The following is a 72,089-nucleotide window of genomic DNA, read 5'->3' on the forward strand; positions in this document are numbered from 1 at the left end:
GAAGCCCCTCCTTCTCGCCCTGCTGAATTGTTCCCAAATCAAGGGTCGTTTTCTTCGCAGGGATGTTCATGGCGAAGTTGGAGGCAAATAAGTAAGCAAGCGTCCTGAAGCTATTTACACAACCAGTCGGCAGGTTGCCGAACCATTGTTGTGCGATTCCTTTGAGAGTCGCTGGGAAACACTTGCACCAAGTGGGATCATCCAACCCTTGAAGGTACATCAGGTTGGTGAATGCCATCAGATGGTCTTCTGGGTTAGTAGTGCCGTCATAGGCGCCTACTAGTACATTTTTCACTTTGGCCGGCTGAGCGGCTTCAGTAATTTCCTTGGAGAAGGCCGACGGCTGTTCACCAAGTCTAAGCAACCGTAGCTGCCAGTCCATAGGTTGGACGTTTTTTGCTGCAGGTCCACCAAATGGAGGTGGCTGCATAAAATACTGTTGCGGCACAAATGGTAAGTTTGGTACCGCCTGGGCACTATGAAAGCCGGACTGACGGGAGGTGCCGCCTGACTGACTCTCATGGTACGACTGAGTATGCCTCATCGAGGCATTTCGCAAACTGTCTTGAAAGTCTGAAGTAGAAGCCGACTCGGACAATCGGTCACTCTTCTTCTGCTCTAGCAGTAGCCGAGCATCTGTGAATGTTTGCTTTGACCCGTCCGCCTGAATATGACGAACCGGTTTCCTATTTCCTGTAGGATAACGGAATTTTGTGAAATCAAGGGCAGGTGGCTCCCGCTTCCTAGATTTAGGATGAGGAGTCGCCTCTCGCCCTTGAACTGGCTTCCTCTTCTGTGAAGTGGAGGGTTTCTTGGCCGACTGCTCCTTGACTGAAGCAGGCGGCTTTTTGTTGATCAACTCTTGAATCTCTCCCTTGAAGTCCCTCATGAAGGTCATGAGTTCGTTCCTTGTGATGGGAGCAGACCCATCAGTCGGCTGTTGCCGAGCAGGCGGTGCGCCTGCTGGCTCGCTTCCTGTTTGAAGATGCTCCCGTTCCCTCCTTTCGGTATGACGGGTACGTCGGGCCCTTAGGGTCCCGTCTGGAGCTGTATGAGTTTCAACTTCAAATTCACTTTCGGTGTCATGGTCCGACTGAACTTGAGGGTCGTCTAGGGGACGCCTCTCTTCAGGAGTCGGTACAGACTTGGATGCCATCTCTGAAGTACTCTCCCCACAGACGGCGCCAAATGTTTCGGGGTTTTCTGATGTCCTGCGGGAGAGTTACAATTCCGAGACTGGAACCGGACGCCTGTACCTGCAAAATAACGGAGACTCCTGAGAGCTCCGCCTCCAACGGTCAAGTTAGTACCTGATTAAGGAGTAATTAATGCGGAAATTAAAGTAATAAGGTCTCTCTAGGTGAGAGAGTTTAATGTTGGTAATCTGCTTTGTTAGCGAGATCAGCCGGTTATTAGTGTGTTCCGTAACGTTTCTGTTCTGTTCCGTTCTTCAGGTGAGATTAATTGCTTGATCCCCTTTAATGAGGATTAATTAAGTATTTATAGTCTTGAGAAGCGTGCCACTCTCTAGGTTTAGGGTAAACCTAGGGCTGACCGGGCCTCTAAACAGGATTGGGCCTTGTTGGCCGGTTTTCCCATTTGGCATGGGTGGACACGTGGCGTGTCTCAATTGGTCCGTAGAGGACGTATCTGTGATTGACACGTGGCAGGCTCCTATTGGCCTTCATGAAGGACACGTGGCGGAACCTGGTTGGTCCACTTATCAGACGGTGATTGGTGGATAAAAATCCCCTAATCAACTTTCACGGGCCATTCGTTGTTGCCTATCATTGTTTCTTTATCGTGGTTGCCTTATAATGATCCATGAACGGTTTACAAGTTCCTTAAAAACTTTCTTGTTGGCGGCTCCCTTCTTTGCTTTGTCCCTAATCGTGTCCCTAATTGTATATGTCAATTCCCACTTACTATGAGTGCCAAGCATATTCACAACATGCTAACGTAGAGGCGCTTCAAACGACGTCTACAATTATATTTTAGCTTGTTTACTTTATGGTTTATGATCCTTAAAGACCCCCCATCGTATGTGTATTGTAATACTCCGTATTTCTATAATATTTTATAAATATAAATAATTTATTTATTTATTTATTAAAATGATTTATTTCATTTTAAAAAGAATTAATTATTTAAATATAAAATAAGTGTGTATAAAATAATATGAGTCATTAATTGGGGCAATAAAGTGTTTTCAATTGGGTCAACACCAATTAAATTGTTGGACTAACTTGTTGGGATTCAAAGAGTTTTTAAAAGCCCAACAAGTTGGTCTCAAAGGAAAATTCAAGGAGGAGTAGGATTAGTGATGACAGTTAATTAAATAAGTGTTTTGTTTTTAAAAGGGGATATAAATTCCCCAAAAACTTTAAGAATTTCACACTCAAAAATCAAATTGTCAGATTTTACAAAACCTTAAACTTTTCTCTTATTTTTCTCTCTCCTTTTTCCTCTCCTTTTTCCTCTCTTTTTCTCCCTCTTTCCCACGTCTCTCTCGCTCCTCTCTTCCTCACAGCCGATGACCACCAGCGGCCACCAGCCATGCTGCGACCAGCGGCAGCCACCACCGGCGACCGTCTTTTCTCTCCTCTCTCTCTCTCTCTCCTCCTTACGGTTTGGTAAAAGAAAAAAACTCTTTTTTCTCCTAATTTAGTTTCTAGCTTTTTTTAATTAATTCAAAACATGATTTTGATTATATTTTGATGTTGATTTTGGGTAGTTGATGTTGTTAATTTATTCTTATAATTTTCAGATTTTAATTTAATTAAAAAAACCTCAATTTACAAACCCTAGAATTTGGGAATTTAATGTTTATGATTTGGGTTTGATTCTAGGTTGTTGTGGGTGTTAAATTAATGATTAGAACATGTTTTTAATGAGTTTAAGCCCTCAATTAGTGCTGGAATTTAATTATACATACTACTTTTTAATTATTATATTAGGGTTTGTACCCATAAATGGGAAATGGTTATTAATTATTTAAATACGATTTCTTAGTCTATTAGTGATGTTTTCTATTAATTAAGTATGCTAGAATTTTATTTAATTCATGAAAACTAAGTATTTCTGAAAGGATTTTAAGCACCCACTTAAAGAAAAGGTTTTAAGGCTTTTAAACCATTAAATTGGGTTAATAAATAAGGTTTAAAGTATATTATAGTTGATGGAAATTTGTGAGAATAGAGGATTAATTGTGGTTATGTATTTTTATTTGTAGGAAGCTTTGACCTAGGTGATTTTTAGTGAGTGTGGCCAAATTTATGCATTATTCAAGGTACGTATACGCATAGAAATATTTATGTATGCGTAGTATCATACAAGGAATGTAAAGTATGTTCAAGTGATGGATTAGTAGAATGTTTGGTTGATTTTATACTTGAATTGGATGTTAGTTGATCATGAATTATTATGCAAGCACGTGAACATGTTTTTTGAGGCATGATACAAGTTGAATGTGTATGAATCATGGAAGTATGTTTTATTTTCAAGTATCAAGGAAGAATGAATTTAATTAGCCTTGCTTATGTATGTTTAAAAGAGCTAAATTTAGAATTTTTTTAGCATGATTCATGAATTTATTCTCACCCATATATTATTGGAGTTGAGTCAAAAAGTTAGTTTATTTGTTTTACTCACTCATTTAAGTTGAGATTGAGTCAAGGAAGTTTATTAGTGCATCTTATGCACCAAGGTAATAATAGTGCAATTTTGTGCACAAAACTAGGCAAGGAACCTTAATTAAAATAAATTGTATGTGCTCACTAATTAATTCAAGAATGAATGGAAGTGTGTGTTGATGAATGTTATCTTTGTTCTTGGTTGATTGGTTGGAGTCATCACAAGTTAATTTTGTAAATAACGTAAAGTGTAAGTGGATACGCACCAAAACTCTTGGAACGTATACACCTTGAGTATGAACACATGGGGGGAATTATGTGACTTTATATTTGATCATAGCTTCTACGGGGTACAGGACGCTGTACTTTCTTTTATTATTAATGCGTTGGAATTCCGTCACAAGGTGACATAGTAGGTGCCAATTGGGGTAGCTCCTTATTTGGAAGCTCAATATTTTAATGGGCTATTTTTAATGAAAGAAACCCGTTCGATGCGTAATCCAAAATTATTTAATAATATAATTAATATTGTTAGTTATGAGTCGAAGGTAAGTTGACTTGTGAATTGTATGGAGAGCATGTTTTATTTATTATTGCTAGGATATTCATATTAGTGTGGTGCATATGTACTCAGCTTTTGTTGATTCATACTTTTGTGTTTGTGTGTTAGCTTTCCTTTGGATTGGCTCTACTATGACCCATTTATGGTGAGTAGAGGGGTTGAAATAAAGAGAAAATGACATGCAGTTGAAGCATGAAGAACATGAAGGGAATGAGTGTAGAGAGTTACTTGCATTGTTATGCTTTCTTAGTTTTATATTTATGAATTGTTGATTATTAATTTATGGACTAACATTGTTATGCTTTATTTTAAGTTGGGTTTTGACGGGCCATATTTATATTGGTTCCAACTTGTGGATGTTTTATTTAACTTATGTTTTGAGGTTGTGAACTCAAGTTATTTATTTTGAAAAGTTGATTTTTAGTTTTAGACTACCGTTGTATGACTTTGAAAATAGCCTTAGACGTTATCACGGTGGCGGTAATATTTTTCTTATTTCCTAAAATGAGTTTTATTTAGAGTAAAAAGAGTATTTTAAAGGAAGGAAATTTCCAGGGTATTACATGTATAGTGTAAATATTATTCCTTTTATTCTTCTATGTGATAAGGTATATAGTTATATTATATGTATTATTAGTTAAGCTTTGAATTTTGAAAATTATAAAATCTCCTCGTGGGATCGACCCTTTCTTACCCCTTTTACTAGTTATTATTATTATTTTTGAAGGTTAAAGATAGGTTTTTAATTTTGTACGGTAAATGACACGTTTCAAATGATTTTAATATAAATTTTTTTAAAAAAATATATATTAATGGTGAATGTGAAATGTGGCATTATTGGTTTGTGTGATGGATTGTGTTGGCGTTATTGGTTTGTGTTATGTGGCGCTATTGGTTTGTGTGATAGTTTGTGTTATTATATGATTCTGAAATCAGTTAAATTAAAAGAACTACAAAAGGATTATTAAAATAATTTCAACTGCAGTGAAAGTGAAAGTTATTAAGAAAACTCCTACAAAAAGTTAATAAAATTAACAATATAGTGTTGACTAATTCTAAAAAGAATATAAAAACTTAAAAACTAATTTGATATATTTAATCTTAAATCATATGAAACAATATTATCTATACTCCATTCATTTCATAATAATCATAACACTTTGACTGACACACATGCCAATGCACAATTTTGACCATTAATATTAGTAATTATGTATTATTAAGAAGTATAAAAGCTTAATCTAATGAAAATATACATAAAGATTAATCCAAAAAATCCTGGAAATATTTGATGCCGTTTGTAGGGAGACACTACTGAAAATGGCTCGAGACATCAATACAACACTGACAATGAATGATACTACTCAAGTACATGATGAAAATACTTATTAGATGAGAACGAAAATATGGAGATTCGCGCGTATCTATAGCGATGCTGAGCGCGGTCCTCATGGCCAAGACACCGGGGAGCAGAAACAGGTTGATGTTCCCTTTTTAAGGCTGAGATTGCAGGCATATAGATATCTACTTCTAGGAAAGTGCACAAAACAGGAAAGGCGACTGTTCAGAAAAAGCCCCAAAACAAAACATATGTTCGCGTTCCACATCGCCCAACTATTGATCAGTTTCCTCGAAAGCAGCAACTACTTCTTTGACCGTGCAATTATCAAAGGTACTCATACGTTCGCATTCCAAATCTTCCACTTGGTAATAAAAGTCGTCTAAAACTGTGCAATCATCCATGGTACTAAGGCGATGTACCTATCAGTTGGATTATTGATTAATTTCTTTGTTAAATTCCAATGGTTTATCAATCAATTGGATTGCTCAATATAAAGAGGAAGTATAAACGACTAATTTAATTTTGCAATTTAATTTTATAATTAAGTGTAGTTTTTTTCAACAATAATTTTTTTTTTTACGATTCTTTTCTACTGACAAAGTCAATGTTCCCATGTTGTTGTCGCTATCAAACCCACGTAATGAACTTCCCGAAAATTCTTATCATTTTTTTATTACACTGCATTATAGTTTTGCCATAATTTATTTACAATTTTGCATTGTGATATACAATTCTAAATCTATCACGAAATGCCGTTTGTACTTTCTAATGTAGTCAAGTTTTGTCTATTTTAGTTTTAGACATTTTTTTTTAATATTTTTACATAATGTAGTACTTCGTATTAGATTGATAGTACCTCTATCCCAAATATACTTGCAACATTTAAAAAGACACGGTTGCCCATGTACAGTTTTAGCCATAAATATCCTTAAATCTTTAATTATATATTAGTAAAAATTATAGAGGTTAACATTTGAAAAAAATTACATTAAGATATAGACTCAACAATATCTTACATCCATTCTAACATTTGCTTTCATATATATTCTCAAAAAAATGATGGTTTAAGCTAGTGAGGAGTATAAATAATGCAATTAGTGAAAACGTTACGACTTTATCGAAACAAAGGGAGTAATAAATAGTTAAAATTACTATGCATGATACGGGATTTAATCTAGTAGGCTAATACACCATAGGGTGATCCTTAATAATCCTTTAAGCCTACTAGTCTGCAGCTCCATCATGTTGATATTGGTAAAAAATTTGAGTCCCTTAGTGTTACTTGGGATGTTGTATATAGAAGAAAAAAAACATAAAGTGGTTTTTTTTTTAAAAAAAAAAGAATTATAATAGCGCAAAGGGTGTTAGAAAACATTAAAATGAAGTTCACATGAACAATGCAACTAGTACAATGATTTGTAACAAAGTAAAATCATGCAAAATATTTTAACGACAAAATTTGCCTATAAATAGGCAGTTCACTATTGTGAACTACACAAGCAAAAATAACCGGAGTACTACACCGCTTTCACTTATTTCTTTTATCTATTTTACTATCCAATATCATTCAATCGGTAAAATATTTTTAACACATTATCAACACCAATTCCTAGTCAAGTATATTTATACCTACTTTTCCAAATTTGTAACAATAATAATACCTACTTTTAAATGTTTTGACGAGTATTCTCTATACTTGTCCATATTAGGGGTCCTCAATACTAGAAACTCAAACATTTTCGATATCATATATTGTGCAAATATCGTCTAGTCTACAAAATAAACGGTCATGAATTCCTTTACTTATGAATTATAACTATTACATGAACAAATTAAGATGCAACCTTTCTACTTATTATTTTTCTTTCTTTTATGGTACTTTTTGTGTTTCTTTTTGGTTTCAAACCCATGATCTTTTAAAGATATAATGGCTCTCGGACCACTATGCCTTGAATTCCCAGTGTGATAACCTCTTACAATTATCAATATTAATATTTGGGCCATAATTATTGCCAGTACGTTAGACTATCATATATGGTTGTTAAAATCTCGATCCAGATCTTATGATCTTACGATTCTATGATCCAAAATTGCGTGATCGATCCAGATCTTTGATAGGATCTTAAAGTTTGTAGGATCTTACAATCCTACTCTGATATTAATTATGAGTGGTAGGATCTCAACACAATCCTACGATTTATTACGATCTTACGATCCGATCCAACATTTCACTATAACATGAGACTTTAATTTATTTTGACATATTTTTTATTACTCATTAGGTTATATGCACCTAAATTTAATGTATTCAATAATTATCGGTAATAAATTAGCGAATCTGTGACATTAGTATGATTTTATCAATTGACAACTTGCAATTGTCATAATTAAGGTGTCATTCTTAACAAATTTGCACATAATTTATCAATTTAAACTTGTGTTATTAATCTTCTAACTACCGTACAGACAAAGCTAAATGAAGATCGACCTTTCTTGAGCAAACCAATGTCTTTTAGCATTGAAATCCCTTTTCAAAAAATGTTTTTAAGTCAATTTATAGCATAATATATAATATTATTTGTTATTAAGTAGGATCTTACGATCCTACAATCCAATTCTATCGATTTGATCCCACCCCCCCATCGATCCAAGGTAGGATCCCGATCCTAACAACCTTGGTACAAATAGCTATAGATAAATGTACCTCTATATAAGGCAGATTTTTCTTCCGATTTCACCACAAAATCCTTATCCCTTCTCACTTTTATCCAAAAAATCACCCAATTATTTTAACCCCTCCTTCTCCAATCAATATGTTTCCCGTTGCCGGCAACCAAAACACCCACACCTTCACATTTGAGGAAGATTTAAGGAAAATAAAACAATATTTCCTTCTAATTATGACGCTCGTAGTTTTGTTAATAGCAATATTAATTTTTGTCATTATACACAAGTGAAGCTCATTTATTTTGTCGTTTTGGTAGATTAAAAGCTTTTTTTTTTGTTATGTTGTTTTCTTGTTATTATTCATCATTATATAATATTACTATCATTATTATAATTATTGATATTATTGTTGTTATTGTTGTTTTGCTTTTTTTTTTTGCGACTAACATGACTCATTTTTGCCTAATTATATACGGGTTGTGATCCAATGAGAATGATCTTATAATGAGATGAATGAGAAGGAATTTTGAACGTCCAAATAAAATCCAACGATTCACATTGCACCTATGCGAAATGCATATTTTATACAAATATTATGCACATGTAACTCAAAAATTATGCAAATTCACTTTTCACCTATTTCCCCATTGTTTTTCTAGTTTTACACGACTAATTCTCTCTCCTCCATTGAAGCTTGTTTAAAATTCTAACTTTAAATTATTAATCAAAGCTTGAAAAGTACTTGTGGTCATGAACGACTTGCAAATGATGAATTCGATGTTAGGAATCTCTAGGCTTCTATACTCAGAAGCATATTATATCAAATTGCATTCCCAAACTCGTAGTGCCATATTTTATATATCATTCGCAATGCATAAGGATATCTCCCCCTACAAATGAGTCATCTTGTAACTTAACAACAATGGATTGTAAAAAGCATCAAACAATTGCTCGAAGTTTAAATTTCAAATAGACATGCATACTTAGCTCATCTGGAGAAAATTCAACAATATACACATTTAATTAAAAAAATATGCAGCTTTAGCACCGATGATTGCACACTTGACTTAATAACTATGCACATTCAGTACATTATGCATAAATAATATTTGACTTGCTACTTTTCTAAGTTTCTGCAAAAATAAAACTCTGTAATTAATGCATAAATAATATGCACATTAAAAATCAGTAAAATAAAAATTTGCACATTCAGATAAAAAAGTATGCACATTCAGTACAAAAATTATGCTTATAAAATACTTTCCATCATTCTCATTTTAAGAAACTTCTCATTTGACCCCGAATATGTCTATTACATATAATTTTTTATGATAAACTAATTATTACGTAATTTGTTGTAGTTAAAATGGAAGACCTAATGAAAAGACTATTCAACATCCTAGATTTATCAGAATTTTTTTTTTGGAATGGAAAGTAGATGCAATGATGAATTTGAAAGCTCAAGGGTTATTATTGTTGAAGACAATAATAATCTCTCTAGTCAAGAACTGATACTACCACATCTGCAATGACGGTTGTAAAACCCGTCACTAAACAAGAAAAGGCAAGGGCCTTAGTGTTAATAAGGCATCATTTACATTAATACCTAAAAACCGAGTACATGATGGTTGAAGATTTGTAGACATCAAATTTTGATCCTACTATTGTAATTATTTATTTATTTATTTATTATTATTATTTATTATTATTATTATTTATTATTATTGTTATTATTATTATTATTATTATTATTATTATTATTATTACTGTTTCGGGGTTTTCTGATGTCCTGCGGGAGAGTTATAATTCCGAGACTGGAACCGGACGCCTGTACCTGCAAAATAACGGAGACTCCTGGGAGCTCCGCCTCCAACGGTCAAGTTAGTACCTGATTAAGGAGTAATTAATGCGGAAATTAAAGTGATTTGGTCTCTCTAGGTGAGAGTGTTTAATGTAGGTAATCTGCTTTGTTAGCGAGATCAGCCGGTTATTACTGTGTGTAATTAATGTGTTTTTTCCGTAATGTTTCTGTCCTCTCCCTTAATGAGGATTAAGGGAGGTATTTATAACCTTGGAAAACGTGCCCATCCTAGGTTTAGGTAAACCTAGGGCCGATTGGGCTTCCCTCGGAAGTTGGGCCTGGGTGGCCGGTTTCTCCATTAGGCATGGAGTATGCCATGTCTTGACATAACAGGTCCAAGGTGGACGAATAAGCGCGTGCCACGTGGGAAGCCCTGACTGTTCCAACTGGGGGACACTTGGCAGGACCTGATTGGTCCACGTGGCGCATTCCGATTGGTGGGAGCAAAATCCCCTAATCAATTACTACTACTACTACTACTATTATAATTATTATTACTATTATTATTATGATTATTATTATTATTATTAATATCATTAATATTACTATTTTTATTTTTATTATTATAATTTTTATTTATGTTATAATTACTATGATTTTGCTATTAAAAGATATTGTTATTTTAATATGTGTGATAATAACACAAGTATATGCTAAATTTTTTTTATAAACTTAATGATAGTATTTAAGCTATTTAAAACGAAAAAATACAAGTTGTAATAATAGTTTTGATTCATAATATCCGAAAAGCATGTTACAATTAGTACTTCTAAACTACTAAATTACAAAAAATCAAAGTACAGGCAACACCACATGCATTTTTGCCCTGCTCTAGCGAAGTAATTTTGCGCTTCACTTGTTAATTAGTAAGTAAATTAATGCGACCATGAGCAGGACCACTAACGCCGTAATATATATGAAGTACACCCTTATCATCCTTATGTATTTTTCAAAGGTAAAGAAATGTTGATTTTCTTGGTTATTTTGGAACATGGTGGCCGAATTAATGGTAGCTTTTCTTGGGTTTTTTTTTTCGGGTATGAAGGAAGATAGAAGAATATAAAAAATAAGTGGTGAGTGAAAATTTGGATAAGGGTAGTCTTCCTTTTATAGTAAAAATGTGTACATTATATTGTATTGTTATACATATGCATATGACAATCGTATAGTATAGAAGTACAATATTTTGTCACGCTAGGGGAATGTGTCATTTTTCTAAGTATTATGGAGTTATATGATAAATAGGCATCGTTTGACCCTCTAAAATTTGATAAGTGTTTTTTTTTTTATTTTTTTTTTTATTTTTTTTAGTGTCGGAGTAATTTTTTAATATCTAGTAATTTTTTACGACCCGTGCACAATACTCAACATTGGTCAGTTTACCTATAAAGTTAACTACTCCGAAGACTAACACCTAAGAAAAAAGTAGGGAAATGACAAACATTCCCTTTTCCTGCGATAAAGATTGTTACCCAAAAAAAGTACTACACGTTATAGTAATAAAAGAACCTCCTTTTATGTAGGGGTGGCCATTTCGGATATCCGATCCGATCCGATATGAAATTTCGGATCGGGAAAATTACGATCCGAAAAAACTAGATATCCGATTTCGGATATCTGAAATTTCGGATCGGAACACCGGATATTCGATCCGCATACTAATATCGAAATTTGGGTTTTTTTTTGGTAAAATGCCCTTGATTTGTGTTGTTTAAAATCTTATATTTTATGAACTTTCGTAACAATTATAAAAAAATTAAATAATCGCAACAAATTCAAGCACAATGATGCAATAAGGTTCACTTGATTATTAAGGCAACTAAAAAATACTTGTAAAAAAAAAAAATCACTTCCTTTAAATCCAAGATACAACTACAATAATACATTATAACTAGAGCTAACATTCTAAGTGGGAGTTTGTTGCAAATTAGTTAATTTCTTTTTATAATTTTATTTTATATTGAAAAATCGAATCGGATCGATTATCTGATTTTTCTAGATTCGTGATCCGAATCCGATCCGAAAATTTTCAGATATCCGATCCGAAATATCTGAAATCGAAAAACCGGATCTGATATCTAATTTTTTGGATTGGGTCAATCAAATCGCGGATCGGATCGTTCCGATCGAATTTTTTGCCCACCCCTACTTTGATTTGCACTTTTTACCACTACGAGCCCGTAAACTAAAATCATTCTTTTGTTAGCAATTAATACTAGATCAGATTAATCTCAATTCGGACAGATTGTATCAATAATTATATGATGATAAAAAAACACACACACGTGATATAGATGGGAGTAAATGGGTGGAAGTTAAAGCAATGAGATCCAGTAGCTGAATTCATTGGGCATAATGACTTATACTCCACTATTTTAATTGCTTTCATAGCTTACTTGGTTGTCTTTCATTTCTTTTGTTATGTATTTTGGGTGAGATTTAAGGCTGCCAATTTGCACCCATTTGCCACGTTGGTTATTTTTTATTTTTTATTTTTTATTTTTTTTGCCTCAGACTTTGGTGATATTTTCTCATCTAGTTAGAATATTTCTTTATTATTATTGAAGCATGTTTGGTGGATCTTGTCCCCCCTAAAAATGCATTTCTACGTTCATTTTTACTATGCTTGTTCACTTCTTGTTACATATAGTTATTTCGTCTAGTTAGTTAGTATAGGTTTATATTTTTTTTATCAAATTTATTGATATATAATCGTCAATTTTGAAAAAATACAACCATGATAAATATAAATTTGTATTTTAATAGAGTAAGATATGATAAAAGTTTACACTTTTTAAGGTTGTCCGATTAAGGGACTAATTTTTACCCTTGGCTACGTCAACACAATGTTGTATGATTTTACGTTCTATATAGTGTATAAGTAAGGTGATTTACTTTATTTTATACCGAGAAGGTATTGTGTGCGGGCTGTCGTACGCATAATTACGTGTGGCAGACTTGGCTAATATGTTTCATTTGTTGGCTAATATGTTTTTTGTGTTGGCTAATATATTCTTTTTGTTGGTTGATATGTTTTTTTTTAATGTTTGATATGTTACTTTTGTTGGCTGCTATCAGACACCAGTTGATTGATATGTTTCTTTAGTTGGATGATATTTTTATTTTGTTAGCTGATATGTTTATTTTGTTGGCTGATATGTTTGTTTTGTTGGCTTATACATTTCATTTTGTTGGCTTATATGTTGCTTTTTGTTTGTTGATTTTATCATTTTGTTGGCAGATATGTTTCATTTGTTGGCTTTTCATCCTTTTGTTGGCCGATACATTTTTATTAATGTCTGATAAGTGGCTAATGTTGGCTGATACGTTTTATTAATTATACTATACAAGAATATATATAAAAAAAGTAACACAAATTCAACATAAATTGACGAAAATCGCTACTCGCTATATCCTGCATTGTTGCAAAAACTTTCATTTCTCTTTCTTTACAAACCTTCAACTCTTCAACAGTGGAAGCTTCTCTCATGCATGAAAGTCATCTTCCCGCATCTTTGCTCTCCTTATCGTCTCCATGGTCGCCTTACCTCCTCCGCCGAAATTGGTTGTCGGAAAAATTCTGGGGTTAATTTATAATAATGCCAAAATTGGCTCTTTGGGATTACAAGAGAGTTCTAATTCTAATTTTGGGGTTTTGAGCTTCATCATTGTCATCGTCATCGTCATTAGAGTCAGAGTTGTTGGTTGATGCTTTAGCTGCTGTATCATCGATGTCACCGCATGAAACATTGGGTGCGGACTGCCGCACCAAATAGTTTGTGTTTTATACCTCACCTTTGTTAGAAAGGCTCATTATTTTATTATTTCACTAGTAGAAAAATGCAAATAAGCTGCGCCAAATGGGAAGTAGTTAATGTAATCCGCTTCCTAAAAACCCTATTTAGCTTTAAAAAATTAAAAAAGATACAAATAGGAGCGGTTTGAACCATTGTTATTAGAATCCCGATTTAAATCTTAGAATCTTATGATTTTACGATTCATGTATGTCACGCGATTCGATTTATGATTCTACCCGATTTTACATATTTCTCTTAACTAGCGAAATCCTTACAAGTTTAAACATGCCTACATAGTTATTTATAAATATATATGGTCAATTATTGGTTACTTAATGGGTAAACAACTATTTTATATCAATAGTTAGGTTGCAAACTCATAATTTAAATATATTTAATTAAATTTAGATATGACGTCTTGATTATGCATGTCAGTAGAATCTAACGATTCTACGATTCGATTTTATAATTTGATTCTGGGAGCCCCTTCCGATTCAAAGAAGATCCTAATTTTAATAACTTTGGTTTGAAACCAAAACCGCTCCCCATTATGTTTATTTTTAGGCCAAATTAGAAAATAACACCTGTTAAAAGACCGTATTTTGATTTTAACACCTTAACATTTCAAAGTTTTATTATAACACCTACTAAAAAATTAAAATTTTGGTTTCACCACCAGAAAACGGATTCCGTGACGGAAATTGTTAGTGGGTCCCACAAGTTAGTTCACTTTCCAAATTTCTTCCTATTCATTTCGACTATTTCCCCTTCCATTAATTACCCAACCAGTTATCCTTCATTTATACTTATTCTTTCAATCCCACTCACAATTTCCATCCTTTTCAAAAACCCCATTAAAAAAAATTTGATCTTTGAAAAATTCTGGCAAAATTCTTGATTTTTTTTTTAATTTTTTTGGAAATATTTTGGATACCCATTTGATTTATTGACACAAATGACAGAAGGGGGGAAGGGAAGGGGGTTTTGGGTGGGGTTTCGGGGTGGTGGAGGAAGGGGGGAGGGGTTTCGGCAATTGGGCAGGTCGCCGGCGAGGGGTGGGGTGGGTGAGGTGGCTGGAATCGAAAAGGGGAGGGGATGGGGGTTTTGGGTGGGGTTTCGGGGTGGTGGAGGAAAGGGGGAGAGAGGGGTTTCGGCAATTGGGCAGGTCGCCGGCGAGGGGTGGGGTGGGTGAGGTGGCTGGAATCGGAAAGGGGAGGGGATGGGGGTTTTGGGTGGGGTTTCGGGGTGGTGGAGGAAGGGGGGAGGGGTTTCGGCAATTGGGCAGGTCGCCGGCGAGGGGTGGGGTGGGTGAGGTGGCTGGAATCGAAAAATCTCGGTTGCTAAGTCCTCATTTTCTGCAACCTCTTCAGCTGATGTTGGTTCAGACTGAGGGTCAGTAGTTGGCTCCTCCATCATTCAAAATATTTGGAACTTGTGGATTTTATCAATTTTCATACAGACAATCTGGAAATAGTCGAAATGAATGGGAAGAAATTTGGAAAGTGAACTAACTTGTGGGGCCCACGCACAATTTCTGTCACGTAATCCGTTTTCTGGTGGTGAAACCAAAATTTTAATTTTTTAGTAGGTGTTATAATAAAACTTTGAAATGTTAAGGTGTTAAAATCAAAATACGGTTTTTTAACAGGTGTTATTTTCTAATTTGGCCTTATTTTTAATATTTCCTGCTCCATCCCTCTCTCATCTCTCTCTTTTTTTCAAGCCTCAGATCTCTCTCCTCTGTTCACTCTCCTCTCAATCTCTCCTCAAAGATGAAGGCAATCACATCCACTACCACCGCCGCAGCTGCAACCTCATCCACAACCACCGCAACCACAAATTCTCTCTCCCTTTTTCTGTTCTCCTCTAGCCGTCTTTTACCCTATCAATTGTTTTCTAGGGTTTATCGCCATTGTTATACCTCTATTTCTCAGATCTAATCACCTTCTTATGCTAGTTTGATCAATCAACCATGTAGACTGCGATCTTAATCGTGATGAAATTGCTCTGTTTTTAGGCTTCCTTGGTGCTGCTTCTTCTCTTGTTTTCGCTTCGATTGTTAGGGTTTTGGTTTATTTTTCATGGGTATGAGTTTCTTCAAATACCCATCTTTTATTGTTGATTATATCTGCAAAATTTAGGTTTTAGTTGCTTTTTTTTTTTTTTCTCCATATCACAGCTCTGAAGAGATCCAAGTATATGAGCTGAGTGTGGATCTGGGAAGAATGGTCTGCGAGGGTGGTCTAATCCCCAAATTCCTTCTTCATGGTATAAATTTCTCTCCTTTTATTCGTTTGTTTTTCTTATCATTTCAAGTTTATCTAATTTTATTTGTTTCTAATTATTTGTGTGTGGTTTTTTTTTTGGTTTTTGTGGGGTTGATGTAGGATGTTAAATGCCAGGGATGCTTCAACATGTGAGTTTTTTATCTCTAGTTTTAGTCATATTTGTCTTTAATTTTCATCGATTTTGCGCAATTTTATGAATTCAGTTTGTTGGTGAGGACCATGATTAGGTTACTTGTAAATTTCAATTAATTAAAAGTTTGAATTTTGTTGTTTGCAATTTCATGTCTAAGTTGTTTTGATTATTTGATGTTGTATATTACATTGTGCAATCGAAATGAGATCATATTATGTAATTACTTAGGTTTGGAACATATATTGATTATATCTCTATGTTAATGTTGAAAGGATGTATAGATGTGTTTTGTTGCATTCACTATTATATGTCTTAGATATTTGAGTAGTGATTGTAGAAATAGATAGATAACAAAGGCTTGAATATTTAAAGCATTTGCCTTTCTTAAAAGGAGTTGAGGTAGGTTGATGATTTAGAACTTTAGTTTCACTCTTCAAGGATGGTTCCAACGTAGAGTGGCATTATCAACATCATTCTGTTTCACTTAGGAATTTAGGATGATTCTAACCTAAGTAGCATTATCAAAGGTAAATTTGGGCATTCACCACCTTAATTTTAATAAAGTACATTTTGATTCTTGGGAAATAAAGTTCATTTTTTTTTTCTCTTCTCTTGGTTCTCCACTCAAACCTATCCTTTATGTAATTTATGGATATATTTATCAAATTAATGGTTGCTATGTGGCTAATATGTTAGCCGTTTGGAGTTTTTCTTGTAAAGTTCTATTTATGGTTCTTTAGTTTTCCCAATCCGTTTTGGAACTTTTTCCATTTCCACTTATATTTGGCAAGAATTGTACTTTAGGATCAAATTTTATAAAGTGTAGCTGTTAACCATGTGTTTTCTTATGCTTTGTGATGTTTGGTGCTTGGTAGGTGTGGAATAAATCAGGCTAGGACTTGAGTTGAATGACTATACTAAGCAGCATCTATGCCTTTCACACAATTGCATATGCAGTAGATGTATAAGGCAATATAATCATTAACATATAACTCATATGTTGTCTTTTGAGGCGCTGTACTTAATTCTTGTTTTCGGCCATGATACTACTAAGCTTTTGAATTATATATGTATTTCTCCATGTACTCACCTTTCTTTTATGAGATTATGTATCATGAAAATCTTGCTGATTGATACGTGTCGTTTACAGTTTTAAATTAAAAACCTATCTTTACCTTCAAAAATATAAATAACTAGTAAAAGGGTAAGAAAGGGTCGATCCCACGAGGAGATTTTATAATTTTTGGAATTCAAAGCTTAACTAATTAATAATACATAATATATAACTGTATATCTTTTTCACATATAAAATAATAAAAGGAATAATATTTACACTATATACATAAGATGGGGGGTGCTTAAGGATAATAAACCATGAAATTGAGAACTAAACTAAAACTAGTCTAATATTTACAAGTGACAAACAAGTAACCAACATAATTGGGGCTCAATCATTGATAAATTAAACACAATTAAACCTCTTATTTCCATTCCTTTAGTCTCATTCAAAACTCGGTTTAACATTTAGGTTACCGGATTTTCACCGCGGACTATCCTTATTTTGCTCACTAGAACTACCAAATTCTTGCTAAAATATTACCAACCCAATAAACAACTTTTATCGATCAATTCATACACTTAATATAATCAACATGAGCCGCTCGCACTAATTATTTAAGTCATTCACTCTAAATTACTATCAAACGCCGCGTCTAACAATAATCTAGCTAATTTAATTACTTTATAGATGTAATCGTATACTATCACACATACAAGATTAAACCTTAAAATTAAACAAATGATCATATGAATTGAATAAATACCAAACTCAATATTAAAGTACTAATAAACTGAGCGTTCAATAGTGAGGCCAAAATCATGAAAAATCAAAGACAAAATTACATCCAATCAACAAGTATAATAGAATAAGTTTAATCTAACAAACTAGATAATTAAGGATTAAAGTAGGGAGAAACTTATGAATTAGGAGTACACCAAGGTAGCCGCTACACTCGATCCTCCACCGATTTTGAACACTCGCCTCCAATAATCCTCAATATCGTAGCTCTTCAATTACCCTTGTACTATAAACTCGATCTCACAACCCTCAATGTTGTGGTTCTGCTTGTGTGTCCTCTTTGATGAAAGAGTTCCCCAATTTATATCCATTAATTTACGGGTTGTTTAAAAAAGAAAATATTTAACCAAAATTGGGTGAATAATTATACGACAATTTGTCAAATATTCCATACTAAATTGCCAATTGAAATCTTGTTGCTGAGTTTTTGGGCTAATTAAAATTAAAGAAGGAGAAAGAAATAAAAATTGGTTGACTTCCATTATTATGAGAAGCACAAAAAGAAAGTAGGAAGGGAGCCTTCTGGTTGGTTGGTTTGTGTGTGTACAGGGAAGGGATTTGAGGAAAAAGTGAGTGGATTTTCTTTGGGTGGTTTGGTACTCCACGTGAGGTGAGATTAAGAAAGTATTTATTTACTTCCTTTTTCTCATCTTACATTTTCCTTGTGAGTAATTAACGAGAATTTCTTTGATCCACAAATATTACACTTGACCCGAGCACCTTCAATACTTCCTATAACAAATAAAATAGCAAAGTATGTAGTAAAATAATCATAAAAATATATTATTGTATATAAAATTATCTAAATCAATAAACATACACAAAATCTCAATATAATTAATAAAAGACGACTACAATAATAAAATCAGGGAATAAAAATACGGACAAATATGCACTTATCAAATTCCTCCACACTTAGCTTTTGGTCTTCGATCAAAATCAAGACTTACGCTCAAGAGAAATCCCAAACAAATTAATAAAATAACTCGTATATAAAATGTAACTTCATTTTTATTTCACAAATTATTTTGATGTCAAAATTAACAAGAATGGATCATGATACAAACTAAGACTTTTGCACCTTCATTAACCAATCAATATTACCGCTTCTTTCCCCTATGTTTGAATCCACCCTAAGGATGCTCAACCATTTTAGCTCGAGCCTCACTTCGGTTTGATGACCCTCGTCGAGACTTGCACAAAATCTAACCCTCCACTGTTGATAGACCAATAATGCAATGAAAAATCAAAATGGACTTTTATTTGGTTGTAATGGGGCTAAGAATAAGGGTAGGAAAGTATTCGGATTGTGGCGGTAAAAGTGTCGTGCTTAAGGAGCATATATTAACAATAAAACTATGACATTTTTAATATAAACGTCACAAACAACTGCAACTACAATATCAATACCATATTCCAAACTCAAATGATAACCCTGTCTCTTTTTTTTTTTTTTTTCATTTCTTTTTCAATTCAACTTTTGTATCTTTCTGCATTTTTTTCTCAACTTTTGAAATTTTTTAATTATTTTTTATTTTTTTTTCCTGGCTCATTATATTTCTACATTTTTTTTCTTCATATAAATAATCCTTTCCCTTCTTTTCTTTTCATTGAACAACTACAACACAACCCAAATAATAATACTCCATTTAGCACAACATGGGTAAAAGACCATTAGCTTGTAATGTAGGTTAGCCAAAAAATGGTCATGTAGACACAAAAGGGCTTAGCAAAGGGAATAATTTGTAAAGTAAAATATATAACAAGCCTAAATTTTTGAAAGCTATAATTAATAAAAATATGTCTTTTATCATTTTTTCCACATTTTCATCGGTCTCAGGAAGCTAAAATGCAAGTCCCAATTTGAGCAATCAAGAAGGAGGATGAATGTGGATGAATTTGAGTCTTACGAGGTACATGGCCCTCCTTTTGGGTTTCATCGCACAAAGAGAAAGTAATCCATCTTACACAAATAATGTTAACGAAGAATTTATGTACCATTTAATGATCCAATGCAAGTCAAATAGTGACAAAAAGGAAAATATTTTTTTTTTATATATATCTGATGGTTCACATTCATTGGTTTGGAATCTCATTGAAGCAGATTTTTTTAGACAACCAGAACATATGCAGCCAACAATAAACAAGACTTTTTTCTTTTTTTTTTCCAATAAAAAATTGGGCAGCATCTCCCTTGGACTATGCCATAACCAAACACATAAACTTAGCTAAAAAAATAAAATAAAAAAGACAGGAAAAAACCACCATATATGACACACAATAGCAGGAATTTCACACAGCCTCTCCCTTACACATAAGCTTTTCACTGTCCTCAATGAAAAAGAAATGAAGAAAAAGAAGAAGGGACTTAGCTGGTTAAGTTCAGAATATTTAAGATGCTGCTGCCTTTCAATATTGATTTCTCTTCATACCCGACAGTTGCATCATTTTTTTAAATAAGAGCTCTATTCTGACTTCTGAGTTTTACATCTTCTTCAATTCTTATGACCAGAACTAGCTGAGTTTCAAGGTTGTTAGTTCTATTGCTAAGACGCCAGAATTGGTGCTTAAGAGGAAGTCTGCCTATTAGCTTAAAAACTGAATGGCTGCAGCAATGCACAAAAAGAAAACCAGGCAGAACAATTAGCATATATTATAGACTCTTAAGTAATCTGTTCCTGTAACTTTTATGGCTCTTATTTTTTTTTAGAAAAATAGATGACACAAACTAGCTGACATTACAGAAAAGAAAAGCAAAACAAAATAAGAAAAATGAAAACAATAGAAAATAAACTAGGGGAAGAACAAAAATAGCCTTGGGTTGCCTCCCAAGTAACGCCATTAGTTTACGTCGTCGGCTTGACGTACTTCTTCACATTTCTTAGAAGCTCAGTTCATTTAGGGCATCGGAAAGCATTTGCTCAAGCCCTACATTGTTGACCATCTCATCTAATAACATCTCTACATTCTCAACTCCAAGCTGTGCAAGATAATAAGAAACATGGTTAATAGCACCTGTTTCTTCAAGTGAAGTTTGTTCATAAAAAACATTAATGTTAATAGTTTGACCATTACTACCTAAAGTAACATTACCATTAGCTACATCAACCAACACTCTTGCAGTCTTTAAGAATGGTCGGCCCAACAAAATTTCAAAAATATTTTCCACATCAATAACATGAAAATCAGCAAGGAAAAATAGGGTTTAACTTGAATCAAAACATTTTCTAAGCAACCATTTGGAGAAACACTATTACCGTTAGCCATGTAAAGAATTTCATTCGTGTTCCTCAAAGGTCATAATTCAATCTGATCATATATAGAAGAAAGTAAAATATTGACCAAAGATCCTAAATCTAACACACACTCGTGATAACCAGATTTTCCAATTTTACAAAGAATAGAAAACAAATCAGGATCATCGCACTTTGGAGGGGGTGCACAAAATTCAGATTCCTTACTAGTCTTATTAAGACAAGGATCCAACAATGATTTATACTTCGGAACCATTTTCACAACATCTAATAAAGGGATTTTATTCCCTTTCACCACTTCAGGACTCAAACTACTCTTATTCTTAGTTTCTAAAGACTCATCAATGGTGACCCTACTCTGTTTAAACACAACATTTGATTTTGGGTTTGGAAGAGTTTAGGCTGGGAGTTTTCTTGTCAATTGAGTCTCTAAGTTACTTAAGAAAGTGCAAATGTGGCCTAATTGAGTGTCAAGTTGTTGAAGATGGGAATCTGTTTTGCTTTGATACTCAGTGTTTTGATTATGCACTTGTCCTATTTGAGTTACCAACTATTTTACCATACTCTCTAATGAAGGACCTTGAGCATGGGGAGAGGGGTTTTGCTGACCAAACTGCCTAGATTGATTATTTTGCAATAATTGTGGTCTATTTCCATAACTAAGGTTAGGGTTGTCTTTCCAACCTTCATTGTAAGTTTGTATATCACCTAATGCATTCACATCTTCATTGCAAATCAGGATAATTATCAGAAGTATGAGAAAAACCAGAACAGATACCACATACTCTAGCTTTAGACTCGTTTCCTGGAATAATCTTAGACACTAAAGTGGTCAAAGCAGCTATTTGTTGTGCATTTTCCTGTAATTGATTATGAACACCCCTTAAATCAACTTCATTAACTTTCCTAACATCATTCCTAGTACTGAATTGTTGTGTATTCTAGGCCATATTAGAAATTAAGATCTTAGCTTCAGTCGGTGTTTTATCAACTAATGCACCTCCACTAGATGCATCTATCATATTTCTATCATGTGGCAACAAACCTTGATAAGAATACTGAATTAGAAGCTGATCACTTATTTGATGTTGTGGACAAAAAGAACATAATTTTTTAAATCGTTCCCAATACTCATAAAGTGATTCAGAAGCATGTTGTCTAATACCACAAATTTCTTTTCTAATGGATCCAATACAACTCGCGGAAAAGATTTTTTCAAGAAAGGTTTTTTCTAAGTCTCCCAAGAAGTAAGGGATCCTGCCGGAAGTTCATACAACTATTCTTTAGCAGGATCTTGCAAGGAAAAAGGAAATGCATGCAATTTAACATGTTCTTGCCCAATGCCTTCAAGATTCATAGAAGAACAAACAACTTTAAATTCTTTCAAATGTCTGTAAGGATTCTCACCTGCGTTCCCATAGTATTTGGGAAGAAGATTAAGGAAACCTGAATTCAGTTTAAGAGGCCTCTCTAGTGCCGGAAAGACAATGCAGAGGGGATCTTATCCTGTTTTAGGAGCTGCCATCTTCTTCAATGTCCGTTCTGCCATTTTAATTTCTTTTGATTCTTCGGCTTGAAAGGCTTCAAGTAATTTCTCCCAGTTCAAGTTGTGCACCGAGTCAATGAATCTTCGAATACGCTTGAGCTTAGGATTAGGGGTACTGGCACTCATGCACCTGTCAAAGAAAACATAAGCTAATTAGGAACAAGCTTGAAATATTATTGGTGCATAAATGTAGAGAATAATCCATCGAATGCTGGTCACAAACTTATATGCAAAATTAGTAAATCTAAAGTAGTGAGGTGAGTTATGTAAACAAGAAATTTAATGATTAACATAGCTCTGCAGCAAGTACTCAGTTCAGTAACAGTTAGACATCAGGAAATAAATTTGTAGTACTCATTATGCTTTGATTTTAAAGTCTTTTTAAGTTAAAACTTTTCTGCTCAAGTCGCAAAACATGTAAGAATAACAATCTGATTAGTAATCTCGCAGATTTAGCAAAATGGTTCGCATGAGTTAAAGCTTATAAACTTACCTCTGTTAACTTAACATTTAATGGCAAATTATGTTCTATTATTCAGACTAAAGTAGCGCAAACAGAATATAATTAACTTCTATTGTGAACAAATCAGCATATATCTCAAACATGGGGCTTGTACTAGCATTAAAGGATAGGGGATCTGCACTAAACATAAAATTTAGTTCACACAGAGTAGCTCACATTCAGAATACCATGGAGTATCATAAAGTTTTAAAACCAAACTACTTTAGCACAAGCTAAGGTGCAGTACAACACCGTACCCTAACCAAACAAAGGGGTAGCAAGAATAAGGGGTATGAAACAAATGACTTATTTTATTGACTCTCCTTTATGATCTGGGAACTAACAACACTTTTCTCATTTAGTGTTCATTTACCTTAAATTTAATAGGCACATATCATGCAAAAAAAAAAAAATTTGTTTAGCAAACATGACATATACTTATCTCTAAGCACTCTATTATGTGAGTTAATGAGGTTTATGCTTGCATAAACTTGGCCAATTAACAAGCAATGTACTCATCAATCTAACATTTAATTCCCTTCTCTTGAATCAATTTTCCAAGAATAATACAAGCCAAGAAGCCTGACTTAGAGGTTCTACTCAATAATTAGTGCACTCAGAATGAACTCCCTGACTAAATTATGCTAACTTAAACATAATTTGAAAAGACTTAATCTATTGATGCATCCAATTTATATGTGATAAATATAAGCTTAGGAACTTGCAACAAGATAATACTTGCCTAATATACTTAAGTAGACTAGCAGACTCCTAGGACAACAATTTGTAGGACTATTGATGCACTAAGCGGAATTGCATGAATCATATTCATAAGCATCTAACAACCAAGATGAATGCATAACACATAAAGAATATAGAATTGTACCTTTAAAGCGTGATTCCACGTGTGATCAAGCAAGAACAATAAGGTGATTAAGAACCCCAACTGTGATTCCTCTACTTAGTCCACGAGCACAGATTGAACCTCCACTAATGCTAGTTAGTTGTGATTAAACCCTTTATTCAACCTTTTACGGAGAAGAGAGGAACGATCTAACCACGATCCACCACGACGAGCACCACAAACCACTAAGGGGACAACCGGCCGTACGGTTTGGTGAAAGAGGAAGGGCGTGCGTGAGGAGGAGAGAGAGATTAGGGTTTTGGGAATAGGTTGCCTTGTTTCACAATTCACCGACTTGTTAATTGTTTCTTATGTCAACCCTATGCATGGACTTTATTTATAGAACATATCTAGTAATAAGAGTCCATGTCAAGCCCAATTCCCAACTCTATTCTAACTACTCTAGCCTAAACCCTTACATGGTTTGTTATAGCCTCATGAGGCCCATTAATGGACCTCATACTTTTTCAATCCAATATATTTGACTAGCCCAAAGATCATTTATCATATCTAGCAACAGACAATGACGACCCAAAAGAATGAACTAATTATCTCCATAACAGCGATCCTTGATATATCTAGTAATTGCACTTAACGAAGACATAATTCCTTCAATCTCCCACTTGTGTGAGACAACTGCGCAATATTCAAATTCCTTAAGTCAATGTGTGTCGATTTGATAATATGATTGCATCACATGTCGAGATCATATTAATCTACAAATCATTTCTTGAAATCTGAGTTAGAATTACAAAACAAATGATTACTGAGTAATACATTTGAGCGCGGCCACGCATTCTCTGAATTCTCCCTAAGCAGATTCAATCCAATCTTGTGGCAACCAAAGCTCCCATTCAATTCTCGAAGTAACCGGGAAACACCCTTTATAGCCTCCTTTTACGGCACGACGTTTGAATGTACCATAGTTAAATCAATCATTGAATGAAATCAATGTTCCACTCATGTCAAAGGAATCCACTAATATATCTAGAAGCTCTATACTTGAACTTCAAGTGATTGACCAGTGATTGACCTAGCATCTCTATGCCTCTACAGCCCATGAAACTGTTATCCAATCAATCTTACATGCTAGTCCATTTATTAAAATCATTTATGTCCAATTTAATGATTTCGAACTAGGAACTTAAATAATGTATGAATTTAGTTGGGGTTTCATTCACCAAGTCATCAACTTATGAGCCCATCAATTCATAATTATTTTGGACATTTTATTTAATTCCAAAAACCATAATTAAATAAGATTGAAACTTTGTTTCAATTGATAAACATAATTCTGCAAGTTGATGTATTACTTATGTAATATGTTTTCTCAAAACATATACAACTTAAATTACATAACTTGCTTCAATCCAAGAACCTTAGTATGACTCTCATACCTTGGTCATGGAAGGGATTTAGTAAGTACAATTCATGAGACATTCTCATAAATATGAATTTAGCAACTTCTAAAATCTTATAATAATATTCATCTCCATACTTTAAGAATCTTCCTTCGTCCTTTCGCAAGGAACTTAGAAATTTCTAATTTGTACTCCAATGTTATTGGTTTTCGATTGAAATTTATCATCACTTGTTCTTAAAATATGTGAATCAAATAGATGAGTATATTCCATGGCACACATGATGTATCCTTTTCAAAATACATAAGGAGCATCACACAAACTCTTAATTTCATCAACCTTTCTCAAATCATTGAATCTTTAAGCAATGTGCCATCACTAGTACATAATTGAGTTTATGTAATATATGTTGGTAACACTTTTTGAAATGCAAAATTATTAGATTTATAAGTAACACTTTGGTAACATTTTTTTTAGAATGTAACACCTTTAACATAAGTAACACTACAAAGTAACACTTTTAAAATAGGTAACATTTTATGGCAACATTAATAGGTATTACCTTATTTCTATTACATATATCTATAATAGCCCCATCACTTAGTTTTGCACGCTCTAACCTCCAATTCAATACAATGTTTCTCCCTTTTCCTCTCCTTCAAACAACTCTCCCTCTTCCTCTTTACGTCGTTCAAGCCTACGCCAGGTCGCCGCCCCTCCTCTTTCTCCCTCCTCAATTGTAACCGGCCTGTCGGCCACCAGTGCAAGGGCTCCTGATGTCAAGGGTTTCGGCTACTGGCGAGGACGTCCGCTGCCTAGGGTTTCGCCCACCGCTCTAATGGCTGATTTTGAGGGTTTCGGCCACCGCTCTAATGGTTGTGGTTCATCTTAGTTTAGACAAATTGATAAATCTGTTCTCAAATTTTCTTCCCACTAATTATGTACATTTGTGTTTACAGTCAATCATGATGCAGTTTAGCGAGTCATGGAGGGTTCAAAACCAATACTTGACCTGTCTGTAGAGGTCGCATCGATTTCTGAGAGTATGGAACTACTGATAGCAAAACTTGTGGCTGAATATTATATTAATGACAGTAACACGGTTTTAATCTTTGACAGTGTTTCATCTCTTCGGATTTCATTTAAACTGTAGTGAAGAAGTTACTGATTATCCATGGTGGCGGCGGCAACGTGGATACGGTAATGGTGGTGCTCATAGAGGTTCGTTTTCTTTCTTCTATTCTTTTTGGGATATTTGTAATTTTTACTTGGATTTTTAATTGTTGATAGATTTTGACGAATTTTATTGTTTGATGGTGAATTTATGATTACTATTTGGAGTTGTAGTTGTACGTTGGAGTAACTAAAAATTCAAAGTAAAAGTTATACTTTGTGCTAAATTCAGTTTGATTTGCATTCCAAGATAATTAGATTTAATAAGCCAATTAAAGAGCTGAAAAGTCTTACTAGTTTGATTTATTAACTTTTAGCTTCCATTTTAATTTTGTTACTGGGTTTGATTAGAAATGCAATTCTGTCACCTAATTAGAATGATTAGAAATTGCTCAAGCTGTAGTATTTAGATTGAGAGGTACTTGTATTATATTTCTCGAATCGAACTAGATTGGGCACTACAATAAAATTGTATGTGTTTTCTTGATAACCAACTTAGATTGGCATAATATTAAATTGAATTACTTGTGTGTCATATAGATATTGAAGCCGATGACATGAAGGATTGGACTTATAGTCTGTCCATTATTTTCTAGAATGAGAAGTAATTGTATGGACACTGTTTCCTCAAAGCTTAGGTAGGAGATTAGAGAGTGATGAAGCCATTAGGTTAGTGGTTGATGTTGGTGGGTTCATTGCGTTTAACTTCTGTTTGGTTCGACTTCTTTGATATTTGGGTTCTTCGTCTTGCTGTTTTCTCACAATCTGACATTAAGCTTTTCTTTTCTTTTTGCTAATTATAGACTTTTAATTTTAATGCGGTTTTTAATTTTTCTTGATTTTCATGGGTTCTGTTTGATTAATTTTATAATTCTGTGATAGAAATGCAGATCGTTTTTAGAGCTAATCATTTTGGAGATCAGAACCCATTTATTTTTTCAATTTTCTACTGTAATGGACTAGAACTAGAATGTTAGAAGCGTTGAAATTCATGGTGCTGATGGTTGGAAAATTGCCACTACACTCATGGCAATTACATTAGTGGATGTAAGCTATGTAAAACAATAATTGCAAGCTTGATTTGCTTCACATTTTTACATGAAACTTTAGGATTAGTCCCACTGGTAGGCTCACTAACTCTTAAGCTTCATGAATAATTTCTACATTATTCTATATATATGATTCATTCCTAAAGTTTTAAGCTCTGATCCTCCACAATTCCCTAATAATGTCAATTGAAGGTGGATTTATCGTTAAAATCATCTAGTTTATTAGGAAAGTATTTTTCTTTGCAAAGAAAGTGGCATTTGATGCCAAATCATTATCTTGTTATAGCCCCTCAGATCAGAAGTGATTGCATATGTTTCCAAGTTCTCTTGATAGATATTTCATGTTTTTAGGCTCTAACATAGAAAATGAGATGATTGGCTTATGTGCTCCTCTATGCAGTAATACTTGAGATGATCCTTCTCACAAGAAATTGGAACTAGTCTTCTGAAATTATTTATAAGATTACTAGATATCTGTGGGAATCACCCCACCCTCTTTCTTAATTATACATCATACAAATTGATGTACGCTTTTCTAAATAGCCAATGTTGTTGAAGGGGAAGCTTTTTATCTTTATTAAAAATTTGAACACTTATGCTACTGTGGAATGTTAAAACAAGTTTCTATCATCAGTTGGTGATGATTTCAATGCTCTTTATTTTTCAGATGTCAATTTTATTGCAGTTTAAGACTTCTTAGGAGCAGCTACAACAACCACAACTTCCTGCTAGTTGTAGTGATGACTTTGCTGTTAACAACCGCAACTCTTCTTACCTGGTAGGAATGGTGAGGTAAGCCCATTTAATTCTGCTATGGTAGATGTTGCTACTGCCATTTTTCTCTCGTTTTTTACTTGAATTTACTGTTGATTGACCCAGTCACTCCTCATTAACCTAGTAACTCAGGCTGCGTGATTGGTTTTCTAAAGGAGTATATCTAATATCAAGAATTGCTAATTCTGTCCACATCAATATAAAGTTCTTCAAGACCTGGCCGTTCCTTCAAGAAATTGAAATAATAAAAGGCAAGAGAGAATTGATAATCTGCCAATCATGGATCAATACTCTTATGTTTGTTTTCTTTTACTGTCTTTCAATAATGTGGGAGGAGTGGACTTGGATTGTTTTAGATGAGATACAACATGCTATAAACCACCTTTATTTCATGTGATAGATTAACTTCAATGTCTTCCTTTTATTTTAATAAAGCGAGAATATTAACAATTGTTATTTTCTATTTTTACAGTCTTGTTACTACTGTTTGCTGCTGTCGTTGCTCTTACTAATGCCTACTGCTAGCACTGTTGTCTGCTAGCCTGGTACTACTGTATGCTGTTATTGCTACCTGCTGCTATCTGCTGTTACTACGTTTACTAATGCCTACTGCTGTCTGCTGGCCTGTAGCTGCTGCTATTTGCGTGCTGTTACTACTAGCTACTGTTATTGCTGCTGTCTCTTTGCTACTGTGCTGACTTATGTTGCCTTTAGAGACCGAAGTTGATTTTCTTTTTGTTTTGATTATTAGATTGTTTAGCCAAACAAACAAATTGGTGTTTATGGATTATTTTATGAAATTATGAAATTGTATCAATTCAAATTATGGTCTATCACTCTATCGTATATTTTAGTTTCATATTCTTGGTTCTTGTACAGGTTAATATTATTTTTATATTTTAAAAAATAAAAAATATTGCATATTTTAAATACTTGTAGTTGTAATAATAATATGTTACTTATTAATTAATAATGTGTTACATTAGTTTATAAAAAGTGATACATAATGTCAAACAAAGTGTTATTATATGTCAAAAGATGATTGAAAAATGTTACCTAATAATCAATAAGGTGATACATTAGTTTGGAAAAGTGATACACAATGTCAGATAAAGTGTTACTATATGATTAAAACATGATACTAAAGGTAAGTAAGTGTTACATAAGAAATAATAAGTAACACTTTAAAAATGATACTAATAATATAAAAAGTGTTACATAGGAAGGTTTATAGTAACACTTTTAAAAGTGTTACCATATATTACCCAAAGTGTTACATAAGATCTTAGGTAACATGGGCGGATGTATCACTCACTAAAGTGTTACCTATTGTATATAATAACACTTTTATCATTTTATGTAACACTTTTTGGGTGTTACTTAAGGTTAGTTATGTACTGCATGTTATATGGGATTGAAACTCTTTTTAATATAATTTTGAACCTCATAAGAATCTTATCAATATAAGTTTCTTAACTAAGCTCAAACATCCTTCGAAACCTATCTCTATTGATCTTGAATCCCAACTGTACTCATCTTCCTCTTCAAGGTTTTTCATACAAAACGCATTAGCCATTACTTGACCCTTGAAGCAATGAATAATCGTTCTTTGTAGTAGACCAAGAAAATTGTATAGCTCCCACTAAACATCTTGTATACACGAGAACTTTTCTTCATTTTATGAGAACATCAAATGATTTGATTAACTCACAAAATAAGGATATTAACTCCATGATGCTAACTTCAATCCATTAATGGATATTTTATGCATCCCTAGGATTATTGGATTTTCAAAACTATTATAATTGTATCATATACAAATCTTCATTCACTAACAATTTCAAGAAAGTGTTTTGAAATCCATCTCCAAATCTTATAAGGTAGAAATCACTAAAATATCTTTAATAGATCTTTGCAACATAACTAATGTAAAGTTTCATCGCAATCATAGTCATACTATGAATTTGTTGAATCCTTTAACAAGTCTTTGATTTGTTTAGAAAACATTTTTCTTTCTTGTCTGTTTTTCTTACAATGGGTCTAACCCAATTAGGCAAATTAATCAAATGTCATACACTTGCTTACAGACTTAGAATCTATTTCAAATTTTCATAGTTTTTTAACCATTTGGAGTTATAACTTGTCAAATCATCTTTATTACTTGCATAATCATATTGCTCTAAAATCAATATTTTTGAACTCTTAGTCAATATGAAATCATATTTCTTTGGCTAAGTTTTAGATATGCTAGTCATCATTGTGGGTCTTTATGCAACAGTTGAAACTTATACAACAACTTTGTTTTGTTTTCAATGAGAAACGACAATAGAGGATGTGTACTTGGAATGTACTACCTTCGACACATGGTTATTATTCCCATTACACTTAATGAGATCACGCGTTGTCATTTGTACCATGAGGTTAATCATGCTCATATTGTTGCCTTTATTCGATTATTTCTCGAATTTCTTCAAGATTTCCGAATTCACTTTTCTCGAACTCTTTCGTGATTCTTATACTCCCACTAGCCTTTTAATGAGGCACATTAGCATGAGGTGAACCAACCATAGTTTGAACCATGTTTGTTTGTTGCTTTTCTCGAACTCTTTCGAGATTTATACTACTCCCACTTGATCTTTTGGAAATGACATATTTTCCATAAGGGCACCTTCTTAAGCAACAAACATTTTGTGCTAAGTGTGACTTGTGTAGTAGTTTTCGTGCTCTGTATAGGAATTGAACGTGCATTAAATGATTTAATACATCTTTCATTCCTTGTTTGTGAAAGACTTTATAAGAACATTTCTTATCAATATCACATATGAAGCCTTTGTTACATTTTGATTTGACGTATGTAGTTTTGTTTAGTTTTGTAGCTTATCTTAAAAATATATCCCTTGAATAATGGTTGGAAGATAGGGTATTTTCATCCATTTTCAAAATATATCTCATATAGATTGATAGCTCCTTTTATAAACACTTCACAAGGTTTTCTTTCGGAGTTTGTTGTAAAACGATTTCACAACTCTTGGATGTTTATCAAGGTCTTGGCTTAAATTCTCATTATTACAATCATATCGCAATACTTTGAATATATAGCCAAGTAAATGTCTTGACTCAAATTTCACCACTATAATCATATTGTAATGTATTTATTATTTTTTCAAGTTGATTCTGAACCTCATACTGGACTTTTGAACTTTTCAAAACTCTCACTCTGATTGCTTCAATTATGCACAAGTGTTCATATCCAAATGAAGTTTCAATGTCCGTCTCTAGCCTTTGAACCTTAGGTTTTCTTACGTCAATATGTATTTGTCCTCGAATTCATGTCATCGTTTCTCTAAAGGATGACTTTGTCAATTGTCAATTTAGAATGATATTTACATATATCAATAGATTCATAATCTAATGATATTGAAAGTCCATCCCTTTGGATATGTTCAGTTTTTATTTGAATCATTTGACATATTAGAGACAATTTATATATATATATATATATATATGTATATATATATATAAATATATATATATATATATATATATATATATATATATATATATATATATATATCTAACATGTATAATTTTTAACCTATTTAGCTATTCAAGACACACTTTTGTTCAAATAAGCGTAGATTAACATTTACTCCATGTTTTTTGAATCTTCAATGCTTAGTCATTACTAACATTGATTGGTGTTTTGAAATTAGCAAGAATAAATAACATTTATTAAATTCTAGCCAATTACTAGGTAGGTGAAAATGCAAGCTTCTACTTGTAAAGTTGCAACTTTTGCTTCTAAACTTGTAGAATTTGCTTGTGAACTAGCAACATTTGCTTCTAAACTTGTAGATTTATTTCTCCCTTAGCCAAACTTCTTCATTTAGTTCAACCACATTCTCAATGAGAGTGAACTAAATGTGACATTGCATGTCCAAGAAGTAGTAATATGCTAAATCAATTTCTATAATATACTTTTTAAATTGGAACATTTCCATTCTTTTACCTTCCAACTGTATGAGGTAGTTTCTAATCAATTGGAATTAGTACATTTAATTGGAAACATTTGTTGTCCATAACAACTCTTAGCATATAAGTAGTTCTAGGTTTGAGAAGTAGCAACTTGCTTGCATTTCTTGGCCTATAACTTCTTAATGTAATCCTCATGTATTCTTAAACCTTTCCCCTTGAGCCAATTAGAACATTTCTCTTAGGTTCAAAACGATACTTTGCTTAACTTCTTTAAGCCTTTTCATGATTTTACTAAGTTTATTCAATCGTTAGTCATATTAGAGTTTAACCAGCTATTTAATTCCAGATTAAATGAATGAAGAATAATGCATGTCATTTGGCCAACTTTTGATCATGGAGACTTCCAATCACTTTCTTACATTCAATCACATTGGAGATAAGAGATTTTATTTAACTTCCATACTAGTCTTTTAGAGGCTCATACCTCCCATCTCATTATATCCTTTGAAACACTTTTCAAAATGAAGATGGTGTTGGCCTTTTCCTCAAACATTTTGAGTTAAAGAAAACTAACCTTATACATGTGACATGAGTTTCTAAAACTTGTCTTTTAGAACCACCTTAGCAAAATTAGAATATAGGTTTATGGATTATCTTTTACACTTTTGAGAACGTTTCTCAACTTTATTTTCAATTGAGGAGATTATATATATAATAATAAAGTTAGAACGAAATATTACTTATTTTATAAATGGAAAGTTCAACTATGTTTAATAAAATTTAAAGTATCATAAGCGAATTAAATAGGTTACTTTAAAACACTTTATTCAATATTTATTTGTCCCAATTGAATTAAGCGATTCCAAGATCCTTTATTCGTGTAATAGTTGACCAGACTGAGGCCCTACCATCAAGCATTACATTTTCAAGGTGAGTAAACTCTTTACTGATTGCGACTCCTGCAACTCTTGGTTGAATAATTAACCATCACATGTTTAATTATTACCCTTTGCTTCAAAATTCTAAACGCTTTAGGTAACCTTGTTGAGCGTAACCAACTACATGTGTAGAACGTGATCTACCCCAAATTAACTAAGATAACAAGTGATACCCTGCAGAGGCAGACCCATCACTCACGATTGAAGGGTTGTTGGGTATCTAATTGGGAAAGCAATATCAATATTACCGGGACCTAGATTTATTATGTTGTGATTATTTAGTGAACTCTAGCGCATCATCACAAGCATCAATAAAATATAACACGCATAATATACTGAATACATAAACAAGACATAGCATGGCCCTTAATCATAAGACAACTAATAAAGTAAATGTTCCCACTTGAACCTTCATGGATCTCATCCACCTCGCTCCTTTGGGTCTTCACTTCATGGCTTCTTGGATTAACTGCAACCTGTAATTCTACTCTATTCTATTTACTACTTAAATAAAATAAAATAAAATTACAACAATACTTTATTGGTACGTAGACCGTACTTAGATTACAAAAATACATCACGATGCGCAGATCGTATTTAGTAATCTAATGGGCCATACTAGTCATTATATAGAAACATAATATCATATATTATAAAATTGCCACCTAATAAATCACTCATCATGCTTTCCTAAACTATAACATCGAATGTTCATAATTAAGGAAACATGGCACCTAAATATTTCATATTGTAATTACTCCAATTAGATAATATCATATATTATTCATGACCATCAATAAAATATCATATATTTTAAATTAGGCATGAGATAGAATCAAATCATTTTTTAATCTTAAAAGATAAATCATATTTATCCTCAAATATTATCCTAAGAAAATTAGGAGATTCTATCCTAATTACTAGCCAATCACAAAATTTTAAATCAATTACCTAGCTAATTATGGATAATCACATTACCAAGTCAATCTTTATCTTTTGGAATCTTGCTCAATAATCCTTAAAATATTTCAAAGATTAAAACAAATTTTTAAATTGATATTATCTTAGATAAAATCAGATTTTATCTAAAATTAAATAAAATAAATAAGGGAAATTCTCAACGGCGACCCCCAACTTCTACTATGCACCAACGATAACCTTCTTTTTTTCGGATTATACAAAATGACACTACTTTTCTTTTTTCTCCTAAAGATGACATTAATGATGGTATTTTAACATAAAATTAAACCATGGTTAACCAAAATTGTGAAATGACAGAAATGCCCCCTTTTCTTATCACCAACCCAGATAGCCCCAACACTAGTCCACCACCACCACCTCTATCTCCACCCCCTTAAGTGCCAGTGCCTAGGGTACCCCGTTCCCCCAGGCGGCGACGCTATTCCATCCCACCCTTACCGAGAACCCCAAACCCCGCCGACGACCCTCCCTCGTTCTTCTCTCTCTCAATCTCAAATCTCTACAACTTTCCCTCTTCATCAATTGGTGTAACGGTAACAATAGTAAGTACCAACGCCTAAATGAGCCAGACCTAACAAAGCAAGAATCCCGCTAACATTGTACATGGTTTTGAGTAGAGATTGTGTCACCTCCCTGCTTTTGTTTGTGAGAGGCGATTCATCCTTTTCCACTGTTGGACCTCCAATCTCCTGATGCTTTGTATTCGGGCTAGAGTTAGGGTTCGGAGTCGATTCGGATGAGTAGTGAAATCGTTGATTGAGAATTGCAGTTTTCGGCGTTTTGTCAAAACAGAAATCAAGATTAAGATGATGATGATGATGATGAAGCAGCTTATGCTGCTGCAATTGTGCCATTGTAGTACCGATTGGAAGGCATGGATTTTGAAAGTGATTAGCGATTGAGGTTATGGCGGTGGAGTGGAGTGGTGACGTAGAATGACGATCATGTCGAGAAATGAATGGTTGGGGTCGCCGGTAGTGAAAGGGGAAGGGATATGGCGGTGGCTGGCTGGTGGAGATGGTGGTGTGGATTGATGGTTGTGGTTGTTAATTTTTCTAAATGTTTTTCTTTTTTTCTTTAAAATAAAAACTAACCATAGTTAATTTTAATTGACTATTTAATGAAATAAGGTTATTAGTGGGATAAATTTTTAAAATAATGTCATTTTGTATAATCCAAAAAAAAGGGGGTTACCGTTGATGCGTAGCAGAAGTTGGGGGTTGGCGTTGAGAATTTCCCAATAAATTAATAAAACAATTTATTTTTTTTGAAAAATTCTGGAATACGATGACTTGGTTTTCTGCCAGTCACTTCCGACCACCGCAACAGCCAAGTCTAAGCCCGACCACTACAGCAGCCTGGACTAAGCCCATCCACCGCAGCGACCAGTTGACGCAGCAGCCAACCACCGCAGCTGGGCCGAAGCCTGACTACGACAGTCAGCACATCGACAACCAGAATTGGCTAAGCTGGCCTCCCGTGACTGAGCACCCTGCTAGCCACACGTAACTCCTACTACAGCCAGACCGGAGCCCAAGCCGCGCTGCCAGGCGGAGTGCCTAGCCACGCTAACTAGCTTGGAGAACAGCATCCAAACCGTGCAACTGTTGCACGTTTCAGCCACTGCCCTCCCTAGTTCCGCCTTCCCTGCTGCCCTCCGCCCTACCTGACCACCAGAGCAGCCACCGTGGCCCACCAGCACGTGGCTCTACCACCCAGCCCTGGCTGCTCCCACTCAATTGCTTGAATTTTTTTTAAGTTAAATCAATTTCACAACTTTTGCAAAATTAATTTGGTGATCTAATTAATTAAACATAAACATTTTTATGCCTAATTTAAAATTAATCCAAAATCTCTATTTCAATTAATTTGGGGCTTTTTATAAAATTTAATCCTTAATTCAGATAAAACCCTTTTACATGAATTAATTAATCACACACAACATTTTATGCATGAATAATTAAATTAGATCAAATTATATAAATTAAATAATTAAACTTAGAAAATTATTAGCATTCACAATACATCAAAATTTTCGAAAATAATTAGGGCTTAGGGTTTAATTCGAATCTTGCTAGGAATAATTGAGCAATTTAAATCACATTTAAACAAATTCCAAACCTTTAAATTTCCATTTAAATTAAAGATTGTACCATAATTAGAATTCTCCCACTTAATTGAATTAAAATTTGTAGACAACAAAGATTGAATTAAAATTTGTAGACAACAAAGAATTAAATTCAATATGTGTACATGTATAGGCTAACTGATACCACTTGTTTCGGGGTTTTTGGAGTCCCTTGGGAGAGTTACAATTCTAGGAATGCGCGTCGACCGTCTGTACCTGCATAACCACGAAACTCCGGTTGGGTGGAGTTCCGCCTCCGACGATCAAGTTAGTACGTCTCCGGATGTATGAAAGTGCGGAAATTAAATTGGTTTTCTCTCTGATTCAGAGAGATTCTGCAATTAGTATTGCTCCGTTTTTGTGTTTGTATTTATGAGGATTTCTGAATGTGCAATAAATGAGGAGTTTCCTCTATTTATAGCAGATGAAGACCTGCTCCCCTACTAGGGTTACAATGCCATGTGTCAGCATCCGATTGGATCCCGTTGGGCCTTTCAAGGGCTGCCACGTGTTAGCTTGCTATTGGGCCACATGACATAGGGGTTTTTTACCCCAAACATTTTCCCCTCACAGGTGTGATGTGGCTTGCCATGTGGCACTTGTGACAAGTGTCACATTCTGGGAAGGTGACGGTTCGTCTCATTCCCTCCGTTTTTTTTTGAATTCGAATTTGGATTGGAGGGGGAGGTGACGGTTCGCCTTCTGCCCCCTCCTATAAATTGGAGACTCCCTCCTCTCATTTGTTACTTTGCGAATTTTCACAAAAAATTACTTGAGAGAAAAAAACTCTAACACCGGTTGTTCTTTCGTGCAACCAGCTTCTTCCTTTCAGACGCATCCGGATACCGGTTGAGTGCTCCTTGTATCAACTCACTAAGGTATCGTCTTACTTAGTCAATTTCCTCTTCTTGATTTCAATAGAACCACAGCCGGTCGTACACCGTCTAGGGCACTTTTAAGCAATTTTTTTTATAAATTGCATTCAACAGACCCATAGCCGGTCGTATACCGTCTGGGGCATCTTCAAACAATGCTATAAAATTGCATTTCATAGGCCAACAGCTGGCTTTATGCCGCATGGGGCATCTTTGAGCAATTTTCTTCAAAAGTTACATTTAATAGACCCATAGCCAGGCTTATGCCGTCTGGGGCACTTTTGAGCAATTTTCTTCATAACTGCTCTCAATAGAACCACAGCCGGTCTTATACCGTCTTGGGTATCTTCAAGAAATTTTCTTTAAATACGCCTGTGGTATCTTTGAGTGATTTTCTTTGAAAACGTCTGACTGCTTGTTTTGTATTTCAGCTTTCAAAACATACACAACTGGACTCTTCCGCCTGTGGCATCTTCAAGCCACATTTTGGGAAAACGGTCAAGTCTTCTACAAACTTGAGTTGCTCTTCAAAGAGGTACCGCTTGGGGTATCTGCAAGCAAAAACTAGAGGATCCGTCTGCTAGCAAGCTTTTATACTACTTCAAGGTGCCGTCTCTGCCCTTCGCAACTTTTTGAGTTTTTCCCGGCTGTATATGTTGTTAGAGAATAATAGACTCACCTAACACACACACGACACAACCTAGGGCAGATGTCAACCATTCACCAGATATGGCTGAGTCTAGGACTGGGGACGCCGTCTGGGGGTGTTTGGACCACCTTTATTCTTCTACGAATCTGACCGTCTCTGTTCATGTGCAGGACAGAATGGCTCGGAAAAGGAAAACGGTTGTTGACCCCGAGTACCAGTTCGATGATTCAGCCGGAACTCCGGTTGATGATGCTCCTTTTGACCAACCAGGCGTACCTAGCACCCCCGGAGATGAGATTCTTGAAGAGTTCGGAAGCTCAGGCGGTGAAGGAACCGTCCAACAATCCGACTCAACAGAGTCGACAATGGAGCCGGATGCCCCTCAAGAGGATGAGGAGGCATATAAGCAAATAACCTAACAGAGGCGCACATGAGTGCCCGGGACGTTGTTACTTTGAATGCAACACTCCCGACATTTTTGAAGAAGCGCTCGATAGGAGCCGGATGGGAGATAGTTGTTCTACTTGTAGATGCAGCCATCGTCTAGGATAACAACGTGGAACACGCCGATAATTACTTCGGCTACTATGAGGCGGCATTCAAAGCCGGCCTCCGGTTCCCACTCCACAACACAATCAAGGCCATTCTAAAAGGTTACGACCTTGGCGTCTGGCGGCTCACACCCAATTCTTAGGTGAAAATTTTTAGGTACATTGCCGCCTGCGAGATGTAGGATGTGACACCTAGCTAGGAGGCGTTTGCGCACATGCATTATCTGAGCCGTGCCCAAGGCGGCTAGAATGCGTGGTACACATTGACCACGCATCCGGAATACATGATGACTTTGGAGAAGCCATCTAAATGGACTAGCTGGAAGAGCAAGTTCTATATGGTCTCTTCCCCTTCTCCGGCTGTGAACCACCGGCTACGCCGCTATAATAAGCATCTGGCTCTACTAGGAAATAAATGCGCCCTCCCCAAGATACCAAGGAGGTCTTGGGATCAAATAATGGAGCCGGGCCTTTTTAAGAAGACTACGATGCCACTGAATGATGGGACACAAGTTATTGTCCCCAAGTTTTGGGTCCCTCATCCGGACTGGTTCAAGGGCGAGGCGTTCCTTTCAGCCTACGGTCTTAGTACCTTTTGGAGCAAACGTATGTTTATTGCTTAACCGGCGTATTATGCCGCCTGTATGGTGTTCGAATAATCTCTAACAATTTTTTGTATTTTCAGAGAAAGGACTCGAGATGACTCATCCGGATAAAATGCCGACTAAGTCAGCCGCTGAAATAAAAAAGGAGCAACTTGAGAAAAAGAAGGCCCAACTAGCGGCCAAAGGCAATGGGGTAAGCACCGGTTGACCTTTATACCCTCTGTATGTCATGCAACCCATCTTAGTACTAACCGGTTGCTTTGCTTTGTTTTCTTTTTGCAGATGGGGAGCCAGAACGTCCCTCGATCTTTAAGGCAAATGCCGAAAAGGCCGGGTGAGGAGCCTGCCCAACCATCCTCTCAAAGGCAAAGGGTCCCGGGTGACCCCGCACCTACCTTAGCCGGAAGACTATCGGCTCCTGATAGGCCCACAACCGTAGGCAAAAGTCTGCAAAGTCTGGGTTTGAGCTTGAGGTTCCCTCTAGCCGGGTGCTTGCTATAGCATCCCACTATAATGCGGCTGGGGGTGGTGTCACTCCTCAGCCTGAAAACCAAGGTACGGATCTCACCTTTGACCCCACTGGCCACTGGGGCCTGCTCGAGTCAAGTCCCAAGCTTCTCAGTCAGGGGATTCTTCAGGCAGCCGGCTGAATATAGGCGCTGCTTATGCCCAACACTTAATGAATATATCTCATGATGCAGATGCCTCTTCTCGTTGGCCGGATATGCAAAATTATTCCAAGAGAATGCTGAGGACTCTCACCCGTTCCGAGAAGGAGACGGAACTGGGTATCAACCAGGTCAACATTGAGCGCATCACCTCACTGCTGGCTGAGGTAATATACTGGTTGGGGTACTTTTGTGCAATTTTGCTGATATACCAGTTGGGGTACTTTTTTGCAATTTTGCTAATATACCGGTTGTAATATAACTGAAAGACTAACTTCTTTTCCGGCTGACTTTGCAGGTGATGTTGAGGGTTGACGGGATGAAAGCCCCCTTGCAAAAGAAGCAAGAGGAGGTAAGGGATGCCTAGAGACGGGCAACCGAATTAATAGATGTATGTCAATATAACTCCCTTATGCTTGAAATCCAAACTAAAGCCCCGGAGATGAAACAGGAGGAACTCATCTGGGAGCTTATGGCCAACAAAAATGATGCCGACTGACAACTCCAAGTTAATTAACTCAAGGCTGACGTCAAGGCCTTGGGGGAGGCTGACAAGGAGAACACCGGGCTGAAGGCTGAGGTCACCCGGCTGAAGGATGAGTTGGTCAAGACCAAGAAGGATGTGCCGACTGTGTCGGTTTTGCTTTGCTACTATTTGTTTCAATTTTTTGCAATTTTCGCAATATGAATTGATACATGTGGTATGCCGGATGCAATGGCTCTGTCTGCCCCTGGATGGTTGTTTGCTTGTAGTTAATCCAACTCTAAGCAAGTAGCCGTCCATATAAGCATCTGGATGAATAAGTAGGCGGTCCTTGACCGTTTACAATATAGAGTTATTTCTAAGTTGTATCTGCCGGCTATGCCGACTAAACACAACCTAGGATACTTGTTTAACCAGCTGCGGATTACCCCTTGGATTTTTGACAATGCCATTGGTTGGTATGCAGGCGGCCTGTGGACGGACGTATGCATTTTAACCAATTGCGGATTAAGCGACAAGGTTTTTACCTTGTTTATGGAAGATGTAGCCGGCTGTAGTGCTTTTTGGAAAAAGTCGGCTGCAGACCAAGATTTAATTCACCGTCTGTATTGTCTTGGGGCAATAACCGGGTGTATCTTGATTTTGATAGGTCATTCGAACAACCATGGGTTATCTTTAACCTAACCGGTTAAAGTCGTTTGAGTTTATGACCTGTAGAACAATGTACCACCCGGAAGGGAGATGTTCTCTTCGGCGAATTCACCTAAATGGGCGTCGCCGGATGCCTGCTCATGTTTAGAGCAGGCGGTTTAAAATATGTTGGCCATTAGCCATTTGAATGACTAAGTTCGGTACTTAGCCTTCTACTCAATTAGAGCAAACGGTTGCCCAGTTGTGCATTGCACAGATGGGACTTGGTAGTTGCACGGCTGTGCATTGCACAGACGGGTCTTTATACAAGAGATAATTGAAAATAAAGTATTCTTTCATTAATATACCCTATTTACAAAATATTTACAAATCCTTAGAAGTAGTACTTTTTCAAGCTATCTACATTCTAGGTTATGGCTAGCTGCCTGCCGTTTGGGGTTTCCAGGCGGTAGGTGCCGCCTCTGACTTCTTCACAAATCCGGTAGGGGCCCTCCCAATTAGGGGTTAGCTTCCCTTGCTCATTTTCCCTACCGGTTGCCTCCATTTTTGTAGCACAAAGTCCCCCACTTTGAGGGGCCGTTTGTGCACTCTTTTGTTGTAGGCCCTCGTCATTCTCAGACGGTATATCTCATGATGCCAGGCGGCATTGCCCCTGCGCTCCAGGTGTGAGTCCAATGCAAGACGCATGGCCTCCCAATTAGCCTCTTCATCATAGAGCATAACTTGAAATGTTGGCTCATAAAGTTCGATTGGCAGGACGCCTTCAGTGCCGTATGTCATGAGAAATGGGGTTTCACCGGTTGCCCGTTTTTCAGTTGTTCTGATGGCCCAAAGGACATGAGGCAATTCATCTGCCCATAGACCACCAGCCCTTTCAATTTTCTTCATAATGTCGTCTGAGATGAGATTATTGAAGGCTTCAACTTGGCCGTTTGCTTGGGGGCGGCCAACGAATGCAAAACAATGTGAGATCCCTTGATCTCCCAACCAGCTCTTGAGGGTAGGCGTTTCAAACTGACGGCCATTGTCAAAGACCATAGACATAGGAACCCCAAACCGGGTGAAGATGTTTCTCCAGATGAAGGAGATGACATCCTTTATCTTAATGCCCTTGACCGCCTCTGCCTCAACCCATTTGGTGAAGTAATCTACAGCTACAAAGATGTACCTCCGCCCGCCTGTGGCAGGCGTATATGGACCTAAGATGTCCATGCCCCATTTTGCAAATGGAACCGGGCTGTAGATAGCCATCAGGTCTGTTGCCAGACGGCGTATGAGCCGGCCAAATCTTTGGCGCTTGTCACACTTTTTCACCAATTCCATGGTGTCTGCCTCAAGAGTAGGCCAAAAGTAACCCTACCGTCTAGCCCTTCTTGCTAGAGTTCTACCGCCTATATGTGATGCTGATAAGCCGTGTTTTGTGTATAATTGCTAGCCTCTTTTTAGTTGTTCTTATTAGTTTAACTTAATATTTTAGTCCATTTTGGTTTGATTTGGTTTAGTTTCGATGATTCGATTCTTTTATGGGTAGTTTCGTTGTTTTTGATGTAATTTAGGATTAAAGAAGCAATTATGGAGATTTTTATGAAGTCATGAGACTAAACCGAGGCCCATGGACTTTCACGAAGCTCGTTGGTCGAAGAACGAGTCATTTAGGACTTTTTGGAGTCAAGCACAACCATGTTTAAGAGAGGCACGCCCATGTATTATTGAAGAAAGAAAGAAGAAGTAATCTGGAAGCTAGGCACGTCCATGCCCAGAATAGGCACGTCCGTGCCTAGGCCTCAGAAACCGAAGAAAACTCTCTGGAAGTGAGGCACGTTCGTGCCTCATATAGGCACGTCCGTGCCCCTGCTGACTTCGAATTTGCATATGAGGCACGTCCGTGCCCGGAGTCCAGAAGACAAGAAAAACCTTACTCGAAGTGAGGCACGTCCGTGCCTCTTAGGAAGATTACGCGCTAAACTTTCTTACGTTTTCTTATCTTTCTAGGAGTATAAATACCCCAAACTTTATTATATTTCAGAATCTAGTATTCCTTATTAGACCTAGTTTTCTCTAAGACTTGACATTGCTTTTGTAATTCAAGATTCAAGTTCTACTTTTGCAATCTCCATTTATTTCAAGATTTGGTATTTTCTTTTCATCACTTATTTCTTAATTATGTTTTCTTTGATTATTTTTGTTATTTCTTATTTCATTATGTGTGAGTAGTTATATTCCAAGATCTAGGGTAGCCCAATTATGATTGATGCATGAATTGATTCTTTAAATTCTCTAATAACTATTGCAATTGTTAATGTTAAATTGATTGTGATTATGCCAATACTAGATTAGAGATAATTAGTATTGTTATTATTCCATAGTTCTAATCACAACGAGAGTTGGGTTTAGCGGATTTGAGTAGATCAATTTAGGGTTTGAGATTCATTACGAGAGTAGTTGAATTGATAATTGGGAAGCGAAGTAAAGTGTTTAATGTCTCTAATTTGCATGATTCCATGAGAATAGGCTTGATTGTGGTTAGAGAAGCCATTGATACTCGAGAGAGGTCCTTGGTATTGATTAAGGTTTACTTTTCCCCATGTTTATTGGATTTGTATGCTAGGGGTAGATAGATAATTGCATCGATCGTAATTGTGGTGATACTTGATCTTGGATGTTTAGTTTATTGATTCATTATATTCTTTTGATTAATTCTAGTTTTTCATACATTAGTTCTTAGCTTATTCCAACATTAATTTGATTCTTTCTTAGTGATTATTTGAGTCTAGATAATTTAGGTGAACCTTAGTCTCTTGGGATTCGATCCTTACTTGCCCGTCTACATAGTAGTGGTCTAGTTAGGTTATTTTTGTTAGGTATGCGACACGCCTATCAAATTTTAGCGCCGTTGCCGGGGACTAATGTTTTCATTTGATTATTTGTGATTGTTTTTGCTAAGCTTTATTCGTTGCCTCGGCTATTGTTTCTTGTGTTTTTGATACTCTACTTTTAGTTCCTTGTTGCATGCAAACACAAGGTTCAGGGTTAGACGATTTAGAACCTTTTGAATCTGAAATCAAAGCAACTATAAGGAGACGACGAGGTAGTAGAAGAAGGAGAAATCAGAACAACAGGAATATGGAAGACGGCAAGAAATCCCTTTTGGAGTACGGTATTCCTGATACGACTACCGGGCTCCTATCGAGCATTGTCAGACCACCTATTACCTCCCAGAGCTTTGAATTAAAACCTCAATTCATACAATTCATCTCTAATGACTCATTTGCAGGCACACCTCATGAATGCCCTGTTAGCCACATAGACAGTTTCTTGGTGAAGTGCGACACCATGAAGCTCAACGGCGTTACTGATGATGCTATCAAACTTTGTTTGTTCCCTTTTACACTACGGGATAGAGCGAAAGAATGGTTACGAGATGAAGGTATAGGTTCCTTTGATACATGGGATAAGCTTGCCAAGGCCTTCTTAGTAAGATTTTTAGGGCAAGAGAAGACAACAAAGTTAAGGAACAAGCTAGCTACCTTTCGTCAATCTGATGATGAGTCTTTATATGAGGCATAGAGAAGATTCAAGCGCTTACAGAGACAATGCCCTCATCACGGTATCCCAGAGTGGCTGCTGATCCAAACATTCTACAATGGTCTGATCCACGAGTTCTGCATATACATTGATGCTGCATCTGGGGGTCATTCTCTCATGACTAAGAACCCAACTGAAGCTAAGGAGCTAATTAAGAAAATGGCAGCCAATGATAATTATCATCCAGGGGGCAGAAATACTGTGATGACTAAAGGAAAATTTGATGTTGATGCTTTAACTCTCTTGACAAGTTCTGTACAAGCATTAGCAAGCAAGTTTGAAAAATCCAAGCTGGATCCTCTTCCACTTCAGTCAAAACATGTCAACTATGTGGTATTCAAGGCCATATTGCACCACAATGTCAACCTCCCTCTGACGTAATGTCAATCGAGCAAGCAAATGCCTTATATACTACGACATCTAAAAGGCCGTATGATGCTCAAGCTCAATTGTATTCTCCGCCACCACCACCTAATTTTCAAGCAAGGGCATCTTTTAATCACCAACCCATGTATCAAAAACCACCACCGCAAACTTCAAAATACAACCTCGATTCCACTATGGAGACTTTCACTACCACCCTTCTTCGACAGCAAGAGCTTATGACAAAGCAATCTGAGCTATAAGCAAAGCGAAATGAACACTTTGAAAGCTCAATTCATTTGCTTATGGCTCAAAATAAGAGGATAGAAACCCACCTTTCTCAACTTTCACAACAAGTGAGTCATTTATCAACTCTTCATGATCAAGCAAAAGTCCAAAAGGAACAATGCAATGCAGTTTTCTTGAGAAGAGATGAATTATTTCCGAGGAAAATAGATGAGAAAGTGTGCAGTGTGGAGCCAAGAAAAGATGAACATGGTGAGGATGTAAAAAGTCCCAAACATGTTGCTCCATCGGCCTATGAGGAACCGATGCCCTTCCCGCAAAGGTTGTCAAAAAACGTGCTCGATAGACATTTTGGGAAATACTGCGAAGCTCTTAAGAAGGTACACGCTTCTATTCCTTTTTCCGATCTTTTAATTCAAATGCCTCAATTTGCAAATTTTGTGAAGAATATTAAAGATCAACATGAGGATAAGGAAGTAGTAAATGAGAAAGGCTCCACTATTTTATGTGATAGCCTACCACCTAAGCTGCATGATCCTAGTAGTTTCACTATTCCCTGTATGATAAACGAAAATTTTTTCGACAAGGTTTTGTGTGATTTAGGTGCTAGTGTTAATTTAATGCCTTATTCATTATATGAAAAATTGGGTTTGCAAAAACTTAAACCTTCCCCTATTTCTCTTCAAATGGATGATAGGACTTCTAGACTCCCTATGGGTGTGGTTGAGGATGTATCAGTTAAGGTTGATGAACTTGTTTTTCCTGTTGATTTTGTTGTTATGGACATGAAAGAAGACCATAAGATCCCGATTATATTCGGTCGTCCATTCCTTGCCACAATTCAAGCTCTAATAAATGTTCCTAAAGGACAAGTGACCATTAGGGCCAAGAATAAACAAGTCATGTTTAAGCTCTTTAATGAACATAATTTTATATTTGATGGTGGTACTTGTTTAAGAATTGATGCTACTAACCCTTTGGTTGATAAGTGTGTATGTGATAGAAACCTTGTGAGAAACGAGGACAATATTCCACCAAATGATGTGTTTAGCTACATGAAAGTAAGTTTGGATACAAAGCATGTCAAATATAAAATGAAGGAGTCATTTGGAGGCAGATATTTTTATGGGCAACATCGCGGAGTTTCTTCTTTGTGTGGTGACCCAAGTTGAGCTAATAAAGAAGGTCAAGCTTAAGACCTTAAACAAGCGCTAAATGGGAGGCAACCCATTCCTTTTTATTTTATTTATTTTTATTTTTATTTTTTTAGCCTTTTACTTTTTTATTTTCCTGTTTTGTTAGTGTCTAGAAAACAAGCAAACAAAAAGGTCCTGGCTCCACCCCGAGGTATGATTTTACCCCTCCTGATTAGTAGACCTGTTCCCCTCGCCCCTTGTCATTTTACACTGATTTATGCATACATTGAGGACAATGTATGGTTTAGCTTGGGGGAGGGTTCATTTTTCACCATGTATATATTAGTTTTTTTTTAGTGTTTGGTTAGTTTTTCTTTCTTATTAGTGTCTTTGATATGCCATTACACGCTTATGCTTCTATGATAATGATCATACATGTGTGCTTTGTGAAAAGTTTTTTTTTTTTTTTCCAAAAACCATTTATCAATTTGCTTGGAATTGAGTAGGTTTGTGGCTAGGATGGTCTCCCCGCTCTACTTATGTGAATAGTTTGTGTACCTGGTGAGATATTTGAGCCATATTTGACTGATTTCATTCTAACTCAGTCGTACTTTTTCATGTGTGATTAGTTGTCCTTCATGTAATTGAATTCTTGGCTTTGCTCTTTGACTATTTGAGACTTGAATGATGCATGTTGCGGAAAAGTGATTGAAATTTCCCTTGTAGAGAATAGAGCCTCAACATTTTAGGTCCACATAAATTTTATTTTTATTTTTGCATTCACCCGTAGGTTGAGCCAATTTGAGCCGTGTTTTCCCTTTTCTTGATACCCTACATTTAAAGCCATAAAGTCGTTTTTGTAGGTTTCTTTTGAAGGAGCATTACACTTGTTTAAGCCCTATGAGTGACTTGTGAAAAAAAAAAGAAAAAAAAGAAGTTGAGTATTATTGAAAAGAAAAAAAGAACAGAAAAGAAGGAAAAGAAAGAAAAGGAAGAGGAAGAGAAAAAAGTTTTAAAATTCCATATACCCATACCTCAAAACAAAGAGGAGTTCCAAAAGTCTTCCTAAATCATAAAATGCTATAAATCCCTTCTTTTTGCAAATTTATAAAAGAGAGAGAGAAAAAAATGTGTGATTAAAAAAAAAAAGGGCTATGCTTATATTGTATGAAGTTGGAGGAAATAAGGTTGGTTTGAACCCGATATTTGAATGTGTAGTGGGATTAGGATTTGTTATACTTTCGAGCACCACATTCCCAAATAACGTCGTCCAACCCTTTATTAACCAAGCTTACCCTTTTTGGATTTCATGATTTTCGCAATTGCATCAATCTTTGAAAGTGGAGAAAGTCACATTGCAAGTCTAAAGAGGACAATTCATGTGAAGTTGACATGCATTTTATGCCTAGGTTGAGTGCTCTCATATTTCACCCCATAAATACATGAGCGTTTATTGCTTTTATTTTTCACAACTGAAGTGAGAGCTATTCATGTTTGTGTGAGTTGGTTTAGGGAGATGTGTGGTAAGATGTTTGTCGATTCCAAGTATGAGAGGTTTATGGTGGTTTTATGCACATTGATTATAATTTTTGCTTTCCTATTGATTTCAAATGATGGCACATTATGATGATTTGAGAAGTTGTCTTGCTCATATGTGAATTGAAGCACAAGTTTATTAGCTTTAAGACTACATATTTAGCTCAAGTGGGAAGTTAGAAAGAATAAATCCATTGTACTTGCTATATTGGTATGAATTATACACTTTACTAAGCTATATTTCATTCTCTTTATTCATTTAATAAATTTTTTTTCATGCTATTACAACTTGTGTATTATTTAATGACAAATCAATACAACAATATATGAAATGCTTGCATCATCATATGCCTAGATACCCGTTCAAGGCTTTCTCATTAGGAGAAAGTCTTGAAAAGTCCCCGGTTGGGACTGTTCTTGAACGTTTACTCTCACTTACGTGGTGAATGTATGTCTTTTTTTTTGATTTTAAGGAACGTCTTGGCTTACCATTTCCTCACCTTGTTCTCTAGGTACATATATGGGTAAGTCATTACCTACATTTTGTACTTGGAGAACTGGGGGGAAATACTGCCGGATTTTCCTTAAAATGGAAAGTCGGCATACATTCACTAGTGAGATTACACGTTCAAGGATGGGTTAGGTTGGAGTGATAAGCCTTTGGAAGCATATATGCATTTTTTATCTGTATGAATGTTATATGCATGGTGTGTGTTTGAATTTGATTTACATATATAATATATGTAGCAATTATACATTATTCTTAATATGTTGCTATGTTTAGAGACAATTTACTTAATGGAGAAGGATCGTGGTTGGATGTATGGTAGACGTGATACATTGGAATTCTTTGACAGGGCGAGAGGGCTTTATCTTATCAACGCAGAATGGGTGTCGATTGCCTCTATTGTCCTGGTGTTGATTGTTATAATGTGAAGGTGGTCAATAGTGTTAAAATCATTAGAGATCATGTAATTTGTCGTGGGTTTGGGCTCAGATACCATGTGTGGATTTGGCACGGTGAAGAAGGAGAGTATAGTGGGGATGTTGATGGGAATGATGTGCATGATAGAAGCAATGAGATTTGTGTGGACGAGGAATACATAAATTATGAGTATATTATTGATAATGGTGATGAGGATGGATTTGAGGATGATCAGGTGGATGAGGTCGAGGATGAAGGGGTGGATGAGATGATGCGTGGTGTTGAAAGTGATGTGTTTGAGTCATTATCGAAGGCTTCTAAAAAGCCTTTGTATCCTAGGTGTAAAAAATACTCCAAACTATCATCTGTGCTAACACTTTTTAACATTAAGTCGAAGCATGGGTGGACGGACAGTAGTTTTACTTCTTTGTTGTCCGCGTTAAGTGAGATGTTGCCTGATGGGAATGAAATTCCTAAGTCTTACTATTATGCAAAGATGCTCATGTGTCCATTTGGTTTGGAGTATAAGAAGATACATGCATGTCCTAATGATTGTATTCTTTGTCGAAATGAATATGAACAATTGGAGGAGTGTCCACGATGCATGAAGTCGCGCTACAAGATAATGAGTTGCAATGCTGGTATGAAGGGACCTCCTGCTAAGGTGTTGTGGTATCTTTCCATTATTCCAAGATTTAAGCGTCTATTCTCAACACCGAGAGACGCTAAAAACTTGAGGTGGCATGCAGAGGGAAGAAAGAAAAACAGAATGCTAAAGCATCCAGCCGACTCCCCGCAATGGAAGAACATTGATATGAAGTTTGAGAAATTTAGTGATGAAGTCAGAAATTTGAGGCTAGGGTTTTGCACTGACGGGATGAATCCATTTGGAACTCTTAGTACCCAAAATAGCACATGGCCGGTACTTTTAGTGATCTACAATTTGCCTCCTTGGTTGTGCATAAAACATAAGTTTGTAATGCTTTCACTACTAATAATGGGGCCAAGGCAACCTTGAAACGACATAGATGTTTATCTTGCGCCACTTGTTGACAATTTGAGAAAGATGTGGGACGAAGGGGTTTCGGTTTTTGATACTCATAAGAATGAAATGTTCACATTGCGTGCAGATCTTATGTGGACCGTTAATGATTTTCCTACATATGTCAACTTGTCTGGGTACAAGAACAAAGGAAAAAAAGCATGCCTCATTTGTATTGATGACACACTAAGCATGTGCCTTGATCATTCTCATAAAGAGGTGTACGTGCAGACCCGAAGGTTGCTCAGGCGCGATCACCCGTACCGTAGGCAGAAAAAGGCTTTCGATGGGACAGCGAAAGAGGGGACTGCACCTAGGCCATTGACTGGTGAGGAGGTTTATGCTCGAGTTAAGGGTATACGAACAGTATTTGGAAAAACAGAAAAAGCTACGGACTCAACTGCTCTCTTTAAAAAAGAATCAAACTTTTTGAAGCTTCCGTACTAGAAAGAACATGACGTTAGGCACTGTCTTGATGTAATGCATATAGAGAAGAATGTGTGTGATGCTCTTGTGGGAACGCTGATAAATATTCAAGGGAAAACAAAGGACGGAAAGGGTGCACGGTTAGATTTAGAAAAGATGGGGGTTCGTCCAGAATTGTTGGCTCAGGAAAAGGTTAGAAAGGGAAAGGAACAGGAAAATGAAAATGAAATGAGTTTGAAAAAAGGAAAGGGGAAGAGCAGGGGAAAGGGAAAGGCCACGGCTTGCTACACATTGTCAAGGGTAGAAAAACGGATGTTTTATGCATGTCTGTACGTCATTAAGGTTCCATCAGGGTACGCATCTAACATGAAAATTTTTGTATCCTTAAATGGAGAATTGAAGCTGAAAAGTATGAAATCCCATGATTGTCATGTTATGATGCAAGTATTCCTACCAATTACAATACGTTGTATTTTTCCAAAGCACGTGAGGGAAGCTATTACAAGCCTTTGTTCGTTTTTTAATACAATATGCAGCAAAGTGCTTGATCCTTGTACACTTGATGCTTACAGGCGGATGTGGTTGTGACTTTATGCAAATTTGAGATGTACTTCCCACCCTCATTTTTTGACATAATGGTGCATCTCATTCTTCATTTGGTGCGTGAGATTAAGTTGTGCGGTCCAGTGTTCATGAGGTGGTACTATCCTTTTGAAAGACACATAGGTACATTGCAAAATAAAGTAAGGAATCGGGCTCACCCGGAAGGAAATATGATTCAAGGGACCGTGGGTGAGGAGATTGGTAATTTTGTGGCCGACTATATAGCCGTTGCTGAACCTATTGGTCTTCCTACTTCTCAACATGAAGGGAGACTTGATGGTCATGGCACAATCAGGTCAAAACGAATGTCACCTGATCGAGATAAGTTCTTACAAGCACACCTTTATGTGTTGCACCATGTTGCAGATGTTCACCTGTATTTAGACAAGCATATGGCTAATTTACGTAATGAATTTCCATCGAAAGGTGAAAGGGCCTTAATGCAGTTGCATAATAAGAGGTTTATGGGTTGGTTTTGTGATCGAGTGATGGGTAGAATGGATGAGAGTGTCACTGATACAGTAAGGTGGCTTGCTTATGGTCCTAGGGATGATGTTCGCTCATTTGAGGAATATGACATAAATGGGTACGCTTTTTGGACTGAGCGTCAGGATTTGAAATCTTCCTCGACCCAAAACAGTGGTGTAACGCTTGTGGCATCGTTAAGGGAGTTTGCAAGGGCTAAGGATAAATCACCTGTTGATGTAGTGTTATCATACTATGGTCGAATTCAAGAAATATGGGAGCTTGATTATTGTAACTTCACGGTTGCTCTTTTCCAATGTAAGTGGGTTGATAATATGAGGCGTAACGTCAAATATAATGAATTTACTCTTGTAGATCTTGGCCACCTGAATAATAGTGCGGAACCATTCATCCTTGCATCTTAAGCTAAGCAAGTTTTTTACGTAACTGACCCAGTCGATTCAAAATGGTCTATTGTGCTAGCCGGCAAAAGAAGAATCCTAGGCATTAGAGAAGTCAAGGATGAGGAAGAATATGATGCGTTTGATGACTCGACACCTTCCACTGTTCCTAGACCTGTTTTACCAAATGACATAGACGACCAAGCCAATTATATGCGATTAGGTCACAAGGAAGAAATATTAGATTGAGGTACCATTTTTTTGTTAATTTGAAATTGTAGGCGTTGAAAGTATTATAAAATCATAGGTTAGGTGAAAATGAATGAAAGTGTTAACTTACTTGCCCATTTTCACATTTTCTTTTAAATGAATTAAGTAACTTTTAAAACATGTGAAATATGGAATAAAAATGACCTACACTTGCCCATTTTCTAGGTTGATTTGTATTGTAATTCAGCAATTTATATTTAATTATAACTTTACCTTACAAAGTTATTTATATTACAACTAATAACGTATTATGTTTGTAATGGCAGGTGTTTATATCTCATGGCGAACGATCAGGACTGTAACTGTGTCGAGGATATAGAGGATGATGATGATGATTTCTATGAAGATGAGGACGAGCTGTATGATGTGAACAAGGAGAATGATTTAGGTGAGCTAGAAGATCAGGCTCAGGATAAGTTTGACCGTATGCTTGTAAATTTGAAATTTCAGCTGAAAACGCACCTCCTATTGATAATAATGCAGTTTGTGAGACGGTTGGTGAGAACCCTACTTTCCACACTCAAAGCCAAAGACAAAGTGGAGGGGGGGGGGGGGGTGAAGGCACCGGCTAAGAAAAAGGTGAGGGGTCCGATGATAAGTTTTAAGAAACCCGTCGGTCCCATGGTCCTGGAGTATGACACGGTAGGCCAACCTACGGGAAAATGGCGTCGTCAATATGCTGTTTACGTTGGCCTTTGTGCACGCGAAATCCCCATTACACTTGGCTGGTGGGAAGTATCTCCAAGCTTGATTCAAACATTTTGGAATGATACTGAGGCAAGTGTTTTGTTTGCACATTTACACAAATATAAATACCTTCACTTTATTTTTAATTAAAAGGGGAAAATAATAATCGCTTTTATTTGTGCTTACTGAGTCTGTTTAATATTCCTAATGAAGCCGCCAAGTGAAGGGTGTTTGAATCTTTATTAGCGGAAAGATTCAGAGGCTTCAAGACCACCTTAGTTCGTGGGTGGATCACAAAGACAGTTGTGAGAAAACCAAAGAAGAAGAAAGGAGGTGGCAATGATGATGAAGTTATCGAGGAAGAGCAACTCCCATGGAAAAAATGGCCAAGTGTGTCGAAGGATGATTGGGAAGCTTTCGTTCTTCAAAAAGTAAAAAGGAAGTAATTGTAAGTTTGGGTAAATCTAATGACAATTATATAATATATTAAATCTTTTTGAAGTAATGGTACTAACATTTCTAATTATGTAGGAACTGAGGGAGCAAAATTCCAAAAATGCATTGCAGAGGCAATACACCCATTGTATGGGGTGTAAGACATTTGGTGAATTGAGGGAAACGTGGGTCAAGGAGGGAGTATATCCCACTGCGCTTGTAAGGTCCTCCAAAGAACCCTCTGATTCCACGAAAACTACGTTGGTGAATCCTGCTGGTGATTTCATTTGTTCTCTGCATGCGCGTGACAAGGAAACCGGAAAATGGGTCATCAAGGCTCTGGAAACCAAAAAAATTGCAGATAAACTCGTAAGCAACAATGAACTTGTGAACTTTATGAAGCTTTAGCATAAATATCATTTTTCAAAAAAATTAACTCTATTCATATTGCTAGAGCTTGAGTACACTGAAGAACTGGTTGAAGGCAAACTCGTCCCAACTGTAGAAATAACCCTTTTACCTTGGCTTTGGGAAAGCCCTACCATCCAAGACGGGTATTAGGTGCGGGAGGGACATTGTTAGGATGGAAAAGGTGATGGGTCCAGAATATACCAAATCAGAAAGATCCCGAGCAAGTGTGAACTCACCACATGACTTGGATGCCACGGTGAAATCAATTAAGGAACAAGTGCGCAACGAGATGCGAGATAAATTCAATGCTTGGGTGAAGCAAATGAACTTGCTGGGCTTGCCTTTCCCCTCGACTACACCGGTCATGTGATCACCCACTAGAACAAGGAGAAGATGAGATACATGGAGACGATCGATGATGAGATACAGAAGGTAGTTTCAGAACTATTAGTTTTGGCATATTGAGTTACGTGAGATCTAAGGTGGCATTATTAATTTACTATTGCAGGTTAGTACTCCTACACATGCGGACTCGAGGGAGCTCCATAATCCAACACCTCATGAATTTCCAGATTTACAGGTGATTTGTTTAGTTCTTTGTAAATGTTCTAGGTTATGTTGGAGGTGTTTGAGAGATTGGCCATAGTCTTACTTGCATAACGATTGATCGGGAAAGGAGATCTTCGAGGTGATAGTATTAATTACTATCGAATTGACAAACGTTGACTTGATAAGATAGCTCGATAAATATAGAGAAAAAATGACTTAATTGCATTTTAATTTTAAACTAATCTCTCACTAGGGTAGTCAGCTCTAAATCAACTTGTTTTTCTTAAGCAACCAAGTGATTAAGTCTTTACTGCTAAATAAAACTCGAGCTTTGAAACTGCTAATTCATCCATGTTTCTTCGTTTCTGTGTTGTTGCTTGGTTGGCCGTTATTTTGTGTTGTGGTGTGCATCTCTGTTTTCTATTGGCTGCTGGTTTGACAGGCTTCATTGTTCTGTTTTGTTGTGCTGGTTGTTGTGATGGTTGTTTCTGTTTTCCTGCTATCTTCTATGTTTGCCTCTGCTTATTGTGTCTGCTTCTGCCTGCTGTGTTTGCCTCTGCCTATCTGCTGTGTGCCTGTGTTTTCCTGCTTTTGTGTCTGCTGCTTTTGTCTGCTACTGCTGTCTATGCTGTCTGCGCCTACTACTGTCTGCTAGCTGTCTACTTCTGATCTGCTTCTGCCTACTGTTCTGCTTCTGATCTGCTTCTGCTTCTGTTTGATGTGCTGCTTCTAATCTACTTCTGCCTGTTGTGCTGCTTTGATATGCTTCTACTTCTATCTGCTGTGTTGCTTCTGATCTACTTCTTCCTGCTATGCTGCTTTGATATGCTTCTGCTTTTGTCTGCTGTATGCTTGCTGATTTGCTTCTGCCTACTGTGGCTTTGAGCTGCAAGATAAATGGCTGTGAGCTGCCAGATAAATGGATGTCTGTTGCTGTTGTTTGTAGATGTGCAGAGCAATTTTTTTTTGCTTATTTCTGTAGTTTTGTAGGCCTGTTTTGTTGCCTTTGCTTGTTTTGTTTTCGGTGTAAGAAGAGACCCGTTGTGCACTTCTACACCCAGGCCTATCAAACAGTGGAGATTTGCATCTGGTGGCGTATGCTAGTGCACAACCGACCTGTGGTACGATCCATTTGCGACCGTTTAGGCCACAACATTACTCGGTCGGGATCAATTCTATGATTGCGGGGTTCCAGGACATCCGACTACCGGTGCCTGTAGAGGAGGATGGGATTACTACACTTTGGGAAGCAAAAAGGAGCTTTGTGTAATGGCCATGTGCTTGGGTAAGGTAGATCAACGAGGTAAGATTTTGGATTCACTCGTTACTCTATGCTCGGTTGTCTTCCTAAGAGTTGGATGGATTTCTTTTCTAACCAATTGCGTGATTTGTTTTATCAAATTTTGAAGAAAAGCCAAACTTCAAAGAGGAGGGTGAAGCAGCCTAAAAGCATTGATCAACCGGTGCTAAAGAAGAGGAGTGCACAACGGTCGGAGAGTGAAAAAGCGTCGAAGAAGAACTCTTCGAGAGGTTCAGCTATGCACCCTACTCCACTTGTTCCTGACACAGTCCTTCAAACGCTCTCTAAAGATTTTACTTTTCTACACAACCGTGTTAGTATGTTGCCTAGTAAAACTCTCATTGAAGTTGCACTACCTAAGGCAGTGTTCCACTATGATGAGGATGCAGTTGCATGGCTCAACAAAGAAGATGTGAAGGAATTACTAAGTGGTTCAATGCTTAACATTTCCCTCATTCAAACATTCATGAGGTAATTCATGCCGCTTAAATTATGTTATTCAGATTAGGGGTGATTGTCGTTTATTATTCCATTAATATTCTATTATCATGCATGCAGAGCACTACAGGAGCACTTAATGAGATTGATTCTCCGTGTCAATTTGGGTGGTTACGCCTCGAGCAGACCTCCACTACTAGAATCTTAGGCAACTACCCTGACTTTTGGTACTATGTTGAACGGAGTATCAAGGAATTAGTGCGTGCGGGAGACAAGTTCATATTCGCCCCATGTTATGAGGAGTACGTCTAACCATGTCAAATTCATTTGTTTTCCCTGATGATATGTTGTACATGGCTAATTATTGAGTTGTTTGTCTATTGTGAATTTATGTCGCTTGCATTGGACCCTGCTGGTGATTTGTGTTTCCAGTAACACAATCTTCCTTTTTGATTCAGCTCGATTGCCTCGTCCAAAAAAGCTCCTCGTGATGTCCATATTTCAAAAGTAAATAAAGCTACCTAGTGTTAATTATCATTACCTAACTCATTTATTAGTCATACTAATCAAGTTTGAACTTACTTTTCTATAGTGTTATGAAGAAGATAAATTGTCGAGCTCCTCAAGGTCCCACATCAAAAACACCGATGGTAATGCTACATGATATTGTGATTTTCGTAATAAACAATGCGTTAGATGTTGCTAATTTTCTATGTATGTTTGATTCATGTACTTTGTTCCTATGCTAGTGCGCACAATAAGATAACGGAGTTGATTGTGGCCTATACGTGATGAGATTCATGTTTGACATAGTGAGTCGTTATACAGACACACTACAACTTGATGAGGTATGCCATTAACTTATTTAATTTGCTCTTTTCATGTGATTGGACAAGAAATGTAGGAAATAGGCATCCTAGTAGTCATGTAGGCCTTATTTGGGTCATTTTGGATCAAAATGCGTCCTAAAACACTTGAATTGCTCTTTCCATGTGATTTCAAGCCTTAGCAGCCTATAACTAAGTAATAATGACATGTTATGGGAAAGAATGAGTTCATTTGACAAGAAATGTAGGAAATAAGCATCCTAGTAGTCATATAGGCCTTATTTGGGCCATTTTGGATCGAAATGCATCCTAAAACACTTGGATTGCTCAATTCATGTGATTTCAAGCCTTAGCCGCCTATAACTAAGTAACGCTGACATGTTATGTGTAATAATGAGTTGATTTGACATGAAATGTAGGAAATAGGAATCCTGGTAGTCATATAGGCCTTATTTAGGCCATTTTGGATCAAAATGCGTCCTAAAACACTTGAATTGCTCTTTTCATGTTATTTCAAGCCTTAACCACCTATAACTAAGTAATAATGACATGTTATGAGAAAGAATGAGTTTATTTGACAAGAAATGTAGGAAATAGGCGTCCTACTAGTCATATAGGCCTTATTTGGGCCTTTTTTGATCAAAATGCGTCCTAAAACACCTGAATTGCACTTTTCATGTAATTTCAAGCCTTAGCCGCCTATAACTAAGTAATAATGACATGTTATGAGTAAGAATGAGTTGATTTGACTAGAAATGTAGGAAATAGGCATCATAGTAGTCATATAGGCCTTATTTGGGCCATTTTGGATCAAAATGCGTTCTTAAACACTTGAATTGCTCTTTTCATGTGATTTCAAGCCTTAGCCGCCTATAACTGAGAAATATTGACATGTTATTAGAAAGAATGAGTTGATTTGATATGAAATGTAGAAAAAATAGGCATCCTAGTAGTTATATAGGCCTAAGTAATAAATTTTTGCTTAACTGAACTTGTAAATGTATTTTTACATGCATAACCTAAGTAATTAATTCTAACATACTTTTAACCTAAGTAATTAATTCTAACATACTTTTTGTTTATTCCAAGTTTTGCAAGGTACAAAAAGGAGGTCCGTTGACGAGCAAGGAACTTAATGAAGTTCAAGACATGTTGGCGTCTTTCATCACATTTAACATACTTTTTATTCGAAGTGTCATATTTACAAATAAACAATAGTAATCAATAATGTAGTTAACAAGTTCAAATAGAAATGACACTTCATTGTATAGCATTTGGAATTATTAATTAATATCTATGTATTGTTGTTATTATTTCAATTTAGAAATTATTATTACTATTATTATTATTATTAATATTATTTATAATAATATTATTATTATTTATTTATTATTATAATAATAATAATAAAAATAATAATAATAATAATTGGTATTATAATATATAATAATGGTGGAATTAATCCAGATGTACAGGTTTTCATTATTATTATTAGTATTAAATTAATATTATTATTTATTGCCAAAAAAAAAAACGTAGTTATTGGTACCGATTCACAGCTAGATCCGGTGCGAAAAGTATATATATAAATAAAAAAAAGGCTCGCCATGACTTTTAGCACCGGTTCACAGCAAGAACCGGTGCTAAAAGTATTTATTTTTTAATTTTTTTAGGGAATTTTTCACACCGGTTCTCAACAAGAACCAGTGCAAAAAGTCTGTTTTCGCACCGATTTTGAACTGGTGCGAAAAGTCTTGGGTTTAGGCATCCCTCAAATCAGAACTGGTTCAAAACCGGTGCTAAATGGGGGTTTTGAACCGGAGCTGATTACCAATTTTCGCCTAGTGTTGGTAAAGGAAATCTTTGAGGATGGTTCTCAAAGAAAGGAAAATCATTTCTAAAATAGAACTCTCATAAATGACTTTTATAACTAAAGTCCGAAAGGACGGTTGGATATCATGTATTAAAAATACTAGGTAGTTTTGATGAACATGAAGTATTAAGTTGAAAAACTCAAATTGTCAATAGTTGACAACCAACATTTTTGTTTCGCTTCATACACTAATGAGTAGGACTCATTGATGTAGTAATTCAAGATGAATTAAAGAAAAGATGGAACTTTGTTTTACAGCGCATTAGATGCTTAATTATGCCTAACAAAGTTTAAAAGTCAAAACACTTAAGGAAATGGTTCTTAAAGTTATGATATGATGTATGATAAGAAATATAGGTAACAAGGAACAAAGAAAAGGGATACGATTCCTTTTCTACCTATGAGTTCATGTTATTGTAGTTAACTTAGCAATCTTCACAAGTATCAGATATTGCTTGAGTGTTCCACTTTGAAAGTGACCTCAAACCTTTGAAGTTAAGCCAAGTTATTTACTTATAAGCTTAGAATGAAGCAAGTAGTGCTACATCAGTTGCGGGTTTTATTTGAATGGCATGGTTGTCTAAGCCATAAGTCAAGAATGCTAGATTATAAACAAACATTTCCCTAACATAAAAACTCACAAACTTCAAGTCATGGACAAGATTTGTATTCCAAACATCTTTAGCAATGTCACATCGACAAGAACGTACTCAAGCCTCTATTAGATAGACTCTTGATAGTTGATCGATTTGGAATCGTTTTAAGACAAACAAGTTTTACTTGTTGAAATCGACAAAGAAAGGAGCTATTGTGCTTGGTATAGTCAGTTGACTCCAAAAGCTAAAGAGAATTTCATTACTTCAACGTCTCACAAGAATTTGAAAGAATATGGCTATATTCATCAAATGTGAACAAACTGGACGTTGAGTAGCTCAAAAGTTCAGTGAAGTATAGAATCAACTTGGCAAGATATCAAAACATCTAGATTAGATCGAGCGATGTTTGCTTGAGCCAAGAGTAATCATATCAAAGTTATGAAATTGGAATTTCATAATTAGCTCCACAAAGAATATAGTATGACGGAGACCTCGATGCTATTTGGAAATGACTCGAATAATGATGGATCACATCATTTCCTATAAAGTTCTTAAACATTTGCACAAATGACTAGTATTGCACTAAACAAAATTGCCGAAGCTAAGAAAGGACACCATATTTAGTTATGGATAGAAATAGTTTCTAGTGTCTTTTCAGGTATATGTATGTCTAGGGCTCTTAAGTCAGTGGGAATTCACTGGCTTAGTGGGAGCTAAGTGGCTCAATAAGGGCTAAGGTAGCTTGAGTGGGAGTTAACTGTTTGTTTCACAACGAACTTTTACCCAAAGACTATATACATGTCTCTTTGTAAAGTATTCAAGTGAGACTACGGGCATTACTTCCACAACCTAATTGAGAACATAATATTTGTTGCTCTAAGTGGTGTCTTTCTGGAAAGTAACACATTTCCAAAATGACAAGTGGGAGGAAAATGAACTCGATGACTATCGAGATTAGCAACAAACTTAAACTGAGAATCTCTAAAGACTTTAGAAGGACTTCATAAGTGCCTTAAATGAGTAAGATCGATATAATCAAGGGCTTTAAAAGCACCTTGAAACTCAGTGTTTGATGCAATTACCCCGTATAGGTATTGAATTCACCAAAAGCTTGGATTGAATCCTCTAAATTTCTATTAAGTTAGAAATAAACCTAAGACTTAAAAGCGTACTATTTACTATTGGATGGTAAGGGAATATTTTCTTGTAAATTAGCTAAGACGAATTCAAAATCCCAAATAATGGTTAGAGGCCATAAAATCCGAAATAGACTCCATGTTTGAAAATCATGTTTGAAATTTGATTAATTTGCATGAAGGGTGAAAGACCCATCAATCGCAAATAAGTTTTTAAATGAGAAAACTAACAAATATGGAAATGTATATGCATACATAGCTAGATTGGTCGAAAAGGATACAATTAATTCACGGCGTTGATTTTAATAAAAACCTATTCACGAATCGGAATGCTTAAGTATTTTCGTTATTATTCTAGCAAAATTGCGCATATGAAATATGGAGAAATAGATACCAAAACCTCCTTCCTAAAATGGGATTTTGGAAGAGACTATGGAAATTGTCTAAGGGTTTTGAAAATCTAAAAATTCTAGATTTTAAAGCAAGTTCAAGAAATCCATTGTGGGATTAAGTGAAGCATTGCATGTAGGAATTGGAACGTGTATTCTCATAAAGTTAATAAAAGGTTTGGCTTATGGAGAATCATAAAAAAATTCTTATGGATAAGAAGTTTAGTGGGAGCAAGAGTCAATCTTGTAAGGTCTAACAAGAAGTTTACAAACTCTATTGTGAAATGACCATCAAATGCTAAATGCTTAGATTTGAAAGGATTTTCGACAATTGACCAAGCAAAAGACGATACTTAGTACATAGTGGGTATTAATATCTATTGGATAGATTTAATAAAATGTTTTAACGAGTAAAAGAATTTACTGTGATAAACATGAAGGACTTGAAAAGGCCTTCGACCCATATGTGTAAAACTAAGTAAATGTTTGAACTAAGTATAAGCTAGGCTAATACTAAATCACACAAGAAAGACTCTAGGAGAGAATTTCAACCGTATCATATAGCAAACAATTTAGCAAGACTCGGTGAAACTAGATGACCTAAAAGGTCATATGAATGGAATAAATTGGGAATAATTCTGCAATTGAAACCATCATGTATGCTATGATATGGAGTTGTCACTCAACTTACATGCTTAGAGCATGAGAAGTATAAACTACCAATCAATTTAAATCTGAGTAATGGATCGTTAGATTATGATAAAGAACATCCAAAGTACTTGGATAAGTAAAAGGGATGAGTTCTTGATGCATGGAAACAAATGTAATTTTAGAATTGATGTTGCAAGCACATCCTTAGCAAGGATCAGATCCTTAATAAGGAAGTCGTTTATAAGTACGAGCTAAAATGCGTCGTGGCTTTAGAATGGTAACATGGACACGCATCCATGTGTACTGTATGTAAATTTAAGGTAAATTTCCATGATCACAAGAGATTAGGGTATTCTAAATCATTGTGAGCCGTTTGGAATGAAATCCAAGCAAAGCACCACCAGGAAGACTATTGAAATATATGTTGAGAATATTGTTGCCTTAAAGAAAATAATAAGAAAGTTGTTCAATGGAAAGTTCGTTGTCGAACGTTGATGATTGTAGGTTGTCAAGTTGAAGATCTCAAATCGTCAAAATGAGTGGGAGCCATCACATATAATCCATAACACTCTTAAATTTTATCATCTTATTATGAAAGTGTTTGATAATGAAGGTTCTAAGATTTGCAAAGTAATCATATCTAAACCTATGCAATAAGTGAACTACAACATTCACAAGTGCATGAAAGAAATCAAGCATATTAAATATGGGTGTGATTTCAATAAATGTTTTGTGAAGAGTTGCACTCTTGAAACATTTGAGGAAAACCATTTATCATAAGATGAAACGTTGAAAAGTTTCATAGTGGAATAATTTTTTTACTAATAATTCCACATACTAGTTAATTGTGGTTTAGAATTAAATAATGAGTCCGTTCGATTTCTAAGAATATTCAAAACAAGGTATCAAGACCATGTGTTAGATAAAGAAACACCTATTAAGTGAACATTGAATATTTCAATCGAAAATTATCCCTAATCAAGGTCATTTAAATGATGGACGATTAATGACCACTTGAGATTAGTGTGTAGTATGATTTATAGCACCGTTTCTTGTGCTACAAGGATATGATTGTCATAAATCATTTCCACATGTATTGGTTTGGAACTATACCGGATCGACCTATGAGAATACTTTAAGAGATTTAAAATCGTCATAAGTATATTTCTCATTATAGCTATCGGAACCTTTTTCCTCGACCATGAGTATTGTAAATTCTCTTGTTTAAGTATTAGACCGTTTTTGATATTGTCAAACGTCTGCCGTAAATGGGATTATAACGGCAACACTCGGGCGGCTAGGTGATCTTAGTAAAGTAAGCTAACAATATAAGACTGGGAAAGTCCCCCTATTAACAATAAGGAACATGTCTTTGTTGTTTACAAGGCCTCTCGAAGAGTGAGACTATGAAAATGCATGGCCGTGCTCAGATGGATTTTAGAAATCATCTGCTTATTGACAATTGAACTTGAAAATCGAGAAACACTTTTGGACATAATAAGGATGATGGAGAATCTTACCTTATAGTTCATGAAGAGACATTAAGTGACATAGGAAATGGGCTATACACTAACTTCACACTTGTTTGGAAGGACAAGTGGGAGATTGGAAGGAATGGTGTCCTTCCAACAAGTGTATTATTCCGATAGAGGGTTCGGAATTATTAGAAAGATAATTATTCAGTGAGGTCAAGTGATCGGAATGCCTAGGTGGAGGCCGCTTCCGATCAGTAATATTAATGTATAATTAATATTACAACTTAATCTTGACTGAACACTTCGGGTAGCACCCCAATCGAGTAACCGATCCAAGACGACAAATCAATCCGAAGGATTAGATGAGTCATTAGAATATTACGAACAAAGACGTCGGATATCGAGTTTGGAGCTTTGAAACCGAGCGTCACAAGTCAAGTCGAATTTGGTATTCGGCGAGACGTGGAACCAAGTAAGCGACAAGTTCGAGCCAAGCTGTAGCCTCACATTGGCCTAGCCATGAGAATACTAGGCTAGGCGAGGGCATCAACCGCATGCATGCTAGCGTGGTGGGCATCACACCCAGCCACACGCATAGCTGCAGCTAGGCTGCGCCTAGCATGCAAGCATCGCAAGCATAGTGTTATGCGTATGCGTGCTATAGATGTGCGTGCTTGCTAGCATAGAAGCACCAGTCACAAGCAACAGCAGCTGGGCCTCGCTAGCACACGTAACGCAGCAGCAGTAGCAGCCCGCAATGCATGCGTGGCTTGCTTGCTCGCGCATGAGAAGTGCGAGCTGGCAGCCAGCCCGACCTTGGGGCTAGGCGCCAGCTGGGCAACCTTAGCAGCTAAGGTGGGTAGGCAGCCAACTGTGCATTGGAGTCCAGCTCACGGCTAATAGGAGGGGACTAGTTATAGGGTTGCTTGGGGAGCAAGGGGACTTTGATCCCCACCCTAAATGGTCCTCACTTACCGTTGCTCACCATTTGCCACTTAGAGGTTGTTGATTCATTTTGCATTTTAATTTGTTTTCAGATTAAAATAAATTAGGAAAAACGCAATTCTCCCACATTAATGGAAAATGGGAAATTAAGGCTCTTTTCCCTATAAATAACCAAGTTTTGGGTTTGGGAAAAAGCACTTGAGTTGAACACAATAAGGCATTTCATTATTAGTGAGAAAACCTTTAATTTTGTAATACTCTAGTTTTTCTTTAGTCTAGCCCCGACTAACCTTTGGGGTAGAGACCACTCGGGTCGGGTCGAGGGTGCGAGTCGTCGGAGGCTTACCCACTTGCGAAGCTAGAGCTTTCAAGAGATCATAAGAGAGTGAAGCACACGTCGAGGGTAAGATCGTCTTTTCTCTTTCTCTCTCTTATGTTGTTTAATTATGTGATTGCATGTTTAGTTACATTAATTAGTGTGTGGGTCTTGGGCGGGTTTCATTCCGCGTAATGTCGGACACTACGAAACCCAACACTATTAACAATAGGGAACATGTCTTTGTTGTTTACAAGGCCACTCACAGAGCGAGACTTTGAAAATGCATGGCCATGCTCATATGTATTTTAGAAAGCATCTGCTTATTCACAGTCGAACTCAGAAATCGAGAAACACTTCTTGATGTAATAAGTGACATAGGAAACAGGATATACACAAAGAGCACACTTGTCCCGAAGGATAAGTGGGAGATTAAAAGGAATGGTGTCCTTCGAACAAGTGTATTATTCAATCGAGGGTTCGGAATTAATTAGGAAAGCTAATTATTCAGTGAGGTCAACTGATCAGGATTCCTAGCTGGAGGCTGCATCCAATCAGTAATATTAATGTATAATTAATATTACAGCTTGCTCTTGATTGAACCCATCAGGTCACAACCAATTGTGTAACCGAACCAAGGCGACGAATTAATCTGAAGGATTAAATGAGTAGATAGAGAGTTTACGAACTGAGACGTCGAATACCGAGCTTAGATCATCGAAGTCGAGCGTTGAACGTCGAGTTAACTTATTCAATCGACAAGATGAGAAAATTAGTTAAACAACAAGTCATAGCACATAGCCGTAGCCTCGGCATGGCGTATCCATGAGAGGGCTAGGGCAATGCGGCTAGCACGCAAGGCATGGCCATAAGCCCTGCAGTAGCATGCGTGTGCTAGTTGCGTAGTCGCGCCATGCACAGCTAGCTAGAAGCACTAGCATGCTAGCATGCTAGCAGCCTTAACAAGGCCAACAGCTAGCAAGCTCGCTGGGCCTCGCTACCTGCTGCTAGGCGTGCGAGCAGCGATTGGGCCACGCTAGCCGGCCTATCCGAGCACAAGGTTTCCCAGCGTGGCGCGCCTTGTTTCTTAAGGATAGGCAGGCAGTTGGCCGATCCATTGGGGCTGGTCAAATGGTGAGGGTTACCTTGGGGAGCAACGGAAGGGTGGTCCTTCCCTTGTGGTCCTCATCTACTCCCTTTCTCTCTTTGTGACACTTGTTGTTTGCTAATTGCATTGCTATTTTAATTTAATTTGGAATTAAATGAATTCATTCCTTTTGGCATTTCACCAACTCTCCCACATGAAAAGTTGATGGAAACTCATGAGAGCGTTTCCCTATAAATATCCTCCTTTGGTATTGGGAAAACTCACTTGAGTAGAACTCAAAAGGAATCTCCTATTAAGTGAGAAAGCCTTAAGTTTGTAAACCTGTAGTAATTTTGGTCTAGCTCCGTTTAAGCTACGGGGTAAGGGTCGGTTCGGTAATCGAGGGTGTGAGACGTTGGAGGTCTTGCATTTCCAGGGCTTGAAGTTTTCCAAGTCCAAGCTCAATTAGTGAGCGAAGCACGCGTCAAGGGTGAGCTTCTTTTCTCTCTCTTCTCTCTATGTGTTTGTGTTTTATTTGTATGCATGCTATTTTGTTATGTTGTAATTATTATGCATGCAATCCGACGTTTGGGTTTTGTTTCAGCGCGGTGTCGGACACCGCAAAGCCCAACTAGACTAATAATATGAGATAGTTTCCATGCCTCGGGAACCCTATCTTGAGCTCCTATGCCTCTAGTAGCTCATAAGTTAAATTCAATACTCCGGGAATAACATTAAGTGTCCATGCCTTGGGACACAACCGCTGACTTCTACGCCTCAAGAAGTGTGCAACGATTGATAATTTTCCACGCCTCGGGAAAAAATTTTCTAATGATGAGAAAGTTTAAGTCTCTATGCCTCGAGAACCTTGCAACATGAATTGTCCTCGCCTCGGAAGATGTTCACTAGGTGTTGGGTAAATGTCTTATGATAATTATTCAATTATCCTTAAACAAAGGCTGCAGTATGTTTTGTTGATGCTGAGACCTTCAAGTCGAGTATATTCAACCGTATTTGGTGTTTGAAATGATGGAAATATGACATTGATATTTGCTAAGGGTAAAATGGTAATTTTGATGCCATTTAAATATCAGTTAGAGTTTCCCGTGAGTTTTCGGTGATGAAATAACTGCGAAATAATTGCGGAAAACCATTTAAACTGGTCAAAGAGCATCTGAATATTCCCTGAGATTCGTTGAGCATCGTAGATCACGCGAAGTTTCAGTGCCACGTGGTAAATAACCGTGACACGGTAAATTTTGCCGTTGCGCGACACAATTACTTTGACACGACAAACACTGATTTAGCTTAAATTCGGGCAAAGCCCGAATCTTTTCATTTCCATTTCATTTTTTATGTTCGTGCTTTCGCCATCCCTGCTGCTGTTTTTTGAGCCTTTCTCACTCAATTCTTCACCAATTTCGCAAATTCCTTGCATAGCTTCTCTTTTTTACATCTTTACATAAATTTATGTAAGTTTTCTTACTTTTGTGTTGATTTTTTCGCTGAAAATGGTGATATGTTGTGCGAGAAACCCTAAAAATCGAATTGGGCGTTTTTTATTTTGATGTTTTCTATTGAAATTCTTGCTATTATTTTGCTTGTACATGAATGTATGTTGATTTGTGAGCAATTTGAGACTAAGTTTGCTTGATTTGGTGAAGAAATGAACAATTCACCATTTTTGGGCAATACTTGTACGTGAGCACCATTTTTATTTTCCACTTGAAATGATAATGTAATTGTTGTAGATCTTATAGAAAAATTCTTTGATATGCAGATTTGTTGTTTTTGTGAAATTTTAAAACATGCTTTGTTTTTTGTACAAGTACTACATTGTCATGGAGAACATAGTATCATGAAGCTAGGAGAACTGTAGTATTAGTTTGTCATGGAGGAACTAAGCACAAGAAATGATTTTATTATTTTTCTAATTTTTAGCCAAAAGGTAAAATTTTAGCGTATAACAGAAAATGTAGCCTTTGGTAGCCCCCTATGTTGTTCTGAGCAAATGACTAAATGATTTAGGAAATGATGCTAAGTATTTAGATTCTTACTTCTTTTTGAACCATATAATATTCCTCGATGACAGGATAGAGACGTTTTTGCTCGCGGCCAGCAACAGACCTACAGAGAGGACACTCCTTCAACACCAGAGGAGTAGGGCGAGGTTTCACAGCCCGAGCCCCGGGCTTCTACGAGCAGGAGCAGGTGGACTCCACCCGAGAGGATCCCAGAGGAGTTGGTTTTCTATCACAAGAACCACATTTCTCGCCGTCCTCTTGCTGGATTAGTTGACGGTGTGCTTCTCCATCATGGCTCGGGACCAAGCTACACGAGCGCATCGCAAGGGATCCTGCCATCGGGGCTTTGAAGGAGTTCGCCGGTCTGAGTGACTTTTACTCAGCGGTTTTTAGGTTTTGCAGCACCCGAGGCTGCGGTTCGACTATTGATCATGCCTTGTTGGAGTATTTCTGGGATACTACCAACACCATTCATTTTTCTTGGGGAAAGATGACAGTGACCCCCCTAGACTTCGGTATGATCAGCGGCTCGCGCTTCACCGATCGACCTGTTCAGCAGAGACTTGAGTTTACTTGGTCTTCGAGTGACGTACAGGCTTGGTTAGGCCCCATTGTACATGTTATTAGGGCCCTATCGTACATATTATTAGGGCTCAGCCGGCTCCTCAGAGTCAACGGTCTGAGTAGGTGTCTGTTCTAGCTTGAGGTTTTAACGTGGCAAGGACGACCACTACTAGAAAATTGGCTATTTCCAACGGGTCGGTTCCGACGAACAGGTAATTCCAATTCCGTCAGATATTTCCGACGAATTCAAATATCGTTAGAAAGCTAAGTTTCCGAAGGAAAATAAATCCGTCGGGAATTTCGACGAAAATTATGTCGGAATATTTAATTAAAAAATAAAATAAATCCCCTTTTCGCCCCATTTTCTCTTTCCTCTTCTTTTTCTCTTTCCTTTTCTCTTCTCTTTCCTCCGCCTCTTTCCTCTTTTTTTTTCCCGAATCCTCTTCTATTTCTCTTTCCTCTTTTCTTTCCTTTTTTCTTTCTCTTTCTTCCTCTTCTCTTTCCCTTTCCTCTTCTTTCCTCTTTCTTCTGCTTCTTCTCTGTTCCTCTTCTTATCCCCCTATTTCTGTTCGTCTTCTTCCTTTCCCCCTTTCTGTTCTCTCGTCAAAACCGGCGCCACCCAACAACTATAACCATGGCGCAACAACCACGACGTAACAACAACGGCTACATCCACACCGTTGCGAGCCACCCAACAACAACAACCACCATCAACAACAACAAGCACAACCAACATTGACCAACGTCAACACCAACAACAACGGCGCAACAACAACGGCGCCACCCACCCTCAAGATTTTTGTTTTGTAGATCTAGTTTTACTTTAGGTTAGATTGTAGATCTAGTTAATTTTTTATGTAATTGTTATGTTAATTATAAATTTGATTAGATAATTTTATATTTCTACATTTTCTTTAATTTTTTTTTGTTTAATTATCGTTTTTTTTAGTGGTATTTTTTTTATTGTGTTAATTTTCGTATTTTTGGGCTGATTTATGTTTTTTTGGGGTTAATTTTTTATTTTCTGGGGTTAATTTTTGGTGTGGTGGTGTTGGTGGTTGTGTGTGACGGTGGGATAGGGGCTGGTGTGGGTGGTTTCGGTGGTGGTGGCTAAGGGTGGCGGTGGGTGGGGGCGTAAGGGTTAAGGGGGAGGGTTAAGTTTGGTGGTGGGTGGGTTAGGGTTAAGAGGGCATGTTAAGTACGGTGGTGGGTGGGTAATTGGGTATAGGTGTAAAGGGTAGGTGTGGTTGTGGGTGGATTAGGGTGGTTGGTACTGGTAGCAGTGGTGCTGGGGTTCTTTTTCATTTTTTAGCAGCAGTTTGACGGAATTTTCCGGCAGATTTGTATTTCGTCGAAAAAGGTCATTTTTCCTACAAAAGGTTTTTCGACAACCGGTTCCGAAGGAAATTCCGTCGGAAACGGGTTTTCTGACGGAATTCAGGGTGGTTCGACGAAATTTTTCCGTCGAAAATGTCCTGTTTTCTAGTAGTGGACACCAGAGCAACGTGCGGATCTTTATCTTGATTTTCATTTCTGGGACTCTTTCTCCTAAGAAGAGTTGTCGTATACTTTTCCACTACCTGCCATCCCTTGTCAGGATTGCTGAGATTGGGTCCCTTAATTGGGCCAACATGGGGTATGCTGATTTACTTTTGTCGCTGCATTAGGGTTGTTGGAAGTTGAACAATTAGACTCCTATCACTGTCTGCGGTCTCTAGAGAGTTGTAGAGGTGACCATCCTTTTTCTTGCTTTTCGACTTACTTATTTGGTTCGTGAACTCGTATATTATTCTTGTTGTAGTTGTGGTTCTATGAGTACTTCTCGAGATTGGCTTCTCGGCGGCATCGGGGAGCAGTTTGCGGTTTCCCCATTGGCGCGAGCTGGCGCCGACGGGGTGAGTCTCGCATGGAGTCAGTAGCGAGCCTCGGAGGGTTATTGCGTCGGGGTATGATAAGGGAATAAACGCGTCGTCAAACGAATATCTCTAAATCAAATACAATTTATAAAACCTAAACAAACCTAATACGAGTATAAGGTAAGCATAGGGATCGAACCATAGAGAACGATTAAACACAACCAAATGTTATCAACAACAAAGCTAGTCCGGGTTAGGGGAAAGTAATCTAAAGTCTAAAGACACTAAAACAAGAAATAAAACACTAAGGGAAATGGTTTAGGTATAGTATTCACTCAAGCATAAACAAGGCATGAAATTTAATCGAAATGCGAACTAAGAAACTCATGTCAATGATTTAAAGCACAACCTAACCACCTATCGGTGTGAATTGATTTCTCAACTCAAGCACAACTTACACTATCGTCAGAAGCCAAACAAATCGAGGTACAAATCAAGAAAATCATTTAATGGACATTCCTAGATCACGCTATCATCATAATCTAGTTTAATCCACCCAACTACAACAATTGATAGGCCTCTCAAATGAACTAATAGGTAAGACATGGAAAATAAAGCATTTTAATCACAAACAAATTAATTCCAAACCCTAATACAAATTCAAGATCCAACTACACCCAACTATCCCCTTAGTAGGGGAACTACTCACTAATCATGCTAATAACAAGATTAATCAATGAATTAATAAGCATCAACATGATTAACAAGCAATACGAAAGACAATAATAAAAAACAATAAACAAAATCAATAAACAATAAAATGAGAGAAGAGAGACTGAGAAAAGCTCATTGATTAATGTATGGAGATATTTAAATCATCTTGTCACTTGTTGATAATAAAAAATCCACAATTTCTCTTTGATTTTCCTCACTTTCTCTCTCTAAAAACTACTCCTAAGCTAAACCCTAAAAACTAGAGAGAGAGAGCTAAAACTAATTAATTAAGAGAGAATAAAACTAAGCTTTTTAATTACCCCGAAAAAGGAAGGTAAAAAGAAAATAAAGAAAGAAATAAAAAAAAGAAATTAACAAGATAGGAAAAGGAAAATAAAAATAAAAGGAAAATGAAATAAAGGAATAAAGAAATTCCCAAATCCTACAAAAAAAAAAACAAGTCCATATCAGCGCATAACAACTATGGGCATAACAATTGTATAGGAGGGCAGAAGCGTCATTTACCAGGCATTAACAAAAAAAGTGGAAGGCTGACTGTGTTGTATCCCGTTATTTTTCATAAACCAATTTCATTACCTTTAAAGCTTATTCTCTCTCCTCCGTTTCTAGTTTTCTCTCCACTCTCTCTTCTCCCTGAAGGTCCTGTACTCTGTTCCAACGAAGACGCCAGGACGGTGGTTGTCACCGGAGAAAGAGCAAAAGTTTACTGCGGTGTAGTTGGTGCGTAAATTGTAAGTAGCTGTTACTAGCTTCGTCGTTTGATTGAAGGTATGGGCGCAAAACACTTCTTGAATTATGATTTTCTGTGTAAATGTTGTAGTTGTGACTTTTTTTTTGTTGTTATGAAGTTTTAGTTTATGTAATTTAGGGTATTCCAGTGAATGTAACAATTAAGGGTTACCTGTGTTGTTCATTTGTTTAATTGGTAAAAATTTTAGTGGGCGTCGTCCTAAAACCCTTAATTGGATTGAATTTGTTGTTATGATATTTTAGTTTAGGTGATTTACGATTATCCAGCAAAAATAGCGAAGTAGGGTTTCCTTTGTTGTGCATTTTTATTGTTGGAATTAATATGAGGATGTGAAACCCGTAATTGGAATGAAATGAATTTGTTGTTATGATGATTTAGATTATGTAATGCTTTGTTAACCACTGGAAATTTGTGACCCGTTGTTGTTTAACTGTATTGAACAAGCGAAATTGTTTTGGGCGTGGTGGTAGGAGTGTTGAATTAAAGTATTTAATTTAATTTGAATCCATGTAAATGAGTGATTAATTTTGAGTTTTTTGTGGTGGAAGACGTATTGAATTATGAACAAGTGATATTGTTACGTTAAGAAATTATGATTGTTGTGGTATGTATATGTGAATATAGTGGAGAAATTACATGTGAAGAGTAAAGGGTTCGTTAGAATGGTTGTATGTAGTTGGAAAATCCCATTTATCGAGCGTTCATTTGAACTTGGCAGGAGGAAATAATGCCGAGGAAGAGCAAGGGATCAGGAATGGTGAGTTATTGTTTGTTGAAATTTAAAGATTGTGTGTTTGTTGGATTTGCTTAGTGGTGGTTGTGTGTTGTAGTTGATTTT

General features: G+C 36.5%; 1 protein-coding gene and 1 long non-coding RNA gene across 4 annotated transcripts; both read left to right on the forward strand.

Annotated features, from left to right (window-relative positions):
• Nucleotides 1-15,557: 15,557 nt before the first annotated feature.
• Nucleotides 15,558-29,570, forward strand: LOC110694506. 3 transcript variants are annotated; one of them, XR_002505890.1, is made up of 7 exons: nucleotides 15,558-15,946; nucleotides 16,041-16,129; nucleotides 16,249-16,277; nucleotides 26,667-26,750; nucleotides 26,827-26,928; nucleotides 28,615-28,721; nucleotides 29,176-29,570. It is a non-coding gene; the product is annotated as an uncharacterized LOC110694506 (long non-coding RNA). The 3 variants fall into 3 exon arrangements; XR_002505888.1 differs by having other exon boundaries at nucleotides 28,597-28,721; nucleotides 29,176-29,567; XR_002505889.1 differs by lacking the exon at nucleotides 26,667-26,750 and having other exon boundaries at nucleotides 28,597-28,721; nucleotides 29,176-29,566.
• A 15,891-nt stretch (nucleotides 29,571-45,461) lies between these two features.
• On the forward strand, nucleotides 45,462-46,574 carry LOC110694392. Its single transcript, XM_021871561.1, has one exon. The coding sequence runs from the start codon at nucleotides 45,462-45,464 to the stop codon at nucleotides 46,572-46,574; it is 1,113 nt and encodes a 370-aa protein (XP_021727253.1).
• The last annotated feature ends 25,515 nt before the right edge of the window (nucleotides 46,575-72,089 follow it).

Source organism: Chenopodium quinoa, unplaced genomic scaffold, assembly GCF_001683475.1.
Source record: "Chenopodium quinoa cultivar QQ74 unplaced genomic scaffold, ASM168347v1, whole genome shotgun sequence".
Lineage (NCBI taxonomy): Eukaryota > Viridiplantae > Streptophyta > Magnoliopsida > Caryophyllales > Amaranthaceae > Chenopodium > Chenopodium quinoa.

Bases quoted from the DNA above. Each gene is read 5' to 3' on its own strand.
- LOC110694392 (XM_021871561.1), top strand. From the start codon at position 45,462: ATGGCTCAAAATAAGAGGATAGAAACCCACCTTTCTCAACTTTCACAA.